Raw genomic sequence first — 70,774 nt, forward strand, 5'->3', positions numbered from 1 at the left:
CAGAAGTTGTCCTTTCCACTCCCAACACCTTGGTCCTGCCTTCCCCTAGCTACTAATCTTTCCTTCTCCACCAGCTTTCTTGTGAGTTTGGCCTGTGCCACTTCTGCCCATCTCATTCACTCACCCACACTTCAGTCTTCTCCGGTAAAGGGGACCAGTTTTCCATATTGGCAAAACCCGTGAGACAAGCATATAAAAGTCATAGCACAAGATGTACTTATCACATGGGTGGCATTGTGCCTGTGTAAGCCCTCTGACATTGATGCTCCATGCCTTGGGACAAACTTGGAGTCCTTGAATTTTTGAAACTCTCCAAGCCCTGACTTCCACAATGTCATTCTTTGATGAACTTCTTTCCACTTATGTCTTTCTTCTACTCCTACATATCATAGTCTCTTTTGTGCCTACCCTGCCCCTGTGGGTTTTATGTTTAAGATACTATCTTTCCTCCACTACAAGTGCTCTCTGGTTGCACTTATGGTCTTATTTACTAGCTCTGTGTACTTGATCCCAAATACTTATCTTTGGTCCCAACGTGTACCATGAGGTAAGTTTCTAGGGAAGGGGAAATCCACACAAGGCCCAGTGATGAGGAAACTGGAAGATTCAGGGAGGCCAAAGTAGCTAGCATTTGCAGGCAGACTACCAGAATGGGATGAAGAGAGAAAGATCAGAAGGGAGAGAGGGGAGTGGGTGGGGGGAGAAAGAGTTAGGATGGGAGGGAGAAGAGAAAGAGAAAGAGAGAACACTCCGGACTCCTTCAGGTTCCACTCAAGTCTTCAGCTCATTGCTAGTCAATGCATGAATGTGAGGAAACTACTTGAGGCAACTGAAAGATCCACTGGAAATAAGCAGGTAGAACAATGTCCAGAACTCATACAGGGCTGGAATAAGTCATGTCCCCAACAGCAAAAGTGGAAAAATCTTGTAATACACAGGGTATCAGGAAAAATAATCATTACTCCACAATTTAGATAAAATGTACAAGTTTCTGGAAAGACACAAATTACTAAAGCTTACTAATGAAAAAAGTAGATAACACAAATAGTCCAATATCTATTAAAGAAATTAAATGTATAGTTAAAAACTTACCCACGGGACACCTAGCTGGTTCACTCAGTAGAGCGTGTGACTTGATCCTGGGGTCATTAGTTGGGTGTGGAGTCTACTAAAATAAAACACAACAAACAAACAAACAAAACAAAACTTCCCATAAAAACAAAAAAAACAAACAAATAAACAAAACAACAACAACAAAATAAAAACCACCTCCATGCCCTGGTGGCTTTAGTATAGAATTCTACCAGTCATTTAAAGAAAAAAAAGTCAATTCAATCCAAACTCTTCTAGAAACTTAAAGATGAGGGAAGAGTTCATAACTTATTCTAAGAAGCCAGCATTATCTGTGATTTCAAAACCAGAAAAGAGTTACAAGAAAAGAGGACTGCAAATTAAGATTCCTCATGTACATAGATGTGAATATTCTTTTTTTATTGTGTTATGTTAGTCACAGTAAAATACATCATTAGTTTTTTTAAATTTTTTATAAACATATATTTTTATCCCCAGGGTTACAGGTCTGTGAATCGCCAGGTTTACACACTTCACAGCACTCACCATAGCACATACCCTCCCCAATGTCCATAACCCCACCCCCCTTCTCCCAACCCCCCTTCCCCCCAGCAACCCTCAGTTTGTTTTGTGAGATTAAGAGTCACTTATGGTTTGTCTCCCTCCCAATCCCATCTTGTTTCATTTATTCTTCTCCTACCCCCTTAACCCCCCATGTTGCATCTCCACTTCCTCATATCAGGGAGATCATATGATAGTTGTCATTCTCCACTTGACTTATTTCGCTAAGCATGATACCCATCATGCTTTACACATCATGGCAAATGGCAAGATTTCATTTCCTTTGATGGATGCATAATATTCCATCGTGTATATATCCTCATCATTAGTTTTTGATGCAGTATTTCAAGATTCATTGTTTATGTACAACACCCAATGCTCCATGCAATACGTGTCCTCCTTAATACCCACGAACATGTGAACCCATCCCTCCACCACCCTCCCCTCTAAAACCCTCAGTTTGTTTCTCAGAATCCATAGTCTCTCACGCTTCATCTCCCATTCCGATTTCCCCCAATTCACTTTTCCTTCTCCAAAATAGAGTTACCCTATGACCTGGCAATTGCACTACTGGGTATTTACCCCAAAGATACAGACATAGTGAAAAGAAGGGCCATATGTACCCCAGTGTTCATAGCAGCAATGGCCACAATTTCCACACTGTGAAGAGCCGAGATGCCCTTCAATGGATGGATAAAGAAGATGTGGTCCACATATACAATAGAATATTAGTCAGCCATCAGAAAGGATGAATACCCAGCTTTGGATCAACATGGATGGGACCGAAGGGGATTATGCTGAGTGAAATAAGTCAAGCAGAGAGAGTCAATTATCATATGGTTTCACTTACTTGTGGAGCATAAGGAATAACATGGAGTCCACTAGAAGACATGAACACTCTTAACAAGATTTTTGCAAACTGGCTATAACAAAACATAAAAAATACATCACAAGCAAGTGGTGTTTATTCTAGGAACATAAGGACAGTTTAACATTTGAAAATAAATCAGTGTAGTCATTTTTAACAGACTAAGAAGGAAAATTATATCATCTCAATAAATGTAGAAAATAATTCGACAAAAATCATACATCCAAACATGATAAAGGTTGGTAAAAAAAAAAATAGTAAAGTGGTAAAAATAAATGGCGAACTAGGAATAGAACACAATTTTGTCAACTTGATAGAGTTTCTGTGAAAAACCTGCTAACATCATACTTAATGGTGAAAGAGAAAATACTATTTCATAAAATCAATAATAAGACAGATATGTTCATTCTTATCACTTCTATTCACTTTTATGCTGGAGGTGATAGTTGTTGCAATAAGGCATGAAAACAAAACAAAACAAGCCATCATACAATTAGTAAAGGAAGAAGCTAAACTATATTCATTTGCTGACAGCATCTACCTATGTAGAAAATTATAAGGAATCTACAAACAAAACCCAGCTATGGAACTTATAAGTGAGTTTAGTAAGGTTCCAAGAAAAAGATCAATATGAGCAACCACTTTACATTTCCTTATACTAGCAATAATGAGAAATTTAAATTCAAAATAATGCAATTTATGATAGCATCAAAAGTTTGAACTACCTACAGGTAAGTTTGCTAAAATATGTGCAAGTCTTACAGATTTAAACCTACATGACACAGCTGAGAGAAGTTAGACTCACATAAACGAGGGGCCATATACTGTGTCCATGGATCAGAATATTCAATATTGTTAAGATGTCAGTTCTCTTCAATTTGATCTATAGATTTAACATAATCTCCATCAAAATCCTAGATGTTTTTTGTAGAAACTGACATGCTAATTAAAAATTTATATGTAAGTGCAAAGGTCCTAGGGTAGCTAAAATAATTTGGAAAGGAAGAACAAAGTTGGAGGACTTGGAATTAACTGGAAAAGGATCAGGTAAGTGGCCAGCTGGGCTTGGTGTTTTATGACCAGGCATGGTTTGGCAAATCCAAATGCATAGCATTCCACCCATATATCATTGCCAAGGTTGAGTCAGTCTGGGTTACAGACTGGGTGTTGACCATCACTGATCCTCTTGGGTCATTGTCATCCACCATGCACACTTCTGCCCAAGCATCTGTGGGCTTTTGGCTAACAGACCATACCTGATACATTCTGTGGGATGTTTTGAACACTAGAGCCTCCTCCTTTATAGGTAGAGAATATCTTCTCACTTGGAGCATCCCATAAACACAGTTGCCTGTGCTGGGGAAGAAAAGACCAACATCTTTGCCTTGAGGTAGGTCAAACTCTGAGGTATAAGCTATGCTTCAGAGCTTCCCAAGGGATCAAGCTGAATCTGGAATTTCACCAAGAATCACATCCTTACTTGCCTTCTCCCTTCTCTGTCCTGCTTCCCCATTACTTCCTTACTGGCTTCTTCAGGAGTTCCTTTTCAACTGACCAGTTGCATCCAAGAGAAGCAAGTGCCAGTGAGCATTTAGCTAGTCTTACTGCTCCTTTTTTAAGAATCTAACTTTGTCTTTTTAGAGACTTGGGTCTAGGCTTCCTTCCCCCCCCCCCCCCCAAGAAACTTCTTCCATGTGTCTCCATCAGTGAGCTCTGTTTATATGTCTGCTTCCCTCTACTAGACCAGCTCTCCTGCAGCCAGAAATGAGCCACATTCATCTGGGTGTCCCTAATGCTCATGCAGCCTGGCAACAAGCATACAGTAACTGCTGGATGACGTACCAGTCCTGAACTTTACATCTTGTCGTGAGTTTCTGCTGCAAGGGTAGAAGGAGGCACTATCTGAGGGGGTTTTGTTCTCTGCTACCTCCCTGACATGGAGAGTTAAGATATCCAAGAAGCCAGCTAGGAAGGGAAGTTGGACCCTTGCTGCTGTTCTCACCCCAGTTTTCTGAACTCCGGGATTTGCAAGAAAAGCTTAAACCATCCCTGCCCCCTCCCAGGCATTATAGATCCCAAATTATACACTCTATCATGCAATTAAGCAATAATGCAATTAGTATGCGTGCAGCAAAGATGATGATTTTGGGGGGTCTGTTCATAAAAATGCTTTATTTAAATATTAGGCTCAGTGCACAGAAAGAATAAACACATATTTCTTCTTTCCTTTCTTCTTTTTTACATAAAAAGGAACTGGTCTCGAAACAGTTGTGGGTTTTATGAGTCATCACATCTCTTCAGCCTGTAGCTTTCTGCCTGGAGATGCATCAGAGGAGTCTCTCCCTGGTGGTATCCACTTTGCTCAACTCTGCCATGCAGTGGGGGTGGCTCCGCAAGCAGATCACGTCCTTGCAACCTGTGCACCCCCTTGGCTGCTTTGCCAAGCTATTTCGTGGGGACCCAATGACAGGCGCCTCATGCCTTCTACCCTTCCCTCTCTTGGGTCTCTGTGTGGGTGGAGAGACAGTGCAGTAGAGAAGGGACCATCAAAGCAGAGCTCTATCTTTGTAGCACAGGATTTTTGTGGCAGCAGCCCCAGGATGGGCTTCCCTGGCACTTCTTTGTCAGATGGGGACTCCAGACAGACATTGCTCCTTGGCTTTCAAAGCAGGTCTAGTGAACATAATACAAATAGCACAGCTAGTGCTTCACAAAGCCCAATGTTTCACATTGTGATATAGTTACCTTCCCACCTTTTTGATTAAAATAGTCCTTCTATTTGAAATGGTATTCATAATGTTTTTTTCTGATAGTCTTGCTCACTAGAATCAGGTTCCCAAATGATTTTGTATTAGGTTGGACCATATGAAACTCATGATTTTCAGTTTTGACCCCTGTGACCTATGAGATTGGCAAATTTGCTGTAATTTGATCATTTTGACCAATAAAAATTGCATTTCAGATGGCTTGATCTAATAATTTTACAAATGCATGAGAAGCCAACCATCTGGGGCCTAGTGGTGTGGTGGAAAGATCTTCATGCTAGAGTTTAGAATCAAGCTTGTTTTTCCACATTTTCCAGCAACCTTGAACCTCCTCTCACCTGGATGAAATTCAGCCCATCTGTGGAGTGGATCTGTCCAGGGTCACATGAGATGATGGGCATTACATTACCTCTTAAAGGGGTAAAATGCCCAGTGAATATGGGGTTAATGGCCTGAAGTTGGAATGATTCTTACATCTAATGATCAAACCTTTGGCTTGATGTTCCCTTTTGGGGAACAAAGTGTTCCCTTTTGGGGACCAGCTCTCGGGACTGGACAAGGTAGATTTGAGATGCTAAATCTCATATTTGCCATAGTGACATCTTATCAACAGTCAAAACAGTTGGGTTGAAAGTGCAAAAATCAACCCATCAGTTAATTTGTTTCCAGGAGGTTATGCAACCAGTTTGGATCTTTTAAAAAAGAATTTGACTTTAAGAAAAAAAAAAAAAACATTGAAATTCAGTTTTCTTTTCTCAGGGTGGCTTAGAGACCATGTTATTTATAAAATGTTTTGAAATTCTGAGTAATATTAATATCAAAGAGGAAAAAAGGATCATTCTGCAAGAAGACATTTCTAACTTTTAAACCTCATAAAGTTACTTTACTTAATATTCTACCTACCCCAAATCTCTACTAACTGTATTTTTGTATAGGGCTTGATAGAGTTGTAAATGATCTAGAGCTGGAGGGATCACAAGATTCTCAAATGACTTTAGGACCTCCAAGACCATGTAGTTCAGTCTATTCAGTCTAGTCTGTCTTTGGACATTGTGAGTGTTGTTGGTTGCCTGTCCATTTGCAGGTACACTTCCCACCTTAGTTTTTGCCAGCCCCATTTCCAACAGCCAGCACTTGAATCTCTCTGCATCAGGACCCCTTTTTCACTGGGTACAGCAAGCCATAAGGTCCTGGAAATCAGCAGGCAGGATATGGTGTATAAATACCCCAGCTCCCTCATCCCTGCTTGGGATAACTCAAGTGTGACTTGCCACCTCCCAGAGTTCCCTGGTGGGATAGGTTTCAGTTCCCCATGGTGGTAATGGGCCTGATAACACGCCCTTTTTGGCTGTCTCACTTTCCACCTCCCCTGTAGATATCTCATGACTTCCCAAACAGACTACTTTTTCTCTAACCTTCATGTCAGGATACGCATCTCAGGCAACCCATGACCTTCAGTGATCTGGGTATAGTCTTTGTGTGATCCCATCACTTCAATCTGAAAGACAGGTTTGTCCTTGGGCATGTTGGATAACTGCTTAGTGTGATATTATATATAATAGCTGAAATTATATGATCTTATTCATTGTCTCCAGAATTAAGTTGTTTTAGACAAATTGTAATTTGGTTTTTTTTCTGTTAGCAGCCCTCAGCTTCCTCTTGGGGAGCACAGTTGTCCTACCCTCACTTCTTACCTCTAATGAGAGGCTATGACTCATTCCTGGCCAATAAGAGTGCCACTCCTCCCTGGCCACTTTGACTGGCTCTCAGTTTGGCACATAACCCCAGAAAGATCACTGAGAGGTAATCCCAGAAGCTTTAGGGAGAGAGATGTCCTCTTTCCACTAGTTGCTAAACTAGACAATATAAACCAGAGCCATGGGAGTCACCACACAGACAGGGACCTGCTCAGGACCCAAGTCAGCCCTGAGGAAAGCAGAGCTGGGAGATAGAAAGAGAATTGGGCCCAGTAATGATGTTCGCACCCTTGATCCAGCCATGCCTGCACTTTTCCTCCTGAGTTCTTTTTCCTATTAATTGTTATAGTCATGACCATACTACTGAACTGGAGAGGGGGTTTCTCTGGAGGAGGACAGAGTTCCCTTCCCAGAAACTGTTTTCCTAGTGGGGGCTGTGGAGTCTTCTAGAGTGTGGGTACTGAGAAGAGAACTCCTGGCTCCAGTGGCAGGCCCATCAGATCTACAAGATCACTGTGGATCTCAATTCTGGGTCTGGATGTATTGGGAAACCTGCCCTGGGTGGCCCTTTCCCGAAGATATGTATGGAGGGTTTGGACAGAAGGGTTGGGCACCATGGTGATATGAAATACTAAGCAACAGGTGTCTGGGTTATACTGTTTCTATAGTGCCCTCTCTGGACCATAGTGCCATGTGGCTCTCCCCAGTCCCTCTGAAGCCTCACATACAGACTCTGCAGCATCCGTTTTGTAGGGTATCCACCAAGATTGAGTCACTTCCCTAATTGGACACTGTTCCAAACCTCATGGGTGTTTCACCCTGAGACCTTGGTCATCTCCTGACTGGCTAGTAAGAAGATGGGGCTGTGAAGGGCAATAGGACCACAGCCATGAAGAGCCATTGAAATAGGAACATCTGCTACTGGTAGCTTATGAGGCCATGGACAGGAAAAGACAGAAAGAACAGACAGAAATGGATACTAGGGCTTGAGAGGGGGAATGTAAGGCACAGGTGTGGTAGGGGTGTACAAGGTACAAATGTGGTACTCTGCAGGCTGGGAGCCCTCACTGGTGAGGGCAGAAGACACCAGAGCTGTAGACAAATGAGATTTACAAGAGGAAAGACAGGTGAGGAAACTCCAGGGATGAGGCAAGGTGGGCAAAAGAAGACCACTTTGACTTGCCCACTTGAAGTCACTGTCCCAAAAATGCTGTGATGAAATATAAAATCACTGTTTTTAATTAATTCAAGACATTTCTACAACAATGCTGGCAGATGATGGGAGGGTAAGTCTCAGGGCTGGGACCTAATTTGATCTGATTTGATCATTACTCTGGTGAAAGTAATTACTTGGCTGAAAGTTTAATGGCTTGGTTTGTAGGCTGTGTTAAATGTCCCTGTGTAAAAAAAAAAGCCCCATGAAAATGTCATTGACAACTCAATTCTTATCATGTCTCAACCAGCAAGTAGTCCTCCTTGTTGTCTTTGCTGTGTAGCAAAGTGGTTTTTCTTGTTGGTTGTGGGGAGGGATGGGTGCTTACTTAGTGAGGCTGAAGACGGTCCTCTTTGACTACTGAGTATCAGTAGTGCTGCTACTGAAAGTATGCAGAGTGCACAGCAACGTCAACATCTTATTGTTGGAAATGCGGACTCTAAGGCCTTATCCTGGACCTGCATTTTAACAAGACCCTCCAGTGATTTGTGAGCACAGAGAAGTGTGAGCAGCATTGGTACAATGGACATCTATTATAGTGTCTTCCCAGATCAAAATGGCACCCCATTCCCTCACCAGAAGAAGGGGGTGGGGCTGGAAGACACATTGGATAACATAACCCCAGCTCCCTGTCACATTTGATTGGATTGGAGCTAATCACCTAGCTGAAGCTGGGAGAATCACAGCCTTTCTCTGGGAATTTAGATAGGACTGTGTGTGTGTGTGTGTGTTGTCTGTGTGTGAGAGAGAGAGAGAGAGAGAAAGACACAGAGAGACAGAGACAGGGAGGACAGGGAGAGACAGAGAGGAACTGAGACAGAGAGAGGTACACACCTTCTTCCTGGGCAGCCAGATGTTTAACTTGTACACTTGAGAATGGGATGTCTTTTACCAGCTATAGGGCCGTGAGCAAGGGAATGTGTTAGACAATGGATAGTGCTGGCGTTTATGGTCTTGTTCTAGCCCCATGTTGAAGCACAAGCTCAAATGCCATGAGGTTTCATGAGGCTACCCTGCTTCCTAATAAATTCCTCTGGTCAGCCTAGCTTGGCTTGAGTTGCTAACTATGTCAGCTGGGATTTGTGGTGGCAGCAATGGAACCTGACTCTGGCTATCTTCCATCAGAGAGAATCTCTTGGTTGTGAAGGCTCTCAGGGTCTCATGGGAGGTAGGTGCACCAAAGGAGCTGGGTGGGTGAGCAGCAGAAGACACAGTCAGAGCGACGCAGCAAGGACAGTCCAGTAAACATGAATTACTGTTACCTGGAAGTGGTCCCAAGCTGTTCTTCTCACCTCTGTCTCTCTGTGGCCCTGTGGCCCTGTGGCCCTGATGGTGTGAGGGAAGGGACAGATTTAGTTGATTTGACTCTCTTATGGGTGCCTGATAGATCTACCTCCACAGATCTGCACACATCCAGTGCATGGTCATTTCCCAAGAAAATTCAGTTATAAAGGAAGAATGGCTGCTGGACAGCCCCAAACTGCAAAGCTCTGGGTCCTAATCAGAGCCTGGGGCAAGCACTTGAGTGGAGGCAATTTATTTGGGGATGATTCTAGAAAGTGGATGGCAGGAAGCAGAGACTGAGTCTGGAAGGAGGAAGACAATAAAGGATGTTATATCTAGGTCACTTCTGTAGGCAACAGGACTCGGTTGTACATTAAGAAGCAGGCAGAATGCCTTTGAGAACAATCCACCAGAGAATGGGCCGGGGTGGGGGATTCCCATGGGACCCACAGGATCCTTCAGTAGTCACCCAACCCTACTATGCTTCCACTGTGCCTGCTCCAGACTGAACAGGTGCTGTGACTTAGTGGAAGCCCTGGGTGGAAAAGCAGAGGACACAGGCCAAGCTTCTGAGAATGGCCCCAGGCCAGCATCTGGAAGCATCCGCCACAGCTGGGTAAAGCCCAAGGAGACTGAAGGAAGGTCTGTATGGTGCAAAAAACGTCTGTCGCAGTCATGACACACCGACTGGTCGTGTTTAAATGACCTACGTAACTAAGATGTGGGAACATAGTCGATGCCCCCAAGTTGGAATGATGGAATAATTATCTGAAAAATCATCTGTCAATGATGTGAAAATTTCCCTTTCGATCTTGACCAGTGGCATAAATTGGAAAATTGGGAACTTTGTTCATAGTATCAAGCAAGGACAAAATCTCTGATCTTTCTGGTCTCCTGGGATACTTTCTACAATTTCTAGTCTATAGAAAATGTATCCGGTAACAACGCAAATGCCATGCATCTTTTTAATAAATAAAAACCAACTGCTGAGATACTTCCAGCTTGATAGATTATTTTCTTAGTCCTTGCCTCCTGCAATTTAGGGGGAAATGAAAAATGTCTCGTTTATTTGACTGATTTTTAGTTTTTAACATGGTCAACAAACACATCTCTTTGACCTGGACCTGCCTATTCATAGGCAAAACCTCCACTGGGCCCATTTCTGTGGTCCCGGGAGTCTGTGTGCAGAGAACGCAAGGCTCTGGCAAAGCTAGGAGGAGAAGAGCTGGCGTGGCTTGAGTTTTCTTTGACGGAAGGTTTCCTTCTTATTTTTGATTTGTGGTGTGCCTGGCTTCCCCCACATCTGTCGCTGTCGTAACAGGTACTCTCTGATTCACGCAGCACGGCACTGTCTCCCAGGCACTGCCTGCATGGAACGGCTCAGAACAAGCCGCTCCCTGTGGCTGGGTCAACTTTCAGCATCACTGCGTGTCTTGGCCCTGCCCAGAGATCTCTCCATGTTCCTGTGTGGGCTCTGAGACTCCCACATGACTCAACTGCCCCGAGACCGCCCTGAGTTCTTGTTCCAGCAGCTCAACACATCTCGGAAGGATGTGCAGTGAGGCCTCCACTTCTGGTGACAGCCGCTGTGAGAAAGCACCGAGTTCTGCCCAAATGACAGCAGCTCTGGTTGTCGTAGGGGAAATCCTGCTGTGTCTGTGTCTGATAGGGCTCTCTGAGCGTCAGGGTGAGGGAGGGAGAGCTCTTAAAGCCCAGCTTAAATGCCACTTCAATTCAATTCCATGAATGTTTGATGAGCCCCTGCTTCCCTCCCCCCCCACCCCATCACAATTAATTATTTCTCCCCCTGGGTCCCCTTCCACCCCATTATTGTGCCTATCTGGGTCCAAATGGAATTCCAGTTAACTGTGGATGTGTTCCTCCCTGCTGCTGGACTGCCAGCTCCTTCAGTGAATGGTGGAGGGGTGTCCTTGCGTAGTCAGCTCTTTCTCCTGTACAGAGCTTGTGTGGGATAATAAACAATGTGTGTTTGAGTTTGAATTTGTGTAACAGTAGCTCATGTCACGTTCTGCAGACCTCATGGGTCCATGTCCCCCAAGACACCCCATATCCCTAACCTCTTCTTCCTCTGAGTTTGTTTTGCTACCAACCCTGTGTTTGGGCCAAATAGATTTTTTTTTTCTTTTTGGGTGGTGGGGTGTGGTAGATCATTCGCCTCAGATGAACCCCAAGCTCCCACCCAAGTGATCTGAGGTAGGCTCGGCCACCACGGAGCCAGGTGTGAAAAGCACCACATTCCTGGAAAGCCCCCTCCTAGAGGAAATGTCCTTCTGAAAACTCCTGGGAAGTTACATTTTTTATACATAAATCATCCTTTTTGTGTGTGAGAGTTGCTTTAATTAAAAATATCTTATTGCTTTTATTTTATTATAGAAGTGGTATTCATCACAGAAAAGTTGAGCCTTATAGTCAGCCACTAACGCCACCCATCATGGAGATATCAATCCTTAACACCCTGGTGTATAACCTTCCAAATCTGTGTGTTTGCACGCGCGCACGCGTTTGTCTGTGTGCACAAGCACACATGTGCTTATAATAAAATTAAAATTGAAACCTTATTTTTTTAAGATTTTATTTATTTATTTGACAGAGAGAGATCACAAGTAGGACGAGAGGCAGGCAGAGAGAGAGAGAGAGAGGAGGAAGCAGGCTCCCTGCTGAGCAGAGAGCCCGATGTGGGACTCGATCCCAGGACCCTGAGATCATGACCTGAGCTGAAGGCAGCGGCTTAACCCACTGAGCCACCCAGGCGCCCTGAAACCTTATTTTGAACAGGCTGCAGGAGCTTGCTATTTAAGGGAATTCTAAAGTAATTCCTTTGGGGACATAACTCCTCTGGGATTTATTGGTGCTACTTGCTCAGGTAAAATCTAGAAGTCATAAATCTAGAAGTTATGGTTGGGGTGTGTATGTCTGACAGTCTTTGAAAATTTCTATTTCTGTCTCTCCCTCCATATCCATCCATCCGTCTTTTATCCATCCACGTAACCATCCATTCATCTAACCATTTGTCCATCCACTCATCTGTTCATCCATCTGTCCATGCGTCCATCCGTCCATCCATCCATCCATCCATCCATCCATCCATCCATCATCTATTAGCCTACCATATATTTTTTTAATTGAGTGTTGATAGATTGACATAAAAAGGCAGGCAGGGAAGCCAGGGCTGGGTTGATCGAGTGCCCTCCACAGGGAGCCTTGCACACTCAGTGCCACGCGTTTATGGGGTTCCCCAAGGGCTGGATTACACCAGGAAAGATTAACAACCCTGCTGCACAAATTAAAAATGCTCTATTATTTGCAGCATGAAGCACACTAGCTGAAGATCAGCATCTTCTCTTTGAACAACATAATTGAATGTCTCTCAGCCTGAACCTCTCGCTGTATTGATTTGAATTAATTATTTGTGCATTTGTAATCTGGCTTCCCCAGCCCAGGAGTGCTCCACGTCACAACACTGCATGGCCACCTCCTCCCCAGCTGTCACGGCTAATCTAGAAGCCTTTGACAGTTCAAAAGGCAATTAATCAGTCAAATGGAATCAGTTTTGCTGATAAAGGAGAGCTTTCCCTGTAAAACTGACACTCCATTTTATGGGATTAACATTCTGAAAAGTTGGTGTTAAAAGTACCAATTCATTAGGACCCTATTTGGAGAAGCTGTGGGAGGTGGTGGTTGGTGGGATCAAATTTTTACCATTGAGGGTCTTAGAGCTGGGTCATTGGAGAGGAGCTTGACAATACCAAGCTTTTAGGGATTTAGGGAGCAGGACGATGTTTGGCTGTAAACAGGGCATTAGTGGGTTATGTAGATAAGAGTATGTTGTAGATTGTGCTATAGACATGCTGCAGACCTTCCAAAGCAGAATGGAAAATTTCATATACTATAATTTACTGAAAAAAAAAAAGCACCGAAAAATCAACATTTGCAAGGAAAAAAAAACTCAGGTTATCTGCAATCCAATTTAACTTCACTGTGTTCTTAAATCGAAAACTGGATACATGTTCTACAGGAACATCACTTACTTGCTTTGGGAATGGAAAGTGGTTAACCCTAAAACTTCTTTTGCTTCAGACCCCTTTGGGAAGCATTCTGAACGGCTGCAATCTCTTCTGGCCCTGCAAGGCCAGGAGAGTGGACACAGCTGTTGGAAGCTGCTGAGGGCAGAAGGAAAAGGGAGGCTGGCAAGGGCCCTCCTGGGGCTGGGGGCGGCGCTCACTGGCCCCCAGGTGCTTACAGATTTGGCACCTGCATGAAGCAGGCCAAGTGTGGGCAAGGAGGGCTTGTCAGGAAGTGGGGAGACCGTGCTCTTTCTCCGGGAACAGCTGCTTGGCACCCATCTATTGTGACCACACAGTAATGTGGGCCCCATGTGGCCACCTATGATGATTTTCTCAAGAGAAACCAGAAATTTGGATTTTCACATGAGAGTTCCTGCTGTTGTAAAATAATAACCAACATCCTTGTGCAGGCCAAGCAAAGAAAGTCTGTGAGCCAGAGGTAACTCAGGTACCCTCGGTCTGCAACCTCAGGGCGGAAGCCTGAGGACGGACGATGTGGGTTTGTCTTGCAGCCTGTAGAAAGGGAGCGCTGAACGTTACTTCTCGAATTTAACAGAAACCCCTGATGGGACGCCGTCTTCGCTTCTTTTGTTTTTAACCTCACCTGGGTTGCACTGATTGATCACGGCCCTCATTCGTGATAAGTTCTTATCATTGATTCAAGTGTGGTAACATTCACTCATTCATTCAAGATGATGCAGTCAGTACCCCACCTTAGTCTGAAAACTAAGGTCTTGGCCATCCCCTGCATCCGGCTGTGGGTTCCTCCTTCACCCCATCTCTCTGCCTCCTCTAACCAAGATAGCCATGGTCCCGTGGTTCCATATCCTTACTCATCACTCTCTTGCTTTCCTTTTAGATAGTTTTATCTCATCTATAGGTTTTTTAGAGAGTCCATCCATCCATCCATCCATTCATGCTCTATCTATTGGCTCTTGTTGGGTTTTAACTTTATATTAAAGTGCTTTTTTTTTTAAAAAGATTTTATTTATTTATTTGACAGAGAGGGAAATCATAAGCAGGCAGAGAGGCAGGCAGAGAGAGAGAGAGGGAGAAGCAGGCTCCCCGCTGAGCAGAGAGCCCGATGCGGGACTCGATCCCAGGACCCTGGGATCATGACCTGAGCCAAAGGCAGCGGCCTAACCCACTGAGCCACCCAGGCGCCTGGGTTTTAACTTTATAAAAAGAATATTATACTATATGTAATCTTTTGGGACTTACTATTTTCAACTAATAGATAATATGGTAATAGTTCATTTTTGACTCTTGTGTCATATTCCCTGATGAGAATATTCTACAGCCTATTCATCTGATCTCTAGTCCACGGGAACTTGTCTGTTTCCAGGTTATGCAAATGGCTGCCATTAGCTTTTATGTATACATTCCCTGGTGCCCATGAGCAAGACTTTTTCCACTCCGAAGTGGAGTTGTTGGGGGATGCCTGGGTGGCTCAGTTGGTTAAGCAGCTGCCTTCAGCTCAGGTCATGATTCCAGGATCCTGGGATCAAGTCCTGCATCAGGCTCCCTGCTCAGCGGGGAGCCTGCTTCTCTCTCTGCCTCTCCCTGCCACTCTGCCTGCTTGTGCTCTCTCTTTCTCTGATAAATAAATAAATAAAATCTTTAAAAAATATATTTTAAAAAAAGTGAAGTTGCTGGGCCACAGGGTATGGGAATGTTCAATCTTGAGAGTCAGTGGCAAAGCATGTCTAATTAGGTTGCACCAATTTATGCTCCCACAGTCAATGCCTGAGAGATCTTACAATCCACATCCTAACACATGGTATTATCAGGCTTTCACACTGTTGGTAACTGAGTGGCCATAATTATTATGGATTTGTTCTGCATTTCTGTTGTCACTAGTGAGGTGAGGCAGAACACGTTTTTTATGCTTACAGACCATATTTTTTGTGGCTCATGTTTTCTGTCTGTTTCTGCATTATGCTTTGCTTACTGATTTCTGGGAGTTCTTTGTACATGCTTGATATTAATTCTTTATTGGTTGCATTTTTAAGTCTCTTTTCCCTTTCTTTATGGTGGCTTTGGATGAACAAATGCTCTTCATGATACATGGTCACCATCATCCATCTCTTCTCTTAAACTTAACCGTCTTTGGGAGTTATTTAAGAAATCCTCCCCCTTAGGGGCGCCTGGGTGGTTCAGTGGGTTAAAGCCTCTGCCTTCGGCTCAGGTCATGATCTGAGGGTCCTGGGATCGAGCCCCGCATCAGTGTCTCTGCTCCGCAAGGAGCCTGCTTCCTCATCTTTCTCTGCCTGCCACTCTGCCTACTTGTGATCTCTGTCTGTCAAATAGATAAATAAAACCTTTAAAAAAAAAAAGAAATCCTCCCCCCCTTCAAAATCTGAAAGATATCATCCATATTTTCAAGATTATCACTGATTGATGAGTATTAGTTATCATATGCCCCTTTAAAAAATCAAGGGCAGGGAACAGATCTGATTTTCATTGGGTTTCTGTTAGTTGGTGGCACATTAGACTTGGTGTGCAGTCCGGTTCTCTGACTTGAAACGTATTTTTAGTGCTCCATGGCTCTTTGTAATTTAAAAGGTGTCCCTGCTGGTGTTGTGTTCAGACTTTATCTCATGTTGTGTCTGCAGGCACAAGAGGGTGTAGGTCCTTCCTACACATCATGAGTTTTCCATGCATGTGTGGGTAAAGGTTCTTCTTGGCAATAGAAGTCACGGAAGCCTGAGGGGCAGCAACCCCACCATGTGGTCAGGCTGGCTAAAGTTCCCCCAAGCACCGGGCCACTCCCACTGCTGCTCACTCACTGCAAAAAAAGCAAATGTGCTCTGAAGCAGTGGACCACTCAGCAGACGTGTGCCCACACATGAGGAACAAGTGCACTGAGCTTCTTGCTGCTTGTTATCCAGAAACAGCAGGGGGTGCACCCTCTGAAACATTTGCAGCACGGATGCCCAATGCCAACTGATACAAGGATGAGCCCGTCTGGGGAAGCAGTGCAGAGAGAAGCCGGAATCAGACTCCGCCCCTGACAGTGTCAGGAGCCTCTTAGCCACAAGCTCAGCTCACAGATGGCTTACTTGATTATATTCCAACCAAGGTCAGTCTTGACCAATCACATGGAGCTCTGTTTTATGGGTCAGAGCTGTAGCTAAGAATGCGGGGTCGATACAGAACTGAAACTCAGAATGCTACTCCCTCTGGTCACGTCACCTCCCGTCACTTCTCTGAGGACTCCTGTCCTTCCTGCGAAGCTTTGCCCTGAAATGCTGCCTGCAACACCATGGGGTGCTGCCAACCAGGGGAAGCCTTATCACAACTGCAGAATGCAGGGTCGCTTCCCCAGGTCTGGGTTGTGTACTCTCTCCAACACGTCTACACCCCCGCACCCCCTTATTTCCCTCCCCCAACCCCACACTCAGTCTCCCACTGGGGTGGACTTTGCCCTGCCATCACTCCCCTCCTCTCCCCTCCTGCCTCCTCACCCTCATTTTGGTGTTATTTGCAATAATGACCCACACTTCCACAATCCCTTCTAGTCAGCTGGGTGGTCTTTACAGTCTGGGGCCAGAGTTCCTGAATCACCTGCAGAGCCTTCTTCTCAAATCAAAATATTCATCTTTGTCCTCATACCTGAGGCCCTGTCTGCTGTGGATTCAGGCCAAAATCCAAAGGGAAAGGTGGTTTGGGTGGCGAGTCCAGTCCCATTGTTTCCATTTTGGGTGGGTGCTTGATCCTCCTGGTTTGTGTATATGCCAGAAAACTCAATGCAGCCTGTCCATTTTTTGTCAGCATCTTGGGGTGTTACATGAGGGACCTCAGGGAGCATGTGTGAAGGTTCTTGTCAATACGCTTTCTGGTGCACATGTGCACCCTTCACTTCTTCTTCCTTTGAGTCCAGGGCACTAACCAGCAGGGACGTGGTGCAGGGGGGTCCATGGTCAGAAGGTTTTGTTTTTGGCTCTCTTAGACCCCAGTTCCACCTTGGTCTTGGTCCGACTTCCACTGGCCTCTGTTGGGGAGTTAAGCCCAGCCTCACCCATGTCTTCCTTCCTAGAAATCCCTCGTCCGGAGGAGAAGACACAGGGCTTGTACCTGTGAGTGTGAGGTGCTGCCCATCTGTGCAGAAAGAGGGCAGCCCAGGAGAGGAGTTCCCCAAAGCACATCAGCCTGTTCTTTCCCAGGCCCATCATGCCGGCAGAAACCTGGCTGACTGCGCATGTGTAGAAGGTCTGGTTTTAGGGATAGGATATGGCTCCCCAGTTCCGGGTCCCTGGAGTGATCTGGCACAATGTTAGCCCACCACTGACACATCGTTTCCGTTCAACCTGGAGTCAGCCTAGGAGGTGCCGTTTTCTTTTCAAGCACAGAGGACCTGTATTTAACATGACATTAGCCCACTGCACTATTGAGTTAACTATAAAAGAGATGATCCTCTGGACAGAATCATTGTCCACCAGGCAAATGATTAAATTTAAAGCTTGATTGGTGCTGATCAATAGAAATGAAATGTGAACAAACTCCATGTATCCGCCAGAAACAACAACTACAGGTGGTCTCCCCCATTGGCATTTCAGGGTATCAGTTCCACACCGGGGGTCTCTGCACGCGTGGAGTCATCCAAATGCACCTTCTTTTCCTTTCAGTGACTTGCTGAATCAGTGGAGATAGGCTGGACTGTGCTGCACTAATAACTCCAAACTCAGTGGCTTGAAGCCTCACAGGCTGATTCGCCATGGTGCTGCATTTCCAGTACTGACCAGCAGAGGGGGCTGCGTGCACCATAGAGGGGGCTGCGTGCACCATAGAAACTCAGGACCTGGGCAGGCTGAGTATTTATTTAGTCTTCAAAACTGCAGGGCTTACCAGAGGCTTTGAAGGGTCTTGCACTAGCAGTCAAATGCCTGGGACTGAAAGTCATGTATCCCCCTTTATTTACCACTCCGTCACAGAGCTGCCCCACCTGCCACAGAATGCAAGAAGATGACCAACATCAAGCACAAACACACTTGTTTAAAAACTTGCTAGATTAGGGTGCCTGGGTGGCTCAGTGGATTAGGGCCTCTGCCTTCCACTGGGGTCATGATCCCAGTGTCCTAGGATGGAGCCCCGCATTGGGCTCCCTGCTCAGCGGGGAGCCTGCTTCCCCCTCTCTCTCTGCATGCCTCTCTGCCTACTTGTGATCTCTGTCAAATAAATAAACAAAATCTTTAAAAACAAAACAAAAAACTTGCTAGACTAGCAAACCCAATGGGTTCTAGTTATTTAATGGTATCTTATCGTGGAATGAATAACAGCCCCCACGGCATGTCTATTCCTTTAAGATATGTGACACCTACCCAGACACCTGTATTTCAGAGGCTCAAAGCTATCCCTCTATGCATATAGAAAGAGTATGAGCTTCCCCATCTTCTCCCGGAATTTCCTTCTCAAGCTAGCAGTGAATCCAATGTGAAATAGTCTTATCCAAGTGGACAAATACATTGCATAATTACTTTAAACCAAAAGGGGAAAATTGGTTCTTGATTTAAATTACACTCTTCCACTTGTAGGCTTAATCTCACAAAACAAACTGAGGGTTGCTGGGGGCAGGGGGTTTGGGAGAAGGGGGTGGGATTATGGACATTGGGGAGGGTATGTGATTTGGTGAGTGCTGTGAAGTGTGTAAACCTGGTGATTCACAGACCTGTACCCCTGGGGATAAAAATATATGTTTATCAAAAATAAAAAATTAAAAAAAAAATTACACTCTTCCCAGCAACCTTCTTTCCTTCTGAACCCAGGCTGGGGGCTGCTCTTGATCCTGGCTCTGTGAGGTCCCCTGTGCCTCGTGGAGGCTGGGAAACACTCTGTCTGCTCTGTGCAGCCTTGGCCAGGTTCCCTGGGCTGTTGTCCATGCTGGGCTGCATCCTGCCAAGTGTGCAGCTGGCTTCAAAGAACAAGAGGTCATGGCATTCGGGCTGTTTTAGGCTCCTGGGCTTAACATTTATACATGCCTGCAGAAAGGTTATTTCAAAGTTGTTTTTTATTCAACTGTTATCAGCAATATACAATACAGTTTATAAACAAGTATCTGACCTTGTTTCCAATCTTTATTTAAAAATAAATATTATTGACAGTGAATTTTAATTATGATAAGATGTATCTTTTTAATCAAAATGTCTCAAAAGAAATAATTTACTTCAATAAAAAAAGGAAAGCCCCCAAAGAAAAGAAGTAAATAAAAAATTCCTAAACACAATAATCTACTAAAAATATTTTGCTTTGTCAGAAAGGCTTTGACCCAACATTTTTACATAGTATCCTAAAGATAACTGCTCAACAGTTCGTGCAAAATGAAGACTTGGAGGAAAAGTTTAGAAAAGAAAAATACATTGAAGTAGAGAAATCACGGATCCCATGCATACCGCATGGCCCAAATTCCATCTTATTTGAAAACTAGATGCATTATTTTAGGTGTTCTACGTTTGAGTAACCTCCCCCAAAATATGATTTATTCATTTTCCACGTGGAGTCTGTCATGCTTCTCTCAGTCTCTCTGTGTCCGTCTGGGGCTGCGGGCCTCACACCGGGTCCAGGCAGGTCATGTGGGGCAGCTGAGGTGAGCAGGATGGCCATGTCTGTCAGTGCCCCACCAGCAGGCGAAGGAACTTATGCAGACCTAGCAGGAGCAGGGACAGGAGTGGGTCTGTGGCCGAGCTAGGGCCAGTGCCTGCAGGGGATGAGAAAATGGGCACAGTGAACGCCTGATGCACGAGAACCTAGTGGCCATGAGCAGACCGGAGAGAAGCTGGGCACGTAGCTGATGCTTGGTAGCGGTTCCCTACAACAAGGAGGCATTTTGCCGTTTGTTGTTTTCAGACCACCCGTTTTAGACGCTACTGTGTTCAGACAAAAGGTACCCTGGCCTGAAGCTGGGTGAGTTAGATTGCAGTTCTCAAGTCCACGTTGTTATTTTAGCTAAATAAAAAGACAGTATACTCTCCCCACCACCACTCCCCTCAACGTATACTGCAAAGTACCCTCTGCAGGAAAGCCCCAGCTTCCCCTCTTCTCTAGGGAGACTCCACGACTTCACATGGCTCCAACCCCTCCAACCCCTGCCTGAATCGCACAGTTTAGCATTACAAATGCTATTTTAGGCATGCTGATGTTTCCGAGTCCTCTTCCCTTGTACAGTCAGTGGAGCCCTTGGGGTCAAAGTGGGGAGCTCAGAAATCACTGGTTGGTGGAGGTGAGGGAGCTGGGTTCCTGGAAGAGTGACGCCTGCAACAGTTCTAGTGGGAGGTCACTTCCATCTGCTTCTCCGGTGCTGCCATGAACTCGGGCCCCTGGCCCACCACAGGAATGATGACATGTGTCTTCATTCTGCCTCTCCTGGACAGCCTGCTCTGGCTTCCTGCCCATCTGTCATCAGGGTCTGTGTCTACTGGAGGTCTCTGGTGTAAGCTGGGACAGGCCTACCTGTGAGCCCTAGGCTTTCGTTGGAAGGTTGGACGCCCCAGGGGTCCTGAGAGAAGCCAGTGTAGAAGTGCTGCCCAAACCCTGGGGAAAGCACTGCCCCTAAGACCTGCTTAGGGTCTGGCTTCCTGAATGTAGACGGTTTCTAGCCCCAGCCTGCTCACTGGCACCCCCTGGAGGCCTCTCTCTTCCCTTCACTCCAGCTAACCAGCTGGGCTGCAGCTCTGCACCTGGACGGAGAGAGGCGGCCTTTCCCTGCGCCAAGCAGGCCAGGTTTCTGGTTTTCCTGACCAGGCTGGGCCTGAACCTATGACCTGCCCCTCTCTCCAGTTGAAAGAGCCAGTAATCTTCTATTCAAGGTGTTTCCCCCAATCACAAATCCTTCTTGCTCTGGAAATCACTGTGTTCTGGGCCCATCTCCCTTGGTAGAAGGAGGAGGATGGGTCAATGATCCAGGGGCCACTCCTGCTGCAGACTCCGGGATTCCATCCGCCCATTTTGGGAAACTGGCTATGTTCGAACATCTGAATGGAAGGGGGGTGGGGGCCGTCTGTGGAGCGCCTCTCGTCCACAGTGAATCGTTTCCAAGCACAGTCTGAGACCCCATGGAGAAGCATAAGGACAGGACAAGTCCAAGTGTGCGGACCTTCCTCTTCAGACACTGATTTTCCACACAGGTGTTGCTACTGGCCATTCTTACAGCCTGGTCGGAGCGGTCCTGGGCATCTTGCCATCCAACAGTGAGGAGGACCAGGGTATGCTGGTCACTCCAAAGACTCGGTTGGGTCCTCCTTTGCTGCTTTTCAACTGGGGGACGCAGCGGGCAGAGCGCTGCCTCTTGGGTACCCAGTTCTCACAGGCCCAGACTGGGCCCATTGACCTCCAGATCTCCTGGCTCAGATCTTTGTGCTCCTGCAAACCCTGACACTCAGGCAGAGTCAGGTGGGACCAAACAGCCACGTGAGACATGGGAAAGCAGAGGGATGTGCACAGCAGAACAGAGACCCTTGAGGGATGCAGGGGCAGGAGAAAGGGCAATTGGGCTCGTGAGCCGGACAAGGTAAACGTCACTTGCGGAACTCTGTGCATAGGAGATGCGAGGATAAATTTTAATTTTCCTCCAAATACTGCGGACTGGCCCTTCCCAGTGTCACACTATCACCTCCTCCCATTGCCAAGTTTTAGAATTGCACGAGACTTCCCAAAGACCCTGGATTAAAACAATCAGCCTGCCATTCATTGCTGGGCCAGAGTGGAAGCAGCAGGGGCTGGTGGGTCCCGGAGGCCAGTGCCTGGGGCTGGCAGACGCCAAGGTCTCTGGTGTCTCTGCTGATGGATGTCTGTGGGGGGGACAGCCAGGCTTTGGCTCCTGGGTGACATGTCATCCACTCTCTGGCCTAGTGTCACCAGAGAGGGGGCCCAGGGTGGTGGTGTCGGGCAGTGGGCTGGCACCTGGGAGAGAGGCTTCCGAGCCAGCCTGCTGTGTGTCCTGGGTGTGACCTGTGTGACTTGCTGTGTGACCCTGTACCTCTCCGGGTCTTGTGCCACACTCCATAAAGTGGAGATGTGCATACTCATGGCTCCATACAGTTACAGGCACTTGGCATGATGCACAAGGTTGGGGTCAGATCAAGCAAGGTCACAGTGGCTGACTGCAGGAATGACCACACTCTCCTTCCCTCATCTCTGCGATCCCCACAGCTGCACCCTATGGTGGTGTCCCCGACACCCCGGGCTAGGTCACATGACTTGCTTTGGCCAATGAACATTATCAAGTATGAGGCAAGCCAAGGCTTGCCCTTCCTCTGTGCCTCTTGTAGCCTGTGACCAAGCCTGGGCCAGCCTGCAGCAGGACAAAAGCCATGAGATGTCCCTGCTCAGCCTGTCTAGTCCAATCAGTCCTCAGCTGAAAGTTCAGCTGTGCAGAGAAGCATGAGTGAGCCCAGATGAGAACGGCAGATCACGAGCTAATGAATGGTTCTCACATTACGCCAAAGCCTCCGAATTTTCGAGTGCCCTGTCACACAATCATGTAAACATCAGTGCCTCAAACACAGTCAGTTGCTTTGCAAATAAATCTTATCGAAAAGGGTAACATAATCACTTTTCTGAAAAGCGTTGGAGAAAAACAGAATGTAGGAGGTTGTCGTTCGCTCAAGAGAAAAATTTCCCAAGAGAGAAGAAGTTGGGCAAATGATCTCCCCAGCCCTTTCTTACAAGACAGACGGACGTCCCTGGATCTTTGGTGGCAGAAAGACCGAGTTTTTGTTTGGAATGTTTTGGAACGTTTTGTTTGAAAGTTTTGGAATGTCTTGCCAATCCTCACTGGATATACAAACACACACCTGGCTTCCCGAATGGATCAGGGCCGACGGGGCAAGACTGACTTCCAGGTTGGCCCTGGAGGAAGAGGGCTCTTTACACCAGAGGGGGCAATTCAGGATGCTGGCAGTCCAGTGTCGCCCTCCCCAGGTGCCAGCTCCTGGGAGGGACAAGGACGGTGAGCACGAGGCTGCTGGGCCCCCCTCAACAGCTGCTGCCCCCAGCCCTGTCTTCACTTTCCTGGAGTGAACCAGGACAGCTCACTGTGTCGGGGCCCACTTTCCCCGGGCAGGGCCGGGCATGTGCCTCAGCTGGGGTAGGATCTCCAGTACCGGCCTCTTTCATTATGCCGCGAGCGGCGGCTCTGTTCCAGGGGGCCTGAGGCTGCTGCGCAATGGGATACGGCCCATCTCTGTATCTATTTCCTCTCTTCCCCAAGACTACAGGAATAGCACTGGAACACGCAGAAGTTTGTTTGTCATGATTAAGCTGGAAAATCAGGCTGCTTCCAATCAGGCTGGAAAATCAGAGGTGAGGGAAGCCCTCTGATGGGATAGTGGCTGATTCATTCTTTAATTTAACAAGTAGCACCATTTTGCTAATCATTCTTAAAGAAATCAAAGCTGCTTTTGCTCTGTGAATATTAACTTTTATCCTTGAGAGGGTGAGCGGGATAAGACGCCTCCTGGAGCCATTTAAGAGGCTCCTGAAGAAGCCAGTGGGGGCCCTGAGCCCCCATGGGCACAGCAGAAGCACCAGCCAAGCGGCTTCTGGACGGAAAGTCCCACTTTTTCATGGACCCAACAATGGCAGAATGCCAAACGCCCCGTCAGAAAACAGCACGGGCTCTCTGAGGCCATCTGAGGCCTCGTGACAGAGGTGCAGGAGGAGGTTTTTCTTGGGTCATCTCCTGGGACCCCTGCCCTGTCCACAATGTCTGGAGACTGAGCCCATGAGTCAGGTTCCTGGTGGGGGAGGGCCTGCAGGGGAAACAGCAGGACACCCCCACTACATCCCAGATGCCCACAGGCATGGGAGCCCTGATGGGAAAGCCCCCTCTCTGTGGACATCAGAAGCATGGTGAGCTGCTCCCCGGCTGGCCGAGGGGGTATGGCTAGCCAGGGAAGCCACCGTCGCCCCTCCATGGATCCTGCCTGCCCTTCCCGGGTTCCCTGTCCTTGGGGGTAACTTCTGCCCCGATGTGGTCTGTAGCACCTGCCACGCAGCCGTGGACAGGAGACAGCTGCAGGCCTGCGGGTGGCCTGGCTGCTGTCATGGAAGGGCTGGCCTGAGTCAGCCTCCGAGTCCAAGGCTGCTCCAAGGCCATTTTGTTTTTGTTTTCACTATAGATTAAAAACCAAAATGTGGTCCTGGTATGCAAAGAATAAATAAAACTCAGATACAATTGAGGCCTGGCTCTACCTACCTAAACAGATAACTGGTTGGTTCTGGCCCTCAGGGCCTAGGCTCAGGTTCACTCTGAGGGCTGACAGCACAATGCTGGGTCCTTCCCTTCCCAGAACTGCCCTAGAATATTCCACGCTGAGTACAGGTGGCCAGAGAACTAGTCTGGTCTCCACAGACAAGCCAGACCACCAGAGAACAAGGGTAGCCTAACGTAAGGGCCGTGAGGAGGGTCGTGAGGACAGTCCCCTCCTCTACGTCACCCAGAGCAAGGCACATGAGTCTGTTCTGCACTTCGTGCTGTCATAACACCTCTTTTAAATACAGGCTTCTTGGCTAGAAAAGTAGGAAGCCAAGTGAGTGACCTGGATGAGGCCTTTCAGCGCTGATGTCCAGTGTCGGCCTTTCCCCTTTTGCTCTGCCTCCAAGTGAGAGGGGGAGGGCTGGCCCCCAAGAGGCAGCAGCCTACGTGTGGCTGGTCTTTATGGGCTGGCCTCGGACCTCCATGTAGCCATGGGACAGAGGGCTGTCTGCCTGGAGCAGCCAGGGATGGCCTGGCCTCACTCCTGTTCCCATCAGCAGCCCCACTCCCTCCTGGACCCGAGGCAGAGGGGGCCAAGCCCCGGCTGAAGGAGAGGGTCCCTCGTAGAGCAGCCCAGGGCCAGGGTGCAGGGGGCTTCTCTCTGGGTTTTTAGGCGCTTGTGAAGTGGAGCAGAAAGGACATGTAGGAGTCACCCTGGCCAAGGTGGAGACGCCTGACCCAGAACATCAGGCCGGAGCTGCAGGCAGGGTCGCGGCGCTCCTGCAGGCTGGCCTCTCCCTCTTCTTCACCACCCCACCCCCTTCTCCAGCCCCACCTCCCTGGCCAGGAATCACCAGCTCCCACAGAGCCCAGGGGCAACAGCAGGGAGAAGGAAAAGGGAAGAAGCCATTGGAGGATCAGTAAGGTCTGCAGAGGGATCTGGCTGGGGGCACACAGTTCTAAAAAATTCTAAATTATAATCCAGCATGCAAAACCGGGGAGGAGGCTCTTACATGAAAGCAGAGGTTTGGGCGTCTACTGCCAACACCCGAGTCCCAGACACCCTGGGCATGTACCCCTCCCAGCTACCCGGCCCATAGCTGGGGGCTCTTCTCAGCAGGACTCTGCTGCTCATTGCTCCTTCCCTAACCCCAGCTGGACCAAGGGTGGATGCCAGTTACCCCCTGGCCCTCGAGCACTTGGGGCTCCCTTCGCTCAGCCAGCCTCGCTCGCCTCCACCACCCAGCCTGGCCCTCAGCAGCCCCTGACTTTGCAGCCCTCGAGCCAGCTCTGGGGCAGCATCCAGGAGGCCGGGCCTTGGTCCTGCCTTAGTTTGTATCTCGTGTGAAGACAGACACTGGCCCTCCCCGCTCTGATACATGGCCACCAGCACCCACGCCGCCACCGCCGCGGTTCTCTGCCTCCTCCCCAGACGTCACGCCGAGCAGGCCACGCAACCCTGCCGCAGCTGAGTGAGAAGAGGCCAGCCTTGTAAGGAGGCAGCTTCCCTTGTTGGCGTTTTAATTAAAGCCTCTTCATGGATATTTATTCAAAGGGAGTCAGCAAGGAATAACCGGGCACCAACAGAATTGGACAGAATTGATTTCTGCCATAAAATTAATGCATGCCGGTAACTAGGGCAGAAACTAGGCACAACCAGTGCAGTTGGGCTTTAAAGGAAACGGAGATGTTGGGAAGGAAAGCTGAGCGTGGAAGGAAGAGCTGCGGGAGAGCAAATGGGACGAGGGTCCCTTGGTCCCATGTTGATCGGCCCTGCTGCCTGGCCTGCCCGGGGCCTGGGTGGGAAGACAAGCTGTCCTCCGGCAGCCTCAGTGTCCAGCCAGTGGGAGGAGCCCTGGGGTGAACGGGGGCAGAGGCAGGGGTGGGACACTGGTTTTAGCCCTTGCTTGCTGTGTCTTCTGTGCACGGCCCCCGCGCTCCCTAAAGCATCTTCCTGTCTCCGTCACCACCCGTTGCTCACCTCCCTTCTTCAGACACACCTGGAGAGCTCTCTCCGAGGTGCAGAGCCCCTCTGCTCTAGGAGAAAGAGCAACCATCTCAGGGCTACAGCTGGGCTTCTCTGTGACACTCCCTAACAACCTCACCTTTGCTGTCCCCCTGCCAGCCGACCTGCTCTCCAGTCCACCGTTCTCTGTGAGCACCTGCAGTGGACTCTGGGCTCACCCTGCGGCACCTCTGTTTCCTTTGTCTAGTTCTGACCTGTGCCTCAAGCCTGCAACCAGTGCTACCTCCTCCAGGAAGCCCTCCCTGAGCGCCCCGGCACAGAGGGCTTGGGGCAAGTGTCTGCACTGTTCATGGGGCCCTTTGTCTCTCTACCACTTCTCTCCCCATTACCATAAATGCCTTTCTTACAATATGTCCTGCCTTGGTGGAAGCCCAGGCATCAGAGGACTGGCCTCAGACCTCCTCCTCTCCTCTGCCTGGGCAAGCAGCCCCGCCCCCAGGGAGGCATGGCGATCTGATGTGGGAGCGAATGTCCAGCACTGGGGAGTGGATGGCCCGAAGAAGACCCAGCCAGGCCCAAGCAGAGAGAGGCAAGCACCTTCAGAAAGAGGACAGCAGAGCTGGCTAGTCCCTGTTAGGGCAGACACTGTCACAGGATGGTACATTAAATGCAATCGTCCTAACTGCGGGAGTTGCTATTTCACTCTACTTCATGGGGATGGGGGAGGGTGAGGGGGGGGGGGTGAGATCCAGAGCCCTGACGTACCCAAGGCCTAGGGTTGCCAGAAAAAATACAGGACACCAGCTCAGTTTGAATTTCAGGTAAACAATGAATAATTTTAAGTTCATGTATATCCCATATACTGCATGGGACCTACTTGCACTCAAAGGCTATTGTTTGTTTCTTGTGATTCAATTAACCGGGTGTCCTGAATTTTCATTTTTTAAATCTGGCCCTACCAAGGGCCAGATAAATAAATGGCAGAGTCCAGACTTATACCCAGACCGTCCGGCTGCTGTCCACACACCAACCCCCTGCCTAGACTACCTCTCAGAACCAAAGAGCAGGAGCGCTGCTCCCCACCCCCCATGCCCCAGCTGGATCGCAGCCCCAAGCTGCTTCCTAGGGAGATGGCGTAGGAGGAGATGTTCTTCTGTATTTTAACCTTCATAATGGCTTTTTTTTTTTTTTTAAAGATTTTATTTATTTACTTGACAGAGAGAAATCACAAGTAGACGGAGAGGCAGGCAGAGAGAGAGAGAGAGAGAGAGAAAGAGAGAAGCAGGCTCCCCACTGAGCAGAGAGCCCGATGTGGTACTCCATCCCAGGACCCTGAGATCATGACCTGAGCAGAAGGCAGTGGCTTAACCCACTGAGCCACCCAGGTGCCCCATAATGGCTTCTTAATGTGGCCACAACTTTGTTGTGAACTCCCTTCCAGCTTCCTATTTCTTTTGAAATGAGATCTCGCTCCAAATGATCCCTTAATGGTGTCACTTAATGAAAATGGTAAACTAGTCTTTCCGTGTTGTCAGGAGGCCAGTGTTGGCAGAGCCAGGGATAGCCCTGACCACGGTGACCGTCAGGGTGCACCCCGGGCGGGGGGAGGGGGGCTCCCTCAGTGCTGGGGCCCATCCTCATGGGGGATCCGCCACTCTCCATCCGGATTCTCTGAGCTCTGAGGCTGCAGGGTGCTAACAGCACACGATTCTGGGTTCTCTCCTTTTATCCTCTCAGTGGCCGTAGGAGGTAGAAGCCATTTTCTCCTCACCCAGGTGAGACCCAGAGAGATTAAGGGGCTTGTTAAAGTTGCACAGCGGGTAGGCAGTATAGGTATAGGAGTTAATCTCTGGTGTAGCTGTGAGTGGAATCTCGGCTCCTTAGCCTGAGGGAGGCTCTTCCTGACCCCACTCAGGGATCCCTCTGCCTCATCTGCTTCCACAATGCTTCAGGTACCCCCACCTCCAGCTGACTGAGGTGCTGCATGGAGGCCGCTCATGCTGTCCCCTTTACTAGAGGGCCCTGCTCTGTCTCCTCTGGCTGCCCACAGCCCACTCCCCTTCCCCAGCCGAGCCCAGCCCAACCCAGAGGCCCTTACAAGGTGACCTCCAAGACAGTTCTCCTGTTGCATACTACCCCCTGCTGAACTGTCCTGGCCCACCCTTGCCTGGTCCCTGTGTAAGGACCTATTTAGCCAGAGGCCTCCATCAAAGTTAAACAATAACGTTGTTTAAAGGTCGCTGCTCCCCTTCCCCCAGGGGACTTACTTAAAAACAAGCCCCAGAGGAGATTATGCTGAGTGAAGTAAGTCAAGCAGAGAGAGTCAATTATCATGGTTTCACTTATTTGTGGAGCCTAACAAATAGCATGGTGGACATGGGGAGTTAGAGAAGAGAAGGGAGTTGGGGGAAATTGGAAGGGGAGGTGAACCATGAGAGACTATGGACTCTGAAAACCAATCTGAGGGGTTTTAAGTGGTGGGGGGTGGGAGGTTGGGGTACCAGGTGGTGGGTATTAGAGAGGGCATGGATTGCATGGAGCATTGGGTGTGGTACAAAAACAATGAATACTGTTATGCTGAAAATAAATAAAAAATAAATTAAAATAAATTAATAAATAAACAAGTCCCGGAAACCAGCTCCAGGTAACAAAGCCCAGATACAAGGGTGGGTCAGTCCAGGTGGGGACATCCGATCAGTGGGGGGTTGCATACTGTCTCCCTAGCTACCAAGGAGTATGGGCCCCACCCTTTGGGAGCCTTTTGGGCGCCAGTTCTAACCAAGGTGATAGGCTAGGTCAAATGTCTACTATAGGGTAGACTGTAATTCAGTTGGTCACCTAGCATCACTGTGCAGCTTTCTCTGTGTGTTACAATTTCATTGACCACCTGTGCATGGCCAGGCCCAACCGCATGGCCTTTGCCCTTAAAAGTTAGTCTGTGAAACAGAGAAAGGTCGTCCTCTCTGTAAGAGGCGCAGCCCTGGCCCGTCAGTTTGATTCTTGATGCTTGACACGAAATAAAGCTTTGCTTGACCTTCGCTTTGTATCAGTCTTGCTCCTTTAATCACGGATGCATTATTAGGGGACCTAACACCTGGACCCTCCCTCTCACCAAATCAGCTGTCTCCTGGCAGGGCAGGGATGTTCCTGACTCCCCACATTCACTGATCTCAACAGCCAGGCACCCACTCAGTAAAAAGACACAGCACCCTTTTCAAATGCAAAGCGCCCATCACACCCTGGCCCCCCAGGGGCTCCATCCTAGCTAGGAGATCTGACTCTTCACCTGGCCCCAGCCCAGCCCACTTTGCACCTTCACACCTGCTTTCCAGCCCTGTCATCTACCACACTGCTCTCCCTGTGCCTGCCTTTTCCTCTGCACCCCCAAGGTCTCCCTGAGACACTGCATCCACTTGGACTCCATCTGGAGGCTCCCTGCCTCCTGTGGACTTGAGGGCAAGTTCCGATTCTTCCCAGCTGCCTTTGCGCGCCCATGGGAGGTTCACCTTCTGACTCCTGTCTCCCAGCACCCTGCCCACACCCTGCAATGCTCATAAAATACGGGCTGAATGAATGAATGGACGTCTTTCTTAGTCTAAGCATCCAGACATTCACCAGATGCTTCACATTTGGAATCTCATTTTTCATCTTCAAACCCAAGCTGGTGCTGGAGGCCGGTTGCTACCACACTGATCTGACCTTTCAACTGCCCGAGACTGTACGCGCACGTCTCTTTGTCCAACTTTTCCTCAAACGAATTTCACTGTTTTACATTCATTTTCCCTTTATGATAATTTCTTCATTAAAAATTTTTTGTTCTGCTATGTTACATGCAGTCTGTAAGCCACTTCAAATTCTTCCCTTAGAAGGTGACATATATATATATATATATATACATATATATATATATGTGTTACTTGTATACCCTATGTAATTTGTGTATTTTTGTATTACATATATATATATATATATATATATATATATATGGCTATATCCATTGCTTTTTAAATCTAAAGCAGTAGACCCCCCCCCTTTTTAAGCTAATTTCTGCATGGAACCCTGATATTTCAAGCCATTAGAAAAACCAAACAGCTCTGGTTAAAGCTAGGAATAGGGCTGGAACTCAGGGTTCCAAGGAACACAGCTTGAGAACCATTCACCAGAGGCTCTTGAGGACCCTTTCCAGATCTGAAACACACAGACCTGTGGCTGCTGGGGCACTAGGGTGCCTATTACACAGATAGGGAATGGAGGACCTGCCAGGGCTTCAAATTAGTGGACCCTGCCCCTCTTCGGGGCATCCTAGCCCCATCCAAATCCCACAGGTCCCCTCTACAGCCCTTGTGTCCTTTGACAGAGCGTGCCCCAGATACCCCAGGTCAGACAAACGTTGGGCACTCAATGTCGGCTCAATGAAGCCTGCTTAATGTGTGGGTCCAGGACTCAGCTTCCTTGCCCTCCTCTATGGAGTGGGACCTGGCCATGAAGAGAGGCCAGAGGGCCAAGGACGAAGGTCTAGAGGTCCCCGAGCCCAGCACTGCCAGGACACAACTGCAAACCTTTCTTCTAGGTTCTGCCTTGACCGTGCCCAGGTATTTCTTTCTGTTTCACACTGACGACTTTTCGTTAGAAATACAATTTAACTGAAAAGGTTAACACATTTTAATTGCCCAGGGATAGTGCTCTGAAAATTCTTTAACATGTGCTCATTAAATAAAATTAGCACAGAGGAGCTGCCCAGGATATGTCACGCATTAAAATATGACTCTGTAGACTAGAATGCATTATGAATTATTGCCTTGTGTATTTTTTGTTACATTAGTCTTTAATGCGAATATAGTTATTCCTGCCCACCTGGAGATTTTATTTCTTTTTTGATGCTTGAAAACAAATGTATCCACATTGAGTTTTGGATGGATAATAATCATGCAATCAGTCTTGGTCAGGCTGCATTCACCAGAGTGCCCAGTGTCCAGCAGATGGGAAGGTCCCCCACTCTTGTCCTTCACCAGGGAGCGAAGGTGGTGCCTTCTAAAGGCTGAAGGGATAGGGGAGCTGGAGCAGGCTGGAGACTAGCTGTGTCCACTTGCCCTGCCCATTCTTACTGTACCTGGGGACTATAGACAGAAGCAAGGGCTCATATGGAATTCTGAGCTGAACCAGTTTGTGCCATGCCACTGCCTAGGAAACTTCTTCTGGAATATGGACTGCGTGTGTGTGTCAGGTTTGGGCAATGCCAACCCTGGGCATGTCTGCAGCCCCAACCCCACACATTCTGTAAGACTCATCATGTACCCCACCAGAACCCATCTTCCCATTCCTGTTTCATCTACATATCCACTCATCCTTCCTTTTATCCCCCATTCACCCATCCATTCACCTGTTCACATTCTTCCTTCCATCTATCTTCACCTACCCTCATCCTTCATTCCACCTACACTTTCACTCCTCCTTCTATCCATTCTCACTTCCACTCAACCTTCCATCCACCCACACATCCACTCATCCTTCCACCCATTCATCCACATGTCCACATGTCCTTCCAACTGTCTACACCTCTGTCCATCCTTCCATCCACCCACACTTCCACTCATCTTCCACCCATTCATCCACATGTCCACATGTCCTTCCAACTGTCTACACCTCTGTCCATCCTTCCATCCACCCACACTTCCACTCATTCTTCCATCCATTCATCCACACATCCATTTGTCCTTCCATCCATCCATCCATCCATCTACACACCCACTCATATTTCCTTCCACTCATCCCTACCCTCTTACCATATTTTCACATCTTTCCCTTGATTCAGCCACCGGCTTGTTTTTCCACCCCCACCAGTCCCACCACCTATCTAACCAAACAGGTCGTCTAAGACCCATAATCTCTTAGCTGGATCACTGCCTCTAAAGTGGTTTCTCCACATCCACTCTGTCCTCACCTCTCCAACCTCCACACAGCAGCCAGAGTATTGGTTCCAAAAACATCATCCCTTATCACTCACTTGCTCCCCATTCTGTTGCCCATAAGACAAAGCCCAAACACCCATCTCTATCATAAGGCCTTATGGAGTAGGAGCTCTGAAATACTCTTTACTTACATTTCCCTCTGTTCCCTTTCTTGTTTGTTGCCCCAACTGCAGTAATGTTTGTCAGGTCTTTGTACTCTCCTGTTCCCTCCTGCCATGCTACAGGATCTTTGCACACACTGTCCCCTCTTCTTAGAAACCCAACCTACTCTCCTTACCCTCTCTCTTTACTCTTAACCATCTTTCAGATTATGGCTCATGCGTCACTCCCTCAGACACCCTTCCCTGGCTGAGTCAAGTCTCCCTATTTTTAGCTCCTATAGCTCATGGGCCTCTCATTTAGAGTAACCAGCCATGGCTGCAAACTTCCACTTGCCATGTGACTATTTGATCAATGTCTGCTTCTCTCTCTGTCAGACTCTGAGGACCTTGTATGTGTCCTCAATGCCTAGCACAGTTCCTGCATATAAAAGATGTTCAACGAACATTAGTTGAACGAACGAATGAATGAATGAATGAATGAACTAGTGCCAGGCCCAATGAACACGGGGCAGGGAGGATAAAGACCTGAGAAAGAACTTAGCCTGCCTCACTGGGGCATCAGCCTGGCATCTGCCAGACACCGACTCCATGATAGAGAAGGAAAGGTTGGGAGCCCCGAGACATCAGTGGAGCCCTTCTGGATGCTCAGGGTGAATGAGACCCCTTTGACCGGAGGATCAACAAAGCTCTCCTCCCTTCTTTGAAGTGATATCTACCTTCCCACCTTTTCTGAGCCCTTCTTGTGCCCCAGCTGAGCCCTGCATTCATTCTCAGCATACTTCTTGCTTGGTCTGACCACCACTGTGAGACAGTGAGCTCCTCCCTGAGATAGGGGATGGGGCTCCCTGATGCTCTGGGCAGTTGGCTCTGGCCAGACCAAATATAGTTGGCCAAGAGTGCCCTTTCAGGATGAGCCATGGTATGTCAGCTCTCCCTCCTTCTGGTTTATTATATTATATATAAAGATCCTTCATCTGGGCCAAGTGGCATTTCTGTGAGAATCAGTTGTAATAAAATTTGCTATAAGGGGACTCACGTGGCAGCTGGGCTTTCCTGGTTAAAGAAAATGGATTTCCTCCTGAGGAAAGCTGATGGGCAGGGGGCCAGAAATGAGCAGAGCAAGGGGCTCTCTGTCTTGGCCAACAGACATTAACAGTAGGTGGGCCTCCTTTTCGGTGAGTCTGCATGGGCTCTCTGTGCTGGGTGGGAGGAAGGTCCCCATGGGGCAGGGAGGGGTATGGCTGGACAGAGGGGCCCTGGCCTTCAGCCCTGCAAATAGGCCGCTCAGGCTCCCAGCACCTACCCATGGTGGTCTTTGTCCTACCTTCTCCCCAGTGGTCCTTGGGACCAACCAACACCTTGATTGGTCGTCATCAGGCACAGTGAGCCACAGCAAGGGCATTTGGCTAGAGCGTGAACATGAAAAGCAACCACAGGACCTCGTGTGGAAGGGCCAGTGCAAGCCCAAGCCTGTGACAGTGGCCCCAAGGCCCCTCCACAGGCGCCTCTCTGTGGGACACCGGGCTTTCCCACAAAAGCAGTTCTACCTTGAGTGGTAAGAGTCCCAGTAAGGGGGATGTGGGCCACCCCATCCCCAGTCCAGGCCTGCTCTGGAGGCTCTTTGGCTATTTGACTGTCACCGAAGGGGTTGTTCCTTCTGCTCCCTTCTCCTGTGGAGGGGTCCTAGTCTAGTGCTGCAAACACCAGGCTCTCCTCAGAATGGCTTTCCAGCAACCAAAGGGCCTGTCTCCTCCCATCACAATGGCCTGTGGACAGCAGCCTATACAACCCTGAACCAAGACCAGGGATAACACAGGTGCACAGAGTGGCCTACAGGCAGGTGCACACACATGGTGTGGTTTAAGGTGGAACTTGAGAAAAACCAGGATAAGGTTGTCCTTGCTCATGAAGGAGCTCCTAACACATCGAAAACAGCCACAGCCAGGCCAGGAGGAGGGCGTAGAGTCCTCCCCATTTCCTACCTGGAAAAGGCACTAGGAGAAAAAGGACAAAAATAGAAACCCACTGAGCCATTTACAGTCTGAAGGCACTTTCTGTTCTGAAGCTCCCCAGCTTCCTCCCATCACCTTTAGCTCCATGAGGCTCACAGCAGTGCAGAGGGAGAAATGTCTCAGGGCGAGGGCTCAGATCTGAGCACCATGAAAGGATCCTGGGCAGTCAATGCCATTTGCCTAAATGATACAGATAACAGGAGTCAGCATCTACTGAGGCTTTTCTAGGTGGCAGGCGCTGCGCTAAGCTCAGCTCTCTCTCTGTAGATTGTTTCCTCTGATGCTGGCACAGGTCCAGGAACCACCCAGACAAGAACTGATGTGGAAGTCACACATGGGGCGCATGGATCAGGATTCGGATCCGAGCAGCTGGACTCATGCAGAAAATGGGAAGCACGGTACTTACGAAGGTTAGGAGGGATAAGGCACATACTGTGATATCTCTGCGGTCGGGGCTCTGTAGGGCCCAGAAATGGGGCGAGTGTTGTGGCAGCCACCCCTGGATTGCTTATGAGCCATCTCACTGGACAGTAAGGAACACTCGAAATGTCAGGAGGAAGAATAAAATGTCTGAGAAAGGTGGTAAGGAAAGGCTTCCTTCTGAATTGTTCTTGGTCTCCAGGTTTGCGCTTTTTCTCTTCCACCATAAGGGGCAGCCCCTGAGAGAAGTGACTGGGCCACGTCCCCGGGGCTCCCCAATTATGGGCGCCGGGTGTCCAGCTGGGAGCACTCAGGCCACACCCTCTTTGTAGTTGGCTTCCAGACATGAGGGGTCTGTTCCCCACATCAGCCCTTCTGGCCAGGTGGTGGCTTCTGAGCTGGACAGAGCAGAACCCCCGGGGGTGGCTGAAAGCTGGGGAGAAAGCTTTTGAAATGTCCACTTTGGCCCTATTTTGTGCAGACAGAGGCCCTCCAAACCTTCCGCTTGAACCAGAAACACCAGAGGCCAGTCCAGAGTGGCTTTGATGTTTCAGTCCAAGGAGTGATAATGTGGAACACAATGACCAGTAATTTCCAGAAGCAGCCTCCCCAGGACTGCCAGCTGGCCTGCCTCTCCAGGAGGGCACAGGTCTCAAGCTCTTGTCGAAGGCTGAGAGGCCCCTCCTGTAGCTATTTGCATGGTGAGCTGCTCAGTAGCAGCTAAACCCAGAGGTAGCCCAGAGGAGGCTGAATTGGTTAAGTCATCTTGGTATTTATAGCACACCTTCCCCAGGAGTAGCAAAGCCACAGACAAGCAGGCTAGTTTCCCCAGAAGCCCCACCACAGGGTAAGTCTGCCACCCTTCAAGGAGCAGGTAGGGATCGGCAGTTACGGGGGCCAGGCCTGTTTGCTGGTCATCCTAAACTTCCCTGCTGCCCTTCCATAAGACCAAGGGAAGCTTCTCACGCTTCAGATAGGAGTTTCTGAGAGATGACCAGTAACAGTCAGCAAAGCTCGGAGGAATAGAAAAGATAATTCTTTTTTTCCTTCTGTGCTGCAAAGAAGTGTTCGAACCAAGCCAACATCTCCCATACAGCTCAGGGGTTTAGACCACAGCCAAGCCCTTGCCTCTGTCCACATGGGGCAGAACTAATCAATATCATTTTACAAAAGCACTTGACCTTATTTATCTCCACAGATGCTTGGGGAATCCTTAATATTCAGAGCTTTAAAAGTGTGCACCTGGCTTATTAATGAGTAGCTCCTTGGTGGGTTTGGCTCCCAGTGACATTTAGAAAGGCCGGCTCTCCACTTTTCTTGTGGGGGCCTCCACCTGAGCTGGGGAAGGGGTCTGTGCCCTGGGGAGGGGACTGTGAGATGAAGGGAGGCAGGAGGAGTTACTCAGAACAGCAAAAAGGAGGGAAACCCGGGGTGGGCGTGTGGCCCATAATCAGTGCTCAGGAAAAGGTAAGTTCTATTCATCGTCATTGCAATCCACAGGGTAGCTGTTTTGTCCTTAATTTGGGATCTCCCTTATGCAGAAAGAATGGCCACGCAATGGGCTGGCTAACCACTCAGTGGTGGACGAAGGTCATCCCATCTGGTGTGACTTTCTCAATTCATGTGGCTCAGGATGGGGAGGGAGGCAAGGCCTCCAGCAGCTTTCCCAGGACTGACCTAAGCAGGCGGACAAAGCTCCAGGTGCCTCTTTGTGTCAGAAACTGCACGCTCCCTATAGGAAGCCTCCTCTGATTGCCTTTGGTGGATGAGGACTATCAACTGACACAGACTTCTTTGTGGCAGAGATCCACAGGTGCCCTTGACACTCTTGAGCTGGGTGCATGGCCACCATCACCGGTTCCTGCTCATGGCGGTCACGTGACTGGCCCATGGGGCCGAGGATGCCATGCAGCCAATAATCAAACATGTTTGCTGTCGGGGATCACGCAGGCCTCTCTCACCAGCTGTGAGGCTCAGCCATTTTCTTTATGAAATCCTTTAATTTCTCTTTCAGGATGCTCAGGGAGCCTCACCCTCTTCTCTGGGACAAATTTTGCTAGACTTATTTTCTCTTTAATTATGATCCTCATGTCACATCAGAGCTTGAGGGAAGAGTGAATTGTTTATTGAAGGCAATTGTTTTGGGGCTCTTCGTGGGTCCAGGGAGATTGGGAACACCAGGTGACTCTTGCTTGGCTCTGCTGGCCTGGGTGGAGACTTTCCCAGCTCCATGGAGACTCTCCCAGGTTGGTCATCTCCGCGGGGCAAGGGCTGAGAGTGAGGGCCTTCACCTTGTCCACAGCCCCCTTCTGGTATGGTTTATAGTTGCCATGGTGATACCCAAGGATGCTCCTCTCAGTGGCTCCCAGCAGTAAGAGCCTCTTGAAAGCTGGCACACCCATGGCCTTGACTCTCTCTCTCATTAGTAATTGAAATACTGAGAGCCAGTTCCCTGTGTGGGCCCCAGGCTGCAGTTTGCCACATCAGCCGGCTCTCTGTAGGGGCCTGGGTGCCTCTCCTTGGAGCCGGAGCCTTGAGGCTAATTAGAGGTTCGCATGCCACAGATCTGATCCCCAGGTCCCCGCAGAGGGGAACCTCTTGCCAACACACAAGCCATTGAGTTGCAAACTATATTCTTCTGAGGCTGCCGTTGGCTTCACTGTGGCACCAACGCCTTTCCTGATTAGAAGGGTTTGTCTGGAAGATACTCTGTTTTGTTCTCTCTCTCTTGCTCTCTCTTTTTTATTTTTTCTAGAAATGGCAATCAGCAACAAAGTGTTCATAAAAAATAGGTCAGCGTTCAGATTAATTAGGAGCCAGATTTACGAGGACGTGGCTAAGAAGGGGCCTGGTCTCCTGTGCCAACTCCACTGTGCTAATCCAGCCCATGTTATTTTTAAGCACAAATATCAAAATGTCTCTTGACAAATGAGACGTGAAATGAATGAATTTTTGGACATAAACTTTTAGTGCAAATATGTATTTGGCTGTGTTGGGCACCTATGGGGCACAGGAAGGGTTTTCTGGCCTGGCTGGGCAGTAGTTAAAGGACAGACATTCAAGTGAGTACCCACCCCCCACCCCCCTGCAACACACACACACACACACACACACACAAACACCCCTTTCCTGGCATTGCTGAAGTAGCTTGCTTGAAAAACACAGTATTGTCTGGGACTTCTTTCTTCCAGGAGCAATTGCTGAACCAATGACTGGGGAGGTGGGCTGGAACCAGCCCTGAGGCTGCCATTCTCAAACAGCCAGAGTGTCCCCTTGACCCAGGCCTGGAATGGCCTTTTTAGCTAGAAACTCAGCTTTGGATTTGTCTTGGAATTGGGGTGGGGTTGAAACCCTCTTCCTCTGTCTGAGAGTTGGGTTATCGCCGACGCACCCCCTGAATCACTATCCACCTTTCTGCACTCTGTTCGAAGCCCCTGGGCACTGGTCCATCCAGGCCACTTCGTCAGAGTCCTTGCCCGAGGCTCTCAGGAGGGTTTGGCCAGTAGGAGGCCCGCCCAGGAACTGGAGTGCAGGAGGAAAGTGAGGTCCTTGCTGGGCCATCCGACCAAGCCCACAGCTCCCGTCAGGCAGGCCGCTCCAACTGGCCAGTCCCTCCGGGTTATACTAATTGCTCCCCCTTTGCCCCTTCAGGCCAGGGGTGCTAAAGGCTCCCACTGTCCCCAGCCCCGGGGACTGGCACTCATGCTTTGTTGGCTACCCTAGCCCTGTCCACACCTTCAGAAACTACTCTCGTCGCCTTTCCCCAGTGACCCTGTTTGAATGTGCCATTTGCTTTGCCAGCACCTGACTGATAAACTCCATCAGTACTCCGTGCTTGTTAACCAGGTGGCAGTAGTCCTTGCCGGCGCCTTGTCCTCGAGGCTGCTGAAAACTGTGAGCAAGGGAGGTCAGGCCTGAGGTCACGGTCTCAAGCTCCCTGTCTGGCTCATGCTGCTGGTGGCTCTGGTGGACTGGCTGGCCTGCTGCACCCCAGGCTCAGTGACACACACACCTGCAGAACAGTGATCAACGCCTGCCACCTAAAACACCATGTTCAGGCTTTGTCCCGCTGACAGCCCAAACCTGGGTGGCCTTGGGTGGTAGGCGGGATGGAACACATAGGACCACATGGGCCCCCTCCTTGGGATCAAGGCCATTTGGGTATGTTTGTGGATTAGAAATCAGCTCATACACTTCTCCATGGCCACAGTGGGGCACAGAGGTACCCAGAGCACCGTGACTCTCCCAAGACCTTCACCTGGAGATGGGAAGGTACAGGCTTTCTGGTCTTTTGGCAGAAGGCCCACCTCTGGCCTTCTGAATGGGAGCTGGAAAGAAACTTGGGGTTCTTTCTGAGATGTGTCTAGTAGTTCCAGGCCTGTTCAGGAGCCGGCAACTGCTCGGGATGATAGAGACCTTATGGGCCACCACACCCCCATCCTGGTGGCACTGCCCTATCAGCCCTGTTGGGAGTCCACTTGGTGTGCTTTTCGGAGGGAATGCACATTACAAGCCACTCCATGGGAGGACAGCAGAGTTAAAATGCTGCCCTATGGCGGGTAAATGCCCAAGGCCCTACCTGCTGGGGGTCCTGAGCACTACACCCTCAGAACTGCACGGGTGTGAGACCCTCTAGATCTTCCAGAAAGGGCACAATCAGCGTTTCTGTAGTGTAGTGGTTATCACGTTCGCCTCACAGAAAGGGCACAATCTGTGCCACCTTCCACAGTGGGGGTCCTGTTGTGGCGATGAGTGACCCTGGAGCCCCTTGTGTCCAGCCCAGAGACTGGATATCAGACCAGCGATGCCAGTCACACTCAGATCAACCCTGGTTGGACCAGGGTATCAAGGTTCTGGCTGGGGAGAGAAGATTCAAGCAGGAATGAGCTTGTGGCCTTGGTCTCATTAACACCTTTTGTGAACCCTATCAAGTTCATTCTCAAAGATCTGTTTCATATGATGCTTCCTTGACCAAAGCCTTTAATGGTCCCTATTGGATCCACTTAGCATTCAAGGCCCTCAGCAGTGTGGCCTCCAACTGCCAACCACTCAGCTTCATCTCCCCCATCCCCTCCTCTCTGGCAATAGCAGGTAATGGCCCCGGTGATGATAATGAACATTTACATAGAAATTTCCACACTGAGCTCCCTCTGCAGTCAGGGATTCCCACTCTCTTTTACAGATGAGGACATACATTCGGAGCTGTTAGACCACTTGCTTAAGTCATTCATACAGTAAGTGCTGGGAGCACAACTCACATCTGGCCCTGCCTTCTGAAGCCTTTGTTCTGCCACTACTCATGGTCTATGGAACATCCCAGAGGAATGTTCCGGCCAGAGACACATGCATTTACTTGCTGGGGCCCAAGGGCATAGAGCAAAGGGATTTTTTTTTTTTTCCATCAACCCAATTAAGCCCCTCACTCTACAAGTCAATAAACACTTTTCCAGTGGACCTACTGTGTGCTAGACAAAGATGGCTAACCCCCTAAAATTTATGTTCCCCTTCCACCGAGAAGAGACAGGACATGAGGTCGGAAAGCAGCTGCCAGGATGAGGGCTACGTTTTCCAGCCTGCCTTGCAGCTCTGTTGCCCCACTGAGTTCTGGCCAAAAGGTGAGAAGGGAAGTAACCTTTACCATTTGTAGGCCTGGTCTTTAAACACTTGCCTTGCCATTCTCTACAACAGCTTTGCTCCAGGAGAATTCACCCCTACCAAAATGATTTCAGTGGCCATTCTCTCAGTCTTCCAAGAACAATACAAACTTAGAACCATTCTAAATGAACAAGAAAGAAGTCAATTTGTTATCTACAATGTATGCCTCAGAGCATTAGGGCTTGGTTTTCTCGGGGAACTGGAGTGAGAATGTTGCTTCTGTTCACTCCCATCCTTTGGCTGTAAGTTAATGCCCAGAGCGACCCTGGCAGGCACATTTTGAAGATGGGAAAGTGCACCTCAGCCTGGGTCCCTGAATGAATTCATGGAACAGAACCTCTATCCCACCCCACCCCCACCCCCGACTTCAGAGCAGCATGAGACGTGGACCAGAAATAATACAGTTGAATTGGGTTAAGCACTGGCATTTTAGGGTTTATTTGTCACAGCAGCTAGTGTTATCTCATACTTACATAGGGGATAGAAAATTCCAAGTCAGGTGGGGAAGGCTGGGGCTGTTTGGGGAGAGGCCCTCCACAGATCTCAGCTCACCCACCTTCTCCCACAGCCTGGGGGAAAGTCTTGTGGGGGGCTGTGTGGAGCTTAAGATCCAGCCAGAAGCCTGAGCTGCATGGAGAGACCCCCAAAGGGCAGTGGAACTGAACTGACACGAAGACAGATAGGGTCTCAACTGTTGGAAAGCTTCAGAACCAGACAAGGGAGACAGGCTGGGATCCCTGTCACCTCAGATTCCGTGGGAGAGCCCAGGATCCTGAGTCCTTAACCAGCTCTATGCTGCTGGTGAGCGGCCTGCACTTTGAGAAGCACGTGCCTAGGGCACAGTGTGCTCCATCCCACAGTGACGTTTACAGGCCACTGTCGAAGAACCCAGACACCTAGTGCTGCAAAGCCAGTAGAGATGCTCTCTCTGGGACTGTGTCAAACAAGTCTGGGTGTCTGGCCCCAGAGCTGTCTGCCCAGGGCAGTCAGTCTGTTTTCCCTTCTGATCTCCAACTCCTCTCTCTCCTGTCCCCCCACCATCTCTCCCAGCCCTTTCAGCTCCCTAGGAAAGCAGGTCTTAACCTCTGGATGCCCTGCTAACCATGGCAAGGCTCTATCTTCACGCCCCCATTCCCCAAGAAGGCCCAAAGGGGACTATTTATAGCAGAGCCTGTGCCTAGGAAACAGTCTGGACTTAGCTAAAGAGAGCAGAGGCAGCACAGCCAGTCTTACCCACAGCCTCCAACAATGTCTGCTCTAGCAATCAGCATCCAGATGCCCACTGTCTGAGTTGTAGCCACATCCTCCCACTCTGGGGGCTAGTGCCCTACCCTCTAGGCTCTCAGGGCTCCAGGAGAAAAGGGTCCAGTTCTCCAAACTCAAGAGAGGTTTCCCCACACAGCAGCCACGAATGTACCGGGAGATCGGGGCAGGCCGGCCCCCACCCCCTTCATAAATACACACCTTGAATGCTTCTGAGCGACCAGCAATAAACAGGAAACTCAGGAAATGAGGGAGCCCAAATGAGGCTGCGGAAAACTTGCCCCAGGCACACCCAAGTGCACTCCCAATCATCAGGCAAACTCAAACGCTAGAGTCCCTCCCCTACTCCTCCCGCCCCCCCCGCCCCGTTCCGCAGCCCCCGCGCAAGCGCGCCCCCTCTCGGCATCTTCCCTTACCTGAGCCGTGCCTCTGGCGAAGAAGGACCGCCTGGCCCAGTGGCGGTGACGCTGACGAAGCTGCGGCCGCAGTCGCGACGGTGGTCGTGGCTGCGTGGGCCGCGGAGGCGGCTGCCGCCTCGGGGACTGCAGGACCCGGGGCCGCAGGAGGACTCCCCGGAGGCAGGCTTTTGTCGCCGCGGTCGGGGTCGGAGGTAGCGCGGCCCGCGGCGCCGGTGGCACCCACGTTGTTGGCGTTGGCTGCGCTGTTGGCGCTGTGGCGACGCGGACCGCTGCTCTGAATGTGGGACACGGCCTCGGCGGCCTGCATGTTGGGCGGCGCAAAGCGCGAGAGCACGCGCAGCAACGCCTGGGCCTTGTGCTCCTGCGTGTCATCGTCGCTGTAGTCGGACACGCGGCATTCGTACACGCCTTCGTCCTGCCGCCGCACGGCGGACAGCCGCAGCCGGTGTGAGATGTCATTGCCCTGGACGCGCACGGTCTGCAAGAGAGCAGGCGCTGGGGTCAGAGGCTGGGATGCGCAAGCCCACAGCAAACTCTGCAGCAGCGTAGTGCCACCGCGCCCCACTTCTGCTTTTACGCCCTCATGCCGCAGCACCCCAACACCTCTCGGACTCAGGTCTGCCCCTGGTGACTCAGTTTTTCTTTCATCCCGCGTCTCCCCAGAGGCATGGGACTCCCAAACCTGACTGGACCCTAGATGGCCCTACCCATTGCGCCGTCTCCCCATCATCTTAAGCGAATGCATCATGTTACATCCGCTCGCCAAACTATGCTTCTGTCCATCAGAGAAGCAGAACCCACCCCTCCTTCCTCCTTTCTTCACCTTGGAAAATTCTGGCTTGGCCTCCTGTCGCTAAACCACCGCAGGGCCTTAAGCCCAGCCCTCCACATCCACTTCCACCAACGTTCCTTTTCTCTGGAATCCAGAGGGCCTGGGTTAGTGCCTGAAGGACAGCCACTTGGCTCTCAAGAGTACACATAAATATCTGCCTCCCCCCTCCACGCTGCCCTTCACAGCTAACCCTCCACCCTTCCGAGGATGTAGGCAACGCGGAGGCTGCTGCTGGGCTCCCCGGGCTCGGCTACTTTTGAGTCTGCATTTCAGAGAGGCAGCCCGAAGCTTCCTACAAGCCCACCTCCTCGGCGGCCTGGAGGATACCACTTTGAGGCGCTCACCTCGGAACCCAGAGCATGATGAGGCCCCAGTGGTTTCCAAGCCCTGATATTTCCACGCTCCAGGTAGGAGAGCTTGGGCGCATCTCCTCCTTGAGTTATAGATCCCAAGACTCCGGCCCCTAGCAGCCCCGCCAATTCCTCCTACCCCTTCCCGCCCCCCACCTTCCCCCAGGACCTGCCCACAGCACCCGGCACCGGACCTGAAAGCCACGCAAAGGAGAGGAATGAGGTGGAGGGCGCAACTTGGGCGCCGGGTGTGTGGGGGCGGGGCCGGAAAGGCCCACCAGTTGGCGAAGGGGTCAAGGCCAGCGCGCTCCAGTTGCTGGGAGACAAGCCAGCAGAGGAGAGTCAAGCAGATGCGCAGGGGTCTGGAACGCGCCAGCTGGACGAAGGAGAGTTTTACAGGTGAGCGCCTCACAGAGAAAGGAGATTCAGGCCTGGGACCCTTGATTTACACAAAAGCGAACCGGATTCCACTAGCGGCGACAGATGGCGCCCCGACAAGCCAAGCAACCGACAACGCAAGGCTGCGAGCAGGGCCCTACATCGCGCGGCCGCCGAGCCTTTCTAAGAGAGGAAAATGTGGGGCGCGAAGCGGCCAGAAGGGGTCTCCCGCGGCCCGCGCTGGGCTCCACACTTACGCTGATTTTAGTTGCATCCTTATTTGTTACCTAAAATGCAAAGAGGGAGAGAGACACATTAGGCTCTCGGCCTTCAGGCTCCGGGAACTCAGATGCGCCTCAAGCAAGGGGACTCTCCGCGGGCGGGCTAGGACTCGAAACCGCTCGGGATGTAGCCAGGCTGAAGTCACGAAGGACATGAGGATTTCCTGGAGTTTTACCCAGAAGGAAGCAGGGCTTGGAGCTAGCATGGTCCCTGGACAAGGAGAGGCTGCCCTAGCACACCTGGGCGCCAGAGAGTAAAGGCTGGATTGCCACCAGGGTAGGAAGAAAGGCTCATCTCCCTCCCCCCCCCACCCCCAACATCATCATTCCCTGCCGTGTTTCTCTAAATCCCGTGGAAAGCTGGACAGAGGGGCCCGTGTATCCGGACAGGACGCAGAGGGAGACGTGAGCAGTAACTCTGGGGGCGACCCTGGGTAGAGAGTAGGTGTGCATGTGTGTGTGTTAGACTGTATGTGAGAGGCCGGTTTAAGAGGCAGACAGACGGTGGGGGCCTTCCCTCCGATCCTGTGGGGGTTGGAGGTGCACTGCGGGCTTCTGGAACCCAGCCCAGAGGAGCTTAACTCCTTGGCCCTGTGCCCTGGGGACCTTGGAGTAGCAGAGGGCAGGGAAAGCCTGGCCCATTTAAGTGGTCTTCCTTCATCACCCAGTACCCGTCTGACTCTGCGGCCAGCAGCCAGCAAGCAAGAGCAGACGAACTGGATGAAGGGTTGCTTTTAAGAGAATTTTAAATGAAAGGAGAAGGGAAGGTATTACCAAAACTGTGCTGTTGTTCAAGATGCTGCGGGAATGGGGGTTGTGGGAGACGGGCAGCTCCACAGGGCGGCGCCCTGCCTTCCTTGCCGGGGTTGCCCCAGCCGCCCGGGCCTGAGCCGAGTGAGCGCCGGCGCCGCGTGGGCGGCGGGTTACCTTGCTCCGGGCGCCCGGCACGCTGAGCGCCAGCTCGTGCAGCAGCTCCCGGGGCGGTTCCTTGAGGTACCACCACTGAATCTCCAGCGAATACGAGGTGGCTCCGCTAGCCCGGAAGGCGCAGGGCATTTCGATGTCGTCTCCCTCCCGTACTGTCACATCTTTGGGGACTTCGGTAAATGTAGCTGGGGGCGGGGAAGAGAGAGGCGTGACCAACTGTGGGGCGGGGGCCTGGGGCAACTCTAGGCGAGACTGTGCGTCCCGGCTCTCTGGCCTTTGTGCTTGCCACCCCGTAGCCACAAGCGTGGCCCAGGAGCTAGCAAAGTTCGGTTGAACAGCTGCCCGGCCCCAGCAGAGACCGGCTACCGCGGCAGGCTGCTTTCCTCGGATCCCGCGGAGCGGCACGGGCAGCTTATGCTTCCACCCCGCGCCCAGCCGCACTGTCAGAGCCAGCCTGGGGCGCGCCAGGTCGCGTGCCCCGAAAGCCACCTTTCCGCCGAAGCACCTGTCCGGCTTCAAATGACCCCGGAGAGGGCTCCGCCGCTGCGGCGACCCTTCGCTGCTCTCCTCCCCCTACCCCTCTGGGCCTGGGCTGCACACCGGGATTGCTGGAGACCATGAAGCCTTCCCCTTCTCTTCCTTCTCCGGCTCCTTGATGACCGGGACAGAACGGTTCTGGCGGCCCCGGCAAGGACTCCCCCGCCCGAGCCCCCCGCGGCAGCAAAGTTCCCGCGCTCACCGTCGGCCACGAAGAGCAGCAGGGCGTGCAGCAGCAGCGGCGGCAGGTATCCGAGGGCTCCGAGAGGGTTCCGCTGTTCCATCTCCCGCGGGGGGCGCGGCGGCGGCGGGGGCCCGGGCGCCGAGAGGCAGCGGTGGCGGCAGCGTGGGCTCGGATCCGGCTCGGGGCTCGGGCTAGGACGCCTCCGAGCCTGCCATGGCCCCGCGCGGCGCCCCCTCCCCCGGCCGCCGGCGGCCGCCAATCAGCCCAGCTCCCTCGCCGGCTTGCCCGGCGCGGCTCCGGCTGGGGGCGCTGCGCGGGGGGCGCAGGACGCTAGGTCCCGCCGGGAGGCTACTGGTGATCTGTCCGTGCTTCCCTCTGTCGGGCCGTCCACAGGACTATGGGGTAGCTCAATTTAGTCTCTGCCCGGCGGGCCGGGCAGAGGCTGGGCCGCCCGGAGACCCATCCCTGGCCAAGGGAGCGCGCGCCTCAGAGCCGCGAGCTTCTGCCTCCCGGTCTCGTTCTGATTTGGCTCCCGAATGCCACCTCCTCCGGCTCCCGCCGAGCTCTCCCGCCGCCGCCCCCGCTGGTCCCTCCGCGTCTCTCTCCGCAAGGCGAGTGGGCGCTCAGCCGCGGCTAGCAGACCTGGCGTCCGACCCAGTGCAGCGCGGGGAGAGCGGGTCCGGTGTAGCGGACCCAGAGCCGGGGAGAGGCGGGGAGAGGGGGAGGGGAAGGAAAAAGGGAGGGGGCGGTCAGTGGCTGGGCTCGGAGCCGCCTCCACCGCTGCATCACCCCCGCCCTCCCCTCTTCTTCCACAGCCTGCACCGCCCCCGCCCCAGAGCGCGCCCCCACCCCCGCGGGGGTCGCTTGGAGGGGCCACAATCTCTGTGGTTGGAGCGCAGCCCCGCCCGCACCCTCTTTGGCTGGGGGTCCTCCCACCCAAACTCTCCCTGGCTTCTTCCCAATCTTCTCGCCTGAGACGGCAGCTTATCCCTGCACCCCGCGTGCCCCGCGGCCCTCTCCGCAGACCCCCGCCCTCAACTCCTTACCCCAGTTTGGGCAAAGAGCTGCACCGCTCTTTGTCCCAGGCCCAGGCCATGGCTGGTGGGTGGGCGCCGGGGGCCAGGGAGAAGGGCGGAGCGCTGTGCTGGGCTGGGGACGAGGCCGGGTGACGGAGGCGACGCCGGGAGTCTGCAGTGTGCGAGCGAGAAGTGAGCGCAGAGCGCCCGGCGAGCAGGTGCCTGTGGCGCGGAGAGCGCACGAGCGAGCCAGCGAGCAGCGGCCGTGAGTGACGGCAGAGGCGGCGGGGGTGGGGTGGGGTGGGGAGCGCCCAGCACGACTCAGGGCTCCGGAGGTTTCCGAGCGGGGGTGGGGTTCCTGCACCTAAATCGTTGGCCCATGCGTGCCCACTCGTTCCTCGCCGGTCGCGGCCCTCTCTTTACCGGTGCAAGGCTAGGGGATCCTCAGGCGGCGAGAGGTCGGGTCCAGGGAGCTTTCCGAAGCCCATCCCCGGTCCCTGCATCTCTCGCCCCCACCCCCACCCCCACCCCCCGCCGCATCCCTGTACCTCTCCCAGCCTTCACCAGGAGCTTGTCCCTCCCCAGCTCTCTGCGGGAGTCCAGTCTGGCCCCCAAGGGGGAGTGTAGGGCTGGCTTCTGGTTCCGATGGGCACACAGTTGTAGGGGCAAGTCCCGCAACTGGGTTTGGGTCTCTCTTGCTTCCCTTCCCATGGGAGACCTGAATCCCGGATTTCAGTTTCTCTGTCCCTATCTTCCTGGCCCCAACCTCTCAGCTCAGTCCTACAGGAGGCCCCCACCAGTGGATGGTTGACGTGTCTGTTTTCCAGCTTGGCTTGCCAGCTTTCTGGAGGCACCACCAGAGTGTTCCCCAAGAGCCAAGGAGAAGGAAACCCAGAGGGCAGATACTTCAGGGCAGCAGACATGGTGCAGGCTGCCCAGGGCACACCCTGGGTGGGGAAGTAGTAGCTTCAGTCCCTTCCTAAGCTTTGTCTTACCAATAAGGCTACCCCTGGACACTGTGCCCTCTACCCCTCCTGGGCCTGGCTTTCAGTATCCTCATCTGTGACCACGGAGTCATTTCCACCCCCTCAAGCCATTGCTGCTCCACTAGGGAGCCCTGGCTGGGAAAATGTCTAGGGTCTTTCTCTTATTTCTATGGTTTCTCTGCAAGGACTCCAACCCATGGAGGCAGTTGCCAGCTGCCTTCCGTCATTTCATCTCCCTCGGGCCAGGGGCTTCCCGTTAGAAATCCCACCTCCCTTTAGAAACTGCCTTGGGTTGCTGAATGGAAGACCCTGTGGACCCCACTGCTGTCCTTAGTTTCTGAACGGAGGGGGCAGACTTGCACTGTGCTAAGGAGATTCAGGACCTTGAGGGGATTCTAGGAAAGCACATTCATTTGGGAATTGATTACAGGCAGGTCTCTGATGGCAAGAGCTAGCCCACAGGGCAGGGGGCCTGCCTGGGGACACAGCCATCTCCTGTCCTGACACCAGATCCAAGCAAAGATGGATGGCCAGTGATCAGGGATACATGAGGGGAGAATTCCTGCAGGTAGAGGGAGTTATACTTTGGTTCCCCATTAGATCTGTGAGTCTTCTAAACCTGAACCACCCTGTGGGGTAAGCTATATCTTGACTGCTTCATGAGCTGGTGTTATTATTAACAAGAATAATGACCATGTTCTTTCACATGCTTTCCATGTATCAGGCATTGGTTATATACTTACCATGCATTAGTTCTCACTATGAAATTGGATCACTCTTTCTCTGCTCAAAATCCTACAGAGGCTCTTTTTGCACTCAGGATTAATGCCAGAGGCCTTACAATGTCTGACAAGGTCAAACTATCTGCTTTTGTCTTCCACTCAATCACTATGTCTTCATACTTTTTGTGTCCTTTCCCTGATGACTCTCTCTAGCCACGCGGGCTTCCTTACTACAGTGCAGTACACTGTGGTCTCACCCCAGGACCTTTGCACGAGCTGTATCATTTGACTGGGATGCTCCTTCCCCACACCTTCTAAACAAACTCCATCATGTTCTTCTGCCTTTAGTTAAGAAGTTGCCTTCTCAACTAGGATCCTGGGACCACCGTTTTTATACTGCTGTCTGCATGCTCTCTCCCCCGACACTCCCCTCACCCTGCTCTCCTTTTTTTCTCCTTCCTTAGTACTAAATGCCTTCCAGCACATGATAAAACATCCTTATTTTTTGTGTTTCTTGTTTATGGCCTGTAGTCTCTACTAGGATGGGGTTGTTTCACTGCTTTGTTCACTGACACATCTCTGACACCTAGACGGGCATAGAGTAACCCTATAAATATTTGTGGAGTGAATGAAAGAGCTAATTTAACCCCTATAACAACTCTGTCGGGGTAGACACTGTGATTTCACTGTATTTTAGAGATGTTGTGGCTGAAGCTCAGAGAGCTTAAGGAACTAGCCCCAGGTCAGTAAGCGGCAGAGTAAGAGCTTTGGCCCAGGTCTGTCTTAGTCTGGGGACCTAATTCTTAACCTAAACATTCAACTTCTCCCTACTCCAGGTGACACTCTGGTCTCTGTATGTGCTGTTGGTGTGGAGGGCAGGACCTCCCTGCCCTTGGTTGATGGCAGCCTGACCTGCCTTGCAGCTTCTTCCTTACTTTTTGAAAAGTGCACAGGGGTTCTGTATCCAGAGGGTTTGTTTTTTCTTCTGTTCCCTCTGGCAGCCTGGGAGGTCGGTAGCTGTGCCTTCCCTCTCTTGTCTCTAAGTCTCAGCTAGGCCAGCCCTTGCTTAGGCTCAGTAACATTGCAGCTAGGAGTGCTGTTAGTTGTGGCGGAAAGGGATGTTTGGCCTCTGCCCCCCTTTCTGCAAGGGAGCTGGTTCCTTCTGGTTGTGTTGAGACGTGGAAAGAGGTCTCAGTCAGGGGCTGTAAAGAAGGCATCTGTGATGGAGCACGTGTGTGGTTTCTCTGGTTCTCTTCTCAAAGGAAACTTCTCTCTGGGGACACGGCTACTCACCCCACTCACCCCTAGCAACTGCCAGAGTGTCCCTTGGGTCCCTGCAAGGATGCCCTGTTTAGAGGAAATGTTGGTCATGTGGCATGAGGCTGGTTTCTTCACTGGTGGACTTCTGAGAGCATTTCAGGATCAGAGACACACTCAGGATCAGAGACACAACCTTGGGACCCCACGGTTTTTCTCTCCCTCTGTCCATTCACAGGCTCCAGAATGCCTGCAGGATCACAGTGTACAGGGACTTGGAGGTGGGCCCCCCTGTGGCGTGACCACTAGACCCTCCATGTCCTGGACTCCCCCATGCTGGGTGCTCGCCCGTAGTCACCCTTGCCCTGTCCTGCCTGTCGTCATCCGTGCTCCCATCATTGGGCTGCCAGCTGGGGTGTGTGGCGCTTGTCAATACCATTTTGTGGATGGATTCACTAGACTCTCAAAGGCACTTCAAAAAGCGCCATTTAAAAAGAGTGCCCAGCCTTTCGTGAAAGTACCCTTAAATTACAGCCCTAAGTGAATGTGTTTCCTGGAACTCACTTTCAAAATATATTTATTTTAATGCTCAGGTCCTCTTGGAGTTTTGGTTTCGATATTCGCTTCTCGGCTGACCTTTCCTGTCCTCCCATACCACGCACGGCAACATTGATTTGGGGTAATGTATTTTGATTTTAAGATGCAGCCCATCCATAAACTTTTCTATCAATAATCCCGGCACACTCTGTGTACCCGACAGCTTAAAGGAAAATACCAGATTTATGGGGACTTTTATTTTTGACCACTTTAGTCATTCAGTGGCCATCACTGTCCGGGGATAAAGGCCTGAAGTCCTGCCCCAGGACTACTCCCCTCCAAGGGCAAACATCAGGTCAGCGTCTCCAGAGGGAGGTGGCAGAGGGTGGCCTTCTCTGCACCCTGGCTGCCCCTAAGACATGGGGCGAGGCAAGTGGAAAAGGCTTGTTTTGGGTACTGGGTTCCTGTTTTCCTGTTCTACCCCTCCTCCTTGCAGGAGGCTGAGAGCGGCCTCCGGCCCCTGCCATCCCAGGGAGACAAGAGAGGGTCCTTGGCTCGCACCGTACCTCAGGGCCGTCAGGGAGGCGGGCCTGGCCTCGCCCCCGGTCCTGCCTGCCCAGGCGCACTCTGAGAAGCAGGCTTGGCTCACAGTCCCAGGTCTGGCCTGTCATTGCTGCATTGGTGTCACTGCTCTGGGTCCCCTGTGCCTGGGGCTGTTTGTTTGCTTGTCAGAGACAGGATTGATTAGGCTTGTGGATTGCCCGGAGAGATGGAATGAGAGGAGAAACTCCAGGCAGAGCCTGCTTCGCCTCAAACATTTATCCAGCCAATGTGTCCTGAGAGCTCAGTTTTCATTTACCCTGCACATAGGTGTCAGCAGGGACTCTATACGGTGTGGGGAATCTGTAGCTTCCTGCCTGCAGGGAATGGGCATTTCAGCCCAGAAGGGGGCAGAGATACACCTGCAGAGGAGAAGCAAAACCTAAGCCTGATCGTCTTAGCTTTGTGTACCCTGTGACCCGTGGCCCAGACACATGCACACACACAGACGTACCTAGTGGGAACCTCGTGGGCAGAGGAAGACCTGTAGTGGTCAGCTAAGCAGAGCCCTGGGGGGAGGCAGGCAGATGACACAGCCAGTGCCATCTGTTTCAGGCAGATGACACAGCAAGTGTGAAGGCCGAGGGTTGAGCAGGGTGGGCACTTGGAGGGAAGAAGGTGGCAGAGCCTCCTAGGAGAGAGGTGCACAGTGGGGCTGGGGGGAGGTGGGGAAGGCAGGTGAGGGCACACATAGGCTTCTAGCCACATGTGGAAGGACCTTGAGGTGCAGGCAGGAAAGCCCCTGAGGCTCAGGTTCCCTAGCTGCAAAGTGGGATTTTTAATTCCTGCCCTAGCTCCTCTCTCTCCTGCATGCATCCTCTCTCCCATGCACTTGCCTGAAGGTGCTGAGCCAGGGTTGGCAGGAATAGCAGGGGGGGGGGGGCAGGCTCTGGGGCTTCCAGACCCTGCTCTGACGAGCTTCATGAGAGCAAGATCCTGCTTCGTGGCCTGGTTATTGATGGCTCAATGAAAAATTAAGTCTAAACTAAACCGAACAAAACAAAGCAAAGCAAGGTGGTGTCCAGGGTTGTGGAATCCAGGGGCTCCTGTTCAGACCTTGGTCTTGCCTTGGCCTCTTGGAGCCTCACTTTTCTTACCTGTAAGGAGCGTGTCCCAGCTGTGCTAAGTGCAGGGGGAATGGGAGCATTGGCTTTTGAGCTAAAGGCCTGTGAGACTCAGGACCAGCAGCCACGGTCCGCATTCTGAAGTGTGTGTCCTGCTGGCTTCTGGGTCATGAGGATGTGGGTGGGGGACCTCAGGGAACTGCCTGGCCACCCTCAAGCCTGGGTGCCTGGGCGGGTCGTGTGGCCTGCAGGGAGGTGACCAGTGGAGCTGACTGTCCCCTAATGGATCTTATTATAGCCTGTCCGTGTGTTATTTACTTAATCATTTGCCAAAGTAAATCTTACAGACCCATGAAGAGTTTATTTTTTTTTAATTTTTAATATTCTCAGTACACTTGGGGTTTTATTTCCCACTAGATCTATTAGTTTAATTTAGTAGAGGACAGACTGTATACTTAACCAAAAATTGCTTTGACATTATGGAGAATTAAGAGGCCGGGGCCAGACGGATCTGAGCAGATCGATCGGTTTGAGATAAAACCCTGTTATTTCCCTATGTGCTTTCTTCACCTTAATGGTGAGGATGGTGATTAGAAACACAGAGCTGGCTGTAATGGCCAGGGGTCAGCCTGAGGGTCAGGGCTCTGGCTCCAGTGCTTTCTCTGGACCCATAGCAAGGTCTCGAGACCCCACGGTGAGAGGTTGTTTTATGGTTCCATGGGAGATGTTTTGGGGGGCCAGAGGTGTCCGTGGCGGTCTCCCTATGTCTGGGATTGGACAGCCTTCTGAGGAGTTGGCCTCATGTGGTCAGAAAACACAGACTTGGTGTGGTACTAGGGGGGCAGTGATGGCGTGATGGAAGCCTGGTGGGACAGGGCCAAGTCTCTCCCTGATGCTGAGGCTGAGCTGAGCCTGAGCTCCCCATTGGAGGGCACTACAATCCCCACCTCCCAGGGCTGTTGTGGGGGTCAAGAGAGCTGATGTCCACAAAGTAGCTTTGTGAATTGTCATGGGAGAAGACTCGTCATTATGGTCCTGTGTCCCCTGCATTTTGGGGCCCCCAGAGCAGCTCAGGAAATCCCTGTCTGGCTATCAGATGGCTCTATTTCCAGGACCCTAAGGTTTGGGCTTCTTTCTACATCTTTCTGGACTACCACCTAGAAGCTTCTGAACAGAGCAACCCCATGGGGGACCTGGGGCCATCGGGAGGCACTGCGGCCCATGGGTGGTTACACCCCGTGGCCAAGTGGTGCCGCCCTTGGTGCCACATCTTGTGGCACCTCTCTCTGGAGAGTGAGGGAGCAGAACGGGTTCTCCGTTCCCCACCTCCATCCTGAGCTGACGTGGAACCTGAGGATCCGGCAAAGGGTCACCTCCAGCTCCACCTAGGAGTCCCAGGGCTGGACTCGGGCTGCTTCCTGCAGTCCAGTTTGCAAACCCAACCCCGTGGTCCTGCCCCACCATCCCTGCTCAGCCCAGGGTATGCTCCCCTGCCTACTCCCTGGCTCTTCTGACTGACTCCTGCCTCCAGACTCTTCCTCCAGGAAGACTTCCTCATGATCTCCTCCTCTTGTCCGCATTCCGAACACCCCTCATGCCCCCAGGAAACTCTCACTTCAGGAAGGCTCAGACCTGCTGTCATTTCTCAGGATGACTCGATGAGGTGCTGGCCTCTACTGGGGCTCTGTGTTGGGGAATACTCTGAGGCCACATCTGGGCTTTGCCGGGAAGCATGTTTTCATGGTGAAGTGACATGTGCCATTGCTGTGGGTGGGGGGCGGGAGGCATACAGCAGCATCTGCCTTCCCTGGAGAAGGCTTCTTGGGCTCCCTGAGCTCTGGAGACTGCTTCCTTCTCCCATTTTCCCCTTGAGGCCAGCACCTGTAGGTCTGTACCTAGAGTTGGCGGTGTTTGGGCGTAAACATGAGAGCTCTTGGGTCCCCCTCCTTGTCCACATACAGTGGTAGGCACAGGTACCTGGTTCTGGCAGTGCCTTGTTTGAGCCTGTCTCCCTGCTCCTGCCCAAGTTGGGTTACCTGCAGGAAAAGAACGCTGGTCTGGACCTACCCAGACACTTGGCCTGGCATGTAGCAGGGGCTCAGTGTGTGCTGGACTGCAGGAAGCTGAGGCAATCGCACAGTTCCCAGCGCGTTTCTCAAAGGAATGTCTGTTGGTCCTGGTTTCTCCTGGATAGGGGCTCCTCCCCACTGTTGGGCTATGGCAGGTGTACCACTGGGGTCAAGGAAACAGGTGCAAGCTCCAGGTTTGACAGTATCTTTGGCTTCAGAGCCCCGGAGTGTCTGGTCTGGATGGCCCTGGAGGTCAGCTCATCTCTCTTGCTGGGGTGCACCTGTGCAAATGCATGGGTCCAGAAGGGACAGGACCTCCAGGCAGGGGCGTCCACCCTGGCCCGAGCCTGCTGGGCCCTGGCCATTTGGGCCCCTGGCCCCTCTGTGCTGATGCCTGGGCCTGGGAGAGGCTCCTCAGCACCGCCATGACCTTCACGCCTGACTTGCCCCTTTAGAGTTCCTCCTGCCGGTAGACTGGCAGCTGCCAGAGCCGCTCTGTTTGTGAAATGTCAGTGGTTTAATATCAATTCTGGAGGTTTTATTGCCTTTCCCCCCCTGTTTTCCAATGGGATTTTGATCCAATCAAGGCCGATCCAGAGTGACGGTAGATTTGTGTTCCTGTCCAAAGTTGACAAAAGGTCACCCTGCCTGAGGAGCCGGGGGCTGTCTTGGCTTTGCACACATGTGATTACTCTCCCATCCCCCTGGGCTCTGGAGCTGGCCACGCTTTCCCCCAGGAGAGCAGTTGCAGGTGGGTGAGGTCCCTACGCCTTCTGGGGCCTTTTGGCTGGGCCGGGGTACCTGGGGCTTTAAACTCGGGCAGTCACCAACCACAAAATGCCCTGGTTTTGTTTGCAAAATGTCTTTGATGCTTCAGACCAAAATTAATTTTTCACAGTAATGTTTCAAAATGTCATTTTTCCCTTTCCAAGAAAAAAAAAAAAAAACTGTTGAGTAAGGTTCTCTGTTTGGGAAGAGGTGTGAGCCTGGGGAGAGACCAGGCCCCTATCCACACTGGCCTGTGCCCTTTTCCTTCTCTCTCTGGCTCAGCTCCCAGCTGTCCCCACAAGCAGAACACCCTGTCCTGCTCATTTCAGGTCAGGGAGCTGGCAAGGGTGGAGAATGGGCGTGAGAATTTTTGTCCAGTTGTGATCTGCTCCGTGCACTTTAGAGAAGTGGTTTTCAGAGTTTCCACCCAGCCTGGCCTGCCTTTTTTAGACCCCCTGGTGGGGGTGCGGCTCAGAGAGGGCTCTGCTGGTGGGTAGGGAAAGGCAAGCTGGAAAAAAGAGAAGCGGGCTCTGGTGGGTGCCCTGCTGGGCATTGACACCGGAGTCTCCACCATGCTGAGGCAAGAGGGAGATGGCATGGCTTTTGGAACTCCCAGCTGGGGGATGGCTGGGGCGAGACCATGGTGGCCAAGTTGGGGGGAAGGGGCTGTTGGAGGGCACATTTGTGCAAGGTGACAGAGCTTAGGATGACAGAACAGGGGGTTCTTGGTGGTAAGAGAGTGGCAGAGTGCGCCTCAAGTAAAGCTGGAGGCTTGACAAAGGGGCACAGATCTCCCCACACCTGCACCCCATCTCTGGACAAGGGGGAACTGGGAAGACGGCCACCCCTGGGTCCCGGCTTCAGGCATTGCCGACTTCTGTCACTGTGCTCTTCTGGCACACACCGTGTGGCCTGTCCCCTCAAAGACTATCTGGTGCAGGCTCACTCTCCACGTGGGTCCTGCTCTTCTACCCCAGCCCTTTTATCCAGGGCCTGGGGTCCCAGGGGTGTGCTCTCGGGATGCGGGTGGTGGGCACATGCTGTGTTTATGTGTACTGACAGCATGGATGCAGGGAAGGACATGGGTGTGTGTGTACCAGTGTATCTGTGTGTGCAGATGGGGCACTGGTGTGCAGACAGCTGGCCTGTGTGTGTGTCTGTCTGTGTATGGACAACTGGCATGACAGACAGCGTAGATGTGTGTAAATGGTGTGCATATGCCCAGACAGCCTGTACACAGACACTGTGCACACATATGGACAGTGTGTGCAGACTTGTGCACCATGCACAAAATCAGGGTGGCAAGTTGCAGCCAGGTGGCTGGTTGGCCCTCCTACGGCACTGAACAGGAACCCAGAGACTGTGCTCTGCCTGGCCTCACCTTCCATTCCTCCTCCTCCCTCCTCCTGCTCCCTTCTGCCTTCTCTCTCCTCCTCCCTCTCCCCTACCCTTCCCTCTATTCCTTCTCCTTTCTCCCCTCCTTCTCTCCTTTTAATGGCACACATCCCCCCTGGGACTGCAGACCTGAGCTGACTCCCCTCCCTGACTTGTTCCCCCTTAGCCAGTCCCCCTTCTCCTCCTGGCTGCTCTTAGGGCGCGAGTGGACAGGGACTCTGGGCAGGCCCTGTCTGAGCTGCGGAAGAGGGCCAAGCTGTCCATGCTGCAGGAATGCTTCCTGTCCCCGCATGCTACCTAGAAGCTGCACTCCATATCTCTCTTCTAGGGGCAAGGCCTGAAGCCTTCAGGGCCCAGGCAGACATGTAAAATGGGAAGGGGCCATTGGGGGAGATGCTGGGGAGGAGCCGGGACTGGGGTCACCTTTGCTTTCGTGCTCCCGGTCTGTGGGACCCGATTCTCCAGTGCTTCTGGTAAAGCTGGCAAATCCAGGTTTCTATGCAGGATCTAATTTTTCAATGTTGGTTCCACTACAGAAATAAACCTCTGGGGTCTGTCGGCTACACCCTGGCCTACAGGGTCTGGTTTCCCATGTCGGTTTAGCATGCCTCGTCCCTCGCCAGCCCCAGCCGCCGACCCCCGCCCGGCAAGACTCTGGTGTGGCCCTCGCGTCCAGTTTCCCCCACGCCTTGTGGAGACATGGACAGAGAGCGGGCAGCACCCTTGTGCACCCTCTGGGGATACTTGCGAGACTAGAGATTCCTATGAGACACGGCCCTGTGGAGTTTTCAGACTCAACTGAAGTTTCTGTCCATTTCAAGTCTGGGTGAGGATGTTCTTGAATCTGACTTTGTTTTCAGTCGGAGGTCTCTCACTGGAGCTGGCTCTGGAGTTGCCTTGGAGGGATGGGGCCTGGTGCTGGTGCCAGCCAGGCTCCTCGCCCTGTCACCCTCACGGCCACCTGTATCCAGAATTCCTCCCCCACTTACAGGTGAGGAGGCTGGGCTTACGTACAGGAAGAAGGAGCTGGGCCATGGGTCCTGCAGTGCCTGCTTTACTCCTCATTCCTGGGCTCGAGAGGCCCAGGCTGGGGAGGAGGAGGGCTGGTCTCGTTCCTGGGGCCTTCCTGCAGAGGCTGACGGAGACCGCCACCTGCCTTTCGCTTCCCTCCCTCGGGGGCAGGTCCGTCTGCGTCCCTGTTGTCCAGTCCTCCTCAGCCTGCCTAGAACCCCATTCCTTCACCGCAGTGGTACCTCCAACCTCACAAACCTCAGGATGTCAGTGTTCTCAAGTTTAAGGGTCACTGTCGTTCCCAGCTTGAGCTTCTACAACTCGGCACAGCTGGGCTTGCTCTTCTTTCTCACGCACGTCTCTTTTCCTGCACTGGCTGTGCCATCTGCCTCCCCACGGGCTGGCTGTCTCTGCCCAGCCTCTGAGTCTCAGAGTCCTCATGGCTTGGACCTGGGCCCTCTTCTCCAGCTCCGGTCGGCGGTGCTCCTCTGTGGGTGTGCACTTCTGCGTGGATGTCCCACGGGACCTGACAGCCTGGCCCTCTGCAAAGCCTGGTGTCCTGTGAGCCTGGAAGTTCTCTCTGGCTTAGCAACTGACCGGACTTCCCTACAGCCCAGCTGGAGAGATCACAGCACTTTTCTCTCCCTTGCCCCCAGGAGGGAGGGAGCGGCTTGTGATTTGACCCTTGGGATGTCTCTCAGATCACCCGCTTCTCTTCACCTCCTCAGCGGCCGTCCTATCCTGACCCCTGCCACCCCTTGCTGGTTGATGCCCAGGCGTCCCCTGGCCCCTGGCTCTAGCACTCATCTCCCATGGGGAGGAAGCCCAGTGAAGCGTTGCTGGGGCTCTCTGCTGAAGCGTGGTCCTTCTGGTGGTCCCTCAGGCTCTGTGGCTGCTGGCCTCCATCAGTCCTGAGAAGTGTTGCCCCTGGGGACCAAGAGTACCTGCCAGGCCCATCCGGATGTCCGAGTTCTTCGCCCTCCTCCATATAATCATCATTACCGTGTGCCGTGTATTTCCCGAGTGCCCAGAGAGAGTAACCTGCAGTAAACATTCCTTGAACAAACAAATGAGTGAAGGCATAAATGCATTTATGCCCTAGGAGAGAGTACCTAGTGTCATTCTCGTCTCGCAGATGAAAGTCTGAGCTGTGGCGCAATTTAGTAATAACGTAATCAAAGGACCTGGTACTGGTACGAGGTGGAGTCTGGGCGAAGCCTGTTCTGCCAGCCACCAGAGGCCGCCAGGACCCCTCACTCAGGCGCCCGTGATCTCTCCCATCTTTCTTGCCTGTCAGGGGATTTCCCCTCGTAGCATCTCAAGTTGGGGGCTGTGTCGACACAGCTACTGGGTTAGTCAGTGCAGACTCTAGTGAGCAACTGGGTAATTATTTCCAAAAATATTGACTTGTAATGTGAAGAAAGCTCTTCTCCATGCCACCCGTCAGCAGAAAATTGCCTTTGGTATTAACATTTCATCAACCGCATAATGTGAATTGATGTAAATGCATAATTAGATATAATAGCCTGGGAAAATTCACTCTTATTTATAAAATTGGGCTTGTTAAATTAAAATGGGAGCTAACGATTTCCATCTCACTCTTAAAACATGTCCGAGGTTTTGCCTGCCTTGCTATGCAGAAGCCCTTTATCAGTGGGTGCCTGGGCACACGGGCAGCTTTGTAGGGAGACTCCGAAGAAGGGGACCCTCTGAGGAGGCGTGGACGCCACCTGTCCAAAAGGTGGCTCCCTAGTATCATAAACGGGTCTCTTAAAAACATTTTAATCCACGTGCAACAAAGGACAAGCCCTGAGGAGAGAAGGCTGGGTGACACTATCCTTAGCCCTCATTCTTCTTGTAGGACGGGGGCCAGACCCCATCCTGCCAGAGTCTGAGGATGTCGTGGGGGATGGGAAAGGTGCCCGGTGTGCAGTTGCGGTGAACACAGCAATGGGCTCCGCGAGTGTGGAGAGCTTGCAGAGGGCAGTGGGCAGAGAAACCTCCTCATCCCCGTTGATACTTGTCATTCATTCAACAACCGCTCAGTTAGCATCTCTCACCGGTGCCAGCCCCTGTGCCGGGTGCTGGGTATCCAGAGATGGAGAAGGTATGATTTCCGATCATTTGGAGCTCACCCCGTAGGTGGGAGGGCAGGGATTTAAACATGTCTTCATTTTGGTGGCAAGTGACAGAAAAACCATTCACACCATGTAAAACAAGGAACAAATCTATTGATTCGCATAACTCAAATAGATTTCAGGCACAGCTTGATCCAGGGACTCAAATGAATCAATCAGGATGCTTGTTCTAGCTGTTTCTCTCCCTTTCTCTTCATGCTAGCCTCATTCTCTCCACTCTTGCAGATTGCAGCCACCCCTCCCACCCCCCCACCCCCATTGCGGGAATGGGCGATACTGGCATGCTGTTCACATTTATAGGGAATAGCTGATTTTTAAGAAAAAAAAACCCTACAACTCTTTCCAAATGGAGATAATTGCTTCCCCCACACCCTGTGCTTACGGGGTATGTGGGGCTGACTCCACTTCTCAGCTTCGGAGATGTGAACGTGACTCAGACCTTGCCAGTTGGAACACTCAGACCCCCATCTGTGGAAACGAGCTCAGGGACGCACAGGGTCCTGGCTAGATGTAACGTCCATGCCACAAGGAGGAGTCTGGCCAGAATCATCAGGAAGGTAGCATGCTCTGGTCCTCACGGTGGTGGGCTCTGTGGTAGCCAGAGCCATCCCTGACCCTTTCGGGAGAAACCAGAGCTGACCCATAGAAAGATGATCTTACGAAGTTGTTGGTGTCCCTGGCTCAGCCAGGCCTGGAGACAGGTGCACCCCCCATGCTCCTCACTTCCATGGCCAGTCCCTTCCTTTTCGATTTGACGCTCTAGGACTCCAGTTTTCCGTCAGCTACGACTGGAAGAGTCCTGGCACTATCGGTCCAGGTCTTTCTCCCCGACTGAAAATCACTCCCCAAACAGCGATTCATGGTTGTTTTTAATAAGGCCCAGCCCCCTTCTAGAAGCTCCCCACAATGCGCTCATGGTTTCCTCTTCCAACCCTGTTGTCACACTGTTGGTCCCTCTTCTGTGCTGATTGTGCCCTCCTGGGAGGGTGGATCTCTGTGCTCTGTTGCTGAGCCTGGGGGTGCCTGGCACTCACGAAGGTCGTCCGGATTGCACCCAGACCTGGAACCTGCAGTAAGGTCCCCAGGGGGATAAGCCTGCCTTGGACTGCCCTGGGGAGTGTGTGTGTATGTATGTGTGTGTGTGTGTGTGTGTGTGTGTGTGTGTGTGTGTAAGAAGGAACTGGTATCAGAATGTGTGGATGTCTTAGGATTCCTTATTTCTAAAATGATTAATGGTGAGATCCAGGGAGGAGGAGACCAAAAAATGATCTGCCTTGGACCATTTTCATCAGTTTTCAGAGGGAGGGCTCGGAAGGCTGTCATATTCTGTGACGATGCTCTGGGGCTCCCGGGGCAGAGTTTGTCCTAACTCTGCCATCAGCGCCATCTTGGGGGCCTTCTTGGGGCCTTGGGGTTCACACATGTGCCTGGTTGCCCGCGGTGCTCCCTGGAGCATGCTGGTCTACTGCCAAACAGAGGCAGGGTCCTGCCGCAGTGCCGTTCAGACCATGTGTCCTGGGTCCTCAGTTTTGGGTCCTGCTTCCTCTTCATGCAGGGCGACCAGCCTTCCCAAGGAAATGGTGCACCCCCTTCCCTGCAGGATCATAGGAAAAACGCTCCAACGCCCCCTTTACAGTGGAGAGCATGGGGCCAGAGTGGGAAAGGACCGGCCCAGGTCACACAGGGGTCAGGACCAGAGGCCCGGCCTCAGGCTCCAGCCGGGGCTCAGACTAGGAAGTTTGTTCAAGAGCCCTTGCTGCCTTCCCCTTCCTGGCCCCACCTGGCCCACTCCAGACCACAGAGGGGACCTTGAGGAGGGGTGTTTACAGCTCTGCCTGAGCCTCCCGTGGCCCCTTTCCTCCTCCTCCTTCCCCTCCCCCCGGGGACACAGGTCCCCTTTTCATGTGGGAAGAAAGCTGCCCGCTTGTCTCCAGGAACAGCTGGGCCTTGTCCCCTCAGCTGCGGCTTAGCGCCTGCCGCGGGCCGCACAATTCCGGCTGTGTCCTGGGGAGCCAGGGGCCAACGGAAGCGCCTTGGCTCAGGCCCAGGAGCCGTGGGGGGCATTGGGCCTGTGGGGCTGGAGGCAGGCCCCAGGGAGCCCATTTCTCCAGGGCATCTGCTTTCTCCCGCAGCCCCGCCTCGAGGACCCACACTGGCAGAGGAGGGGGCTCTGAGCCTCCTTGGAAGGGATGCTGAAGGCCTGTTCCTTTCTCACTGGCCTCCTTGCTCTCAGGGGACGTGAGCAGCAGATGAAAGCAGCTATGGATTTGCTCCGCTGTTGGTCCCCTCCTCTGAGCTCAAGGCCCGCAGTGGGCTGGACGCTCTTCCGCCGGGTAGAAAGGAGGAGAACAGGGAGAAACAGCTGGTCCAGGGGCAGGTTCTCAGCCTGGACCTCAGCGGTGGGCTGTCCCACCTGCAGCTCCAAGGGGCTGGGCAGTTCCTGCCACGGTGCTCCTGCCAGGGGCAGAAGCGCTCATGTTCCTCGCCAGCCAGCCTGCTTTGTCTCCCTCTGAGATGCAGGCCCCTCCGGGAGCCCCCATGAGCTCTGACCCCAGGTTCCCCACAACTCACCATCGCGCCATGGGTGGAGGGTTTGCTCTGAACCTGCTCTTGGACCAAGTGCTCCACAAGCACCTCCTCACTCCCGTCATGGGGGGGGGTGGAGGTCATGAGCTCTTATCGTCCTCATTTTGCGCGGGTTCTGCACGCACAAAATGAGGACAATCCTGAGACTCAGGATGGTCAGGTAACTTGCCCAAGGCTACATAGTGGGCCAACCTAGATCTTTCTGGACCCAGAGCCTGTGCTTAGAACCAGTAGGCTCCGTGGCTTCTCTGGGCTTTGGCTCCGGCTGCTGATTCTTTTGTCTATAGAGCTGTTCTCTCTTCAGATGACAGCATTTATTGAGTTCTTACCCTGTGTGTATTCACAGTCTTACATTCTGGAATGGGGGTCAGAGAAGGAACATGTGGCTGAGAGAGAAGAAAGCATGTAGTGCTCACTGTTATGCAAAGTGTCTAACCAGAAGGGTAATGCCTGGCCGTGATGGGGGTGCCTTTAGCAGGCCAGTCAGTGAAGGCTGCTCGGAGAACCTACGATCCGAAGGACGAGATGGGGACGAGCTATGAAGACACTGCACAAAGTCATGCTGGGCAGAGGAAAGAGCTGGCAAAGGCCCTGGGTCAGGGGAGGGTGTGGAGTGGACTGTGAACCTGGAACGACGGGCGTGGGCATGGAAGGGGACATAGGAACACTCCCAGGAATGAGGGGGAGCCACCTGGTGGCTTATGTCACTAGGCTCCATTGTCCTTTCTGGACTTTGGGTCCATAACTAGCTCCCTGTTGTGCAGGTATCAAAGCGAGACATGGAGTCTTGGCAACAGGCAGGGATCTCTACTTAAGCAGTCAGAGGACCGATAGGGGAAGGATTGTTGTGCAGTATTTGGTCTCTTAGAGCAGAATCAGTCCTGTTGTGGGAGATGGGTTTTGGATGTGTTTAGCAGTCACAGATATTCAGGGGTGAAAAGAGTCCCCCTGGTAGGTGGTGAGCTGCCTGTCACGGGTTGAGTCCAAGGGGAGCTAGGCTTGGAGTCAGAATCCAGTGGACCAGCCAGCCTTTGGTGATGGAGCAGGGGTCTTGAGTACTGAAGGGGATGTGACTAGCCCACATGGGAGTCTTTCTTCGTGGTCTCTGTACTGCCCGAGTGTGGTAGGATGTCGACACTGGACAGGGTGCTCGCTTCCTCTGGCCACGGGCCTCTGCGTGGCTGGGGTCCGATTGCAGAGCTGGCTCTGAGCTCCGGGCTGGAATGCGCCTGGTGCTTGGTAAATTTTGTCACTTGATTGATTTCATCCTGGCCCCAGAGGGAAGTGCAGGGAAGATTTCTTGATTTGAGAAGACCAAATTAGGAACAGATGTCTTTTCTAGCTATTAATAGGCGGTTGGGGAACAATGGGGCTTCTTTTTAAAGGAGCCCACAGCGTGCGGGTTGCTGCTGTCCATTTGAATGTTTTCTGTTAGAGCCATTCATAATTGGTGGCAGTTGGGGAGTCACTTGCAGGGAATGACTGAGCCTCCCCCGCCTCCCATGCTCGATTCCATTCGTGAGCCAGAGGGTCCAAACTTAACCACTTCCCCAAACGGTTCTAGTTCCTAGTAAGGGCCCAGAACACCCCACGGTTCTGGTAAAGGGGTACAGCCCAGAACGAATTTCCAGAGGGGCGGGGGCGGGACGCACAAGGCAGGCACAGGTCAGCCCCAGTCATCTTTTCATTCTTCAATAGGGACGTCTGGGCTCTGGCTTTTAGGCAAATGAATATAAACCACCGTGGAAGCTATTAGTAGCATTATTCACAATCACAATTGTTGAAAATTAAAATTGTCCATTACTGTGTGTGTGAGCTTTCTCTCCCAATTGCAATTTCAAAACTAACATCACTTAGCTCATTAAAAATAATACTAGTGAGGAAAATGCTTTTCTTCTTAAAGAAAATTCCTTAATATTCTGCTGTAATGTATTCCTCTGAATAAAGTAAAGTTAATTATGATGCAGACGGGAGAATTATCTGACTCGATTTAACACGGTAGACTGAGTCTCTGTCCCCGTCCTGCTGTGCCCACTGAGCCCGGAGGGGGATTGTACTCTGGGGCAAATGCTGCTTCTTGGGCGTGTAGCTTTGCACACTCACGGAGACAGGCAGGAGCCCATCGGGGTCACCCAGCACCCCTTGGTGGCTTGTGAACATTTCTGAATGAAGCCTGGGCTTGTCCACTAGGACTAAACCCTGGTGGGGGTCCACCATCTCTGGGCACTTGAGGGTGCTCTCAGCCCTCTGGAAGTGTCTGCTTGGGGAGTGTGTCCACTACCACTGGTGTGCGTTTCCCCGGCGCATTCACAGTGGGTCCACATACCAGCAGCATCTTACCCTTTGTACCTGCAACTCTGACTCCGTGTCCTTCTAGCCGTGGAGCACATGCCTGCACAGACAGGAGACAACACCCCCAGAAGCAGCTTTCAGCAGTGATGACAGGACCCCTACCTTCACGTCTTGTGGGTAGGGCTGCTCTGTGGTGTGCTCTGCAGTGTCACAGGGTGCCCGGCAGGTGGCCTCATCCTGCACCCTTCCTTCCCAGCCCTCTTATAGACACCTGGAGCTTAAACTCTGTCTCAGGACCGGCTCCCAGGGGTGGGGAGTGTTAGAGTAGCAGACAGGTTGGAGAACAGCTTGTAGAGCATGGTCAGGGGGCCCGACAAGGGTCTGCCTCTGCACACCTGTTTTCCTGCAGGTGTTATCTGCCCTCAGCCCAGTGCGAGGGTGGGCAATGTCTGGTGATTTGAAGGGCACGAGGGATGCATCCCTGCAGGCTTCTTCCTCTGCCCCTACTCATCACAGTGCCTGGTACGCTGCTATGGACTGAGTGTATCCCCCTGTTTCATCATCTGGTATGTTGACGCTCTAACCCCAATGCCTGCTTAGATTGTTTTTGGAGATAGGGTCTTTAGGAGGTAATGAGGTTCATTGAGGTCCTAAGAGTGGAGTCCTAATCTGATGGGACTTGTGTCCTTTTAAAAAGAGGAGAAGTGATCTCCACCCCCACCCCCACATACCCATGCACAGAATGGATGTCATGTGAGCACACAGAGATGGTAGCCACCTGCAAGCCCAGAAACGAGCCTTCAGTCTGAAGCCTGCCTTGCTGGCACCTTGATCTTGGACATCTGATCTCCAGAACTGTGTGAAGATAAATGTCCGTTGTCTAAGCCACCCTGATCTACGGTATTTCGTTATGGCAGCCTCAGCCGGCAAAGGCACACGCTCTTCGAGGTGACTGTGTTCCTCTGCGGCCAAAGCTTTGAGCGCCGTGTTCAGAGCACATCTGTCTGGAGAGAGGAGCCTCTGCCTCACCTCCCCCTCTCTACTGCCTGCCAGCTTCTCTGCGGTTTGGGATGAAGCCAGGAGAAGCCCCCATTCAGATATTAAGGGTAAACAACCCTCACACAGGGTTAGCTTTTGCCAGTGTAGGAGCCCCGATGAAGCACGGCTTCTAAATGTGTCTGGCATGGGCATCTTTCACTCTGCTGGAATGCCAGGTCTGCCCCTTCTGTATCATCAGAATCCTTCCTCTTCGGAGGATCTCAAACCCTCGGTCAAGCATGTGGCTTCTGGAGGGAGGTGGGGGCGGGGGATCCAAGCCAAGGAAGTGGCCCCACTTTGCATGACCACTTCCAACGCTAGGAAGCTGGGAACTGTGAGCCCTGGCGTGGTGGTGGCTACCGTCCAGCCATAGCGGGGAAACGTGTGTGACAGCATGCTTGCTCGCGTGGGGAGAGGACAGAGGGTGAGAGAATCCTGAGAACCCCACTTGTTGTCAGGCCCTGCTGGACCCCAGCCTTCCTAGGGCTTGACTACTGAGCCCATAAACTCCCCTGGTCTGTCTTGGATGGTTCCTGCCCCTTGTCACCAAGTGTTCTGACTGCCATGCCCACACGAAGGCATACTTGTCCAGCCACGGAGGCTCCTTGCTCATTGTAAACGTCGTGACTGACTACAGATCTGCAGAATGTCCTCTGGCAGATCTGCCGTGATTCGACTGTCCAGGGAATGCCTCTTACCACCGAATGTCTCTGACCCAAAGCGGTCCCCAATCCAGCCAAGAGACCAAGGTAGTCCCCAGGAAACCAGACTAAAGAGAGAATGCATAGGACAAGAGCTGTGGCCCCTTCAGTTGCCATGGGGCACTGTGTCAGAGGAAGTGGTGCGGTGGCGAGCTGTCAGCTCGCTCTCCGTGGCACCCACTCAGCACCCTCTGGGAGAAGAGACCTGACCTGAGCAGAAGGAGGAGTTGGGACAGCGGGTGGAGTGCTCTGGGCACTGGGCCAGCAAACCTCCCTGGTGCCCAGGGCCGTGGAGAGCACAGAGCTGTGTACGGCGTGGCCTGTGACAGTGGTCCGCGGCGGTGATAGGCAGTGATAAGGACAACCCATGGGCCAGACTTCTCCAGACTGCAAGCCTCCCATTTCTCCCCATTCACACACATGTCGTCGTCAGACCTTATGTCGAGGCCGTGGGCCACCATGGAGGTAAGACGGACGCAGGTGGCCATGATGCCAGGTAGGAAGGGAACCTGCTCAGAAGGCTCTGACGTCTCCAGGGCTGGAGTGGCCCCATGCGCAGATGTCCACCTGGGTGGACATTTGGCTCTACAACTTGGCCAATAAATGGCTGACTCAGTGGTCACAGCGTGTCCTGCACCTGGACTTTCAGAGCCACCTTGGCCCATTTCTCAAGCCCACATTGCATGGGAGTCTGCCTAGGGAGTCTGTGAAGCCTCCTTCCCAGCCATGCCCTCTGCCCAAGTAGTGCACCTGCTCAGCCAGGCTTCTCAGGAGCTTTGGCCTCTAAGAACCTTTGGAGGCCATGTTACCAGTCCCTGCCTCTGGACAGGTGAATGCTTCTGGGCTGATGGGCAGTCCTGGTGATCAGCCTCACGGACTTCTTCCCAATCTCCACCTTGTTCACTGAGGAAGTCCCTCTTGCTATGCAGCCACATACCACCGTGCTGCAAAGTGTGGGGACTGTGTTAGAAACTTGTGTTTGGGCTGAGGCTTTTAGAGAAGAAAGAATCACCCGGAAATGGCTCCATCTTATTACCTTTGTTTTTTTAAACAACCAAAGTATTTCTTTTGACCAAAAAGGAGTCATTTTACTTCCCATCGTTCTCTGCCTGGGCAGGGGTTCTGGCTCCCCAATCTGCTTGCGTCAGGCCTCTCTGATGTCTGGAATCTCGAGGAGTTTCCTGGAGACAGATGGCATTGATTTTGCATTTGTTCCACCATGCCTGTCTCTCACAAAAGATTAACATCAGCTTTTGACATGGAGCTCCCGAAAAATATCAGAAACAACTTGATCTGTGACTTCATAAAATATTTGATAACATGTTAGACAAGGGGGATGTTTTAAAGAAGGCACTAGTTTTCAAGCAATTGGAGAATTTTGGAGAATACCCAAATTGTTGCTCTTTTTTTTGCATATAATCTTCTTGCCTCTTCTTGTAGCTGATATTTTGACAACTTGTGTTTTAGTAACTTCAGTATGAGAGGCCAAGTTCGACCAGCTTTGGCGTAGCGGCACAGGGAGGAGCTCTAGGCCAGAAGTCTGCAGGCGAGGCTCTCGGTGACCTTGTGCAAGTCATTTCGGCTCTTTGGACCTTAGTTGCTCCATTGCTGACGTGGGGGGCAGGATCCCTTTCCTTTCGACATCTCAGGTGCCTGCATGCACGACTTACAGTTTTCTCAGGGGAGGGTTGATGAACTCCCTTGCTTGCATGCTCTCTCTTTCTCCTTCTCCCTGTGGACAAAGAAGGTCCCTGGACCTCATTGAACTTGAACATCTGAGTGGCTCTCCTTATCACAAAACAGATAATGAGGCAGGCCCCATGGCCCAGCAGAAGAGGTCTCCCAGGACCTCTTGCTCAGTCCTCACAGAGTCCCAGGGCTGATTGCTAGGGAAGATGGGCTTATTCGCATAGCCCCCCCGTCCCCAGTCCCCTGGAGTGTCACACCCAGATCTTCGCTATAGCAATGGGTTCTCGATTCCAGTAAAATGGATTGTGATACTCATCGCCACACAGGGACTCCATGGGAAACCCCATTTCAGAAATGGACAGTTAGGGTTCAGGTTGAATTCAGCCTGGAACTCAGGAGGGGAGAGTGAGTCTTCCTCTCCTGGGACCCTGTCCCCAGACTCTACAGTGCGACCCTCCGTCAGTTCTTCTGCTCAGGGAAACTGAAAAATGCCATGCCTAGTGCAGACACTTGAGGAAGGAAATTGGCTTGGACAGAGACATTTAGCACTAGTTACAAGGTCAGGCTACTCTAACTGACAGAGATTGCACACCGTGGTCTGATGTCCTGAATGCCCAGCCCTGGGCCAAATGGCCTCTTCTTTCTCTTGTTTAGAGGCATGAGCCAAAAGAATGTAAGCACGATGCAGCACGGACCCTCCAGCCTTCGGTTCCTTGAACCCAGAGGCAAGAATAGTGCTGGGCACACGGAATATGCTTCCTTCGATCGCTCGTCCGTCTGGTACTCAGTTCGGAACACTGGGCCACGCTGCGATGTGGGCTGAGGACGGTCAGAGATGAGCCACATTCAGCTCTTCCCCCTGAGCTCATGGTTAAGCAAGGGAGAGGCGGGCCCCATGGCAAGCCCAGGGAAGCTGGGGGTGAGCCAGGAAGTCCAGTGCAGGCCCTTGCAGGCTCCTAGAGGGGAGGAGCAGGACAGTGCTTCTCACCAGCACCCCGCCTCATTTTCTGGGGGCCCTTAGGGGCTTTGAGCTCCAAATGCACTGTCCGCAGTAATAGCAGCCTTTGGGGCTGACCGCACCAGCTCTCTTACAGGACCGCCTTCCCTGGGGAAGTCAGCCTGAGTTTTTATCAAAGTTCCCTTTAAACCTGATGCTTGGTCTAAACTTCTCCTGCTCTCTACCCCACGATTTCCTTCCTGGAAATTAGTGGGAGAGCTGCAGCCCTCGTAGGTCCTTTGAAGCAGATGTTGGCCTGGCTGAGAGAGCACCAGCGGGGAACCTCTGCAGCACGAGGCTGGCGGATGGATGAGCACGTGTCTTGGTCACGAGGAAACGGCTGCGTGCGGCATGTGCTTCCACCTCCGGGCTGGCTCAGGGGGTTTCAGCTACTTGCCAGCCACTTTACTTGACAGTTAGCCTTGGGAATAGAATGTGCAACTGAGACTTAATCGAGACTATGGGCAAGAACTTAGCAGGGAAACATTTATAGGACAAAGGAAATCCCAAAGTCCAGCTAGAAGGGCCTTTGGAGGCTGCTTTGTTGGGATGCTTGTAGTCGCAGCTGATAAAGACCATTATATACCTGGATTAAGCAAAGAGGACAATTTATTGACTCAATAACTAAAAGACTTAGCCTTCAGGCATGGCTTGATCTGGGGGTTTAACCTCTCCCTATTTCCATGTGTTTGTCTGTTTTTATTTGAGATTAATCCCCTTGTAGGCTCTCCCATATGGGTACCCTTGCTGTCTATAGGTCGTCATCTGAACAGGTGAAGCAGCCCAGGCAAAAAGAGAACCTACCAGCATCCCTAGGGGTTCAAGATAAAGTCTCAGGAGTGAGTGCTATCCAGCAACTTGAGTCATGCTTTTGTACCTGAATGCTTCTTTCCTCTCTTCTTCCCTCCCTCTCTTTCTTTCTCTTTTTTCCCTTTAAGAATCATGAATTTATTGATCTTATTAAAAATTATGTTAACATAAACAATTCAGGCTTAAGAGAGAAGGAAAAAGAAAAAAAAATTAGGTGGTGGTCATTCCAGATATCTCTCTAGGAATATATACAGATATATAAATAGAAGCAGTTTGATAAAATGAGATTATTTCACACAGCTATTTCACAAATAAAATCAAATTTTGCTTGGATTTAATAGCAGCAATGGGAAGCCTAAAGTGACAGTGTAAATGTTTGAACTTTAGAACAATGCGTCTTCACCTCAGAAAAACATCACTCCTAAATGAGTCCCTAAGATTAAAAAAAAAAAAAAAAAGGATTATGAAAAACAACATGAGCCAAGAGTCAGTCATTTTAAGGATGTTTCAATTCTAGACAATTTCAACTGGCTCCTTACTCCGAAAGATGAGGAAATTAGCAGGATTTGCTTCTTTTTTCCGGATGATTCTTTGTCTCTGTTTGTTCGCTAGATTCTTTTTTTACCTTGTCTAAGTTTATAATGTTTGGATTCTCTTCTACAAGCTTTCTTTTTTCTCTGTTTTATTGTATTCAGTGGTTGTCATTTTTTTCCCCATGACTTTTCCACTTCAAGGTTTTTTTTTTTCTTTCTTTCTTTCTTTCTTTCTATTTTGATGTTTGGTTTTATTGTGAAATAGCTATTTTTCTTTCTGAGAATCATGGGTTCTATGTTGCCTGATTTCTTCATGCCGGAGAATGACTGTCTTCTGATTTTTAGATTTCAAAGACAGCTGGAGACATGCATAGTTTTGCCTTTAAAAGTGCCTTAGCAGTGGAGACTTCCAGGATTGAGGATTCCTTACCCCGATCTCTCCATTTTTTTTCTCTGATGCTATCATTTTGCCAATTTCCTTTTCTTTTTGTTATACCTTGCCTGTCTTTAACTATCAATTAGATTTTTAAAGGAAG

General features: G+C 51.6%; 1 protein-coding gene across 1 annotated transcript; it reads right to left on the minus strand.

The window, feature by feature from the left end:
* Positions 1-19,549: 19,549 nt before the first annotated feature.
* On the minus strand, positions 19,550-47,563 carry VSTM2B (V-set and transmembrane domain containing 2B). The gene is made up of 6 exons (XM_059383919.1): positions 47,076-47,563; positions 46,048-46,671; positions 45,309-45,493; positions 44,358-44,387; positions 42,538-43,018; positions 19,550-20,238 (listed from the first exon to the last, which is right to left on the minus strand). The coding sequence occupies exons 2-6, from the start codon at positions 46,127-46,129 to the stop codon at positions 20,150-20,152; spliced, it is 867 nt and encodes a 288-aa protein (XP_059239902.1). The 5' UTR covers positions 46,130-46,671; positions 47,076-47,563; the 3' UTR covers positions 19,550-20,149.
* Between the last annotated feature and the right edge of the window lie 23,211 nt (positions 47,564-70,774).

This window comes from Mustela nigripes, chromosome 17 (genome assembly GCF_022355385.1).
Source record: "Mustela nigripes isolate SB6536 chromosome 17, MUSNIG.SB6536, whole genome shotgun sequence".
In the NCBI taxonomy this organism is placed as follows: Eukaryota; Metazoa; Chordata; class Mammalia; order Carnivora; family Mustelidae; genus Mustela; species Mustela nigripes.

What these genes read in the sequence shown, in the direction of transcription:
- VSTM2B (XM_059383919.1), bottom strand. Translation starts at nt 46,129, where the DNA reads ATGGAACAGCGGAACCCTCTCGGAGCCCTCGGATACCTGCCGCCGCTG. An exon ending in TGCCGGGCGCCCGGAGCAAG is followed by an intron (nt 44,388 to 45,308) that starts GTAACCCGCCGC and finishes TTTGCATTTTAG; the next exon opens with GTAACAAATAAGGATGCAAC. An exon ending in TCGCCAGAGGCACGGCTCAG is followed by an intron (nt 20,239 to 42,537) that starts GTAAGGGAAGAT and finishes CATCCCCTGCAG; the next exon opens with GCACTGGCCCTAGCTCGGCC.